Genomic DNA, 72,089 nt, shown 5'->3' with positions numbered 1-72,089 from the left:
AATTTTCTCCTAGCGAAAATTAAATGGACATTCTAGCATGACTTGAGAGTGCTTTGCTTATAATGGTGTGTGCTCAGTTATGTTTGTTTCAGTTAAAATGAATTCAAAAGCATATTAAAATGTCCTCGCAAGCCATCTTTTACCAAATGCTAAATTATTGCTTCAGAAAATTCGAAATATCAGCAAGACAGTGCACTTATCCATTCGAGTAGCAGTGCAAAAAATTGGTTACAAGTCAACAATGTTAAAACTTTGAAATGAGCAACTACGTGTCCAGATCTTATCCCAATATAAAACTTATGGGGCGACTTAGCAAGATCATTTTATGCCAGTGGGAGACATTTTGCTTCATCAAACAGAGCTGACATTTACCATCGAAGTTGAATGGCATAAAAAAAGATCCAAACGTTGTCAAAAACTAGTTTTATCCATGAAAACGAGAATGTTTAAAGCAATTTGAAGAAATGGCTCCTACGCAAGCTCATAAATGTTTTAATTTTTGTTTTGGTTTGCTTTTTTCTGTGTTGGCCTTAAAGAATTTACTCAGGTTCAATTGTTGATCTGTAATATTTTTCTGATAAAGAAATACTTACAAACAAAAATTTTGGCCTTTTTTACTTGTGTTTAAGGTTTATATAATTATCACTGAAATGATTCTTTGATCCTAAGTTAAATATGTATCCAATTTCTTAAAAAAAGTTAACTGACCTTAAAGTTTTTACCCAGACTGTATCCAAAATAATCCTTCACAGTTAATTATTTTTAGACCTTTTTAGTCATTTGTAATTAAATTTCTTTTTACGGGACGTGAAGTAAACAAGCCGGGATACTGAGACTTTGTTTGGAAACCGGGACGTCTGGCAAAGCCTAGTTTTAGGTACTTTTTGTGCTCATTTTTATTTTTCTGCTGCGATTATTTCTTCTTAAAGAGTCTTTTTGACTGGAGTATCAGTTTTTATTGCTATAGACATCTTTCGTCCCCCCCCCTTTTTTTATCTTTCCCTCTCATGCCTTAGGACAAGGTCGTATATGGGCCATTCCATTTGACGGAATGGGACATTTAGAGTAGTTTTGTCACTAGATTTTGTTTCATAAATACAAATAATACAAGGTATAAATTTTATTTTTGATAACAACAGTAAAGATTAGTCACAAGAACTGTGTAGAACGTCAATTATTCGTCAGTTTGAAAAAAATAATCGAACAACGTGCAATAAAATGCCGGTGACGGGGCATTTTATTGCCTATTCTTCAATTATTTTATTTGAAAACAATAAATTTTAATGTTCTATTAAATTCTTATAGCAACTCCTTACTGCTGCGATCAAAAATAAAATTTCTAGCTTAATTTATTTGCATTTATAGTGCAAAATATACTAATAAAACTACTCCAAATGTTCCGTTCCGTCACAACATGGAATGGCCCATATGATCTGGAGTAATGCTCAGAGACGTATATCTGTTTAGCTGAGACGTAGTGCTATCTTCAGTAGGAAACTCTAAACTGAATTATTGAACAGAGCAGCAATTGAATCTGCTCTAGGCAGAGTTGGGCAAATTTTAATTGCATTGGCAATTAAAGATTAACAATTGATTAATTGGTAAACGTAACCGCAACAACTAACAATTGATCAATTGTAATTGTGGAAAATTACAATTAACAATTAATTAGTTGTTAATTGTAGTTTACTACAATTAACAATTAATTAATTGTTAGTTGTAGTTTACCACAGTTAACAATTAATTAATTGTTAATTGTAGATTACTACAATTAACAATTGTTAATAGTAGTTTACTACAATTAACAATTGTCTATTGTTCTGTGCATTTTAATTAAAACTAACTCATAAAAAAATTACTGGTTTTGTACAATATATTCTATAGACGACAGGTCTACCTGGGACATGGACGCTAAACGGGTACCATATTACTATCTATTTAAATACACATGTTAGCAACAAATAAAATGTATCTTTAAAATGTCAGTAACTTTCAATAAATTACCGCCCAATAGCCAGGGCTAAAGCAGAAATATATGAAATACTCGAGTTGAACCGAACCATTGCTTCGGTCACTTGTCTGGTCTGCGCTAATTCTATATTAACTACCAGTTTGTTTGGCACTCTTGGCTTCCTTAAGACATTTTCAATCTCCAGCATAGACACTTTCTTGTGCCGGGCTAATGCTTGCTAGCACGGAACTGACTGAGCTGGTGGTGAATTTAATGAATCAGTAACTAAATTACGCGTAATAAATTATTTACTGCAGCATATGACTTTGCTCAAAAAATCTTATAGTTCCTGCAAAATATCCTAAAAAAAGTATATTTCCATTAAAATTTATTTTTTTTTTTCCGTACTAGTAAAAGTCCGAAGGGAAATTACAGAAATGCATCTTAATTACACGATTAAAAAAACATTAAACAGAGCGATCTCTGAGATCTTACGTCCCCTGTTATGTCCTTCTTTCTGATCTCCCCTTTGGATTACCCCCCCCTCCCTCAGGTTAAACTATAAAACAATGATTTGCATAATTTTAAAACACTTAATCAAAACACAAACATTTTCGTGTGGAAAAAACTTGCCAAGACGAAAATAGTGCACGCGGCGAGCGAGCACTCAACACTGAACGAAAATACGAATTCGAATAATGCTTTGAACTCTGTACGCTGCGCTGTACCAATTGATACATTAAGTTAATTGTTAGTTTTAATTGTTTCATAAAACAATTAAAAAAATTAATTGCAATTATTTTAATTGTGAAAAGCGATTAACGTACATTAATCTAATTAAATTAATTGCAATTAATTTAATTGCAATTAATTTTGTAATCAATTAACAAAACAATTGAAAAAATAATTGATTAATGCCCAACACTGGCTCTAGGATAGGTATATCCAGCTTTACTACATTCGTCCAACTTTGGGCTGGGACAAACAGATTCACTCATAGGTCTAGGAGATTGGGGGTCAAATTAATCAATGATATTACTAGGCACGAAGTTACAGTCCAGAAAAATGTTTGGATCGAATGACAGCACATTAGTTCCCTTAAAACCATTAATAATACTTATGGGGCTTGCTGCTTGTAGTAAAGCAGTTGTTACCACGTTTGGTAAGTCGTAAATCGTTGTTGGTAAGTCGTAATTCGCATACTAACCCCGGAAAACAATCGCCTACTAGCCCCAACTCGCCGTATTGAAATCGAGTTACAATAGCTTGAAAATGACTCCATAAAATAATCCGAATAAGACGTCATTTGTTGCGTAGAAACATGGACTATTCAATATTAATAATTTGGTAATCCACTCCACCATTATAGATTGTATAAGAAAATAACTAAGGTTGAAAGAAAAAAAAAATAATATAGTGAAAAAAAAAATTCTCTCGTGCAATCAAAAATATATACATATATTTAACATTCGCTCACTTACCCCCTCGCATGCTATAGCCCCGGTCTTCCCTACTTCTTGAGATAAAACACTCGAAATGAACAAGAAAGAACGTTCGATTGCACTTCCTATTTTTGAGCAATTGGCACCAAAATCGAATCGGTTCTTGTACCCTATAAGATCTACCAGTGGATCAATTTTCGATTGGTTCTGTTCATTACTTCTGGAGAAAAAACAGTCACAAATAACGAGAAAAAACGTTCGATAGCTCAGTTTGATGTTTTGACAGAGGAATTAATTTATTTCTTTAAAAATTTCAGCATGAGAAAAATAGAATACGAATGTCGAAAGGAACAGACACATGGTCTAATGAAGTTCAAGCTGTTTATTAAGAAAATAACAAAAAACCATTTAAATTAAAAACTGAGCGTATGTATCTATGTATGCACCTATGTAGTGTTACAAATTCTGTAAATAGTAATTGTTGTAGTAACGTAACCTGTAAATAGTTTCCCGTTATGAATATACAACCCCTTTACATCCGGCCGAAGTATACGAGCCCCCTATTCTTTTTTTTCTTATTTCATTCACTGTTTTTATCAATGAAAGTGTAGAACGGTGTAGCATTTTCTGGAATCTTTGAGAGCTCTCTTTTCGGTGTGTATGTAAACCGTTACGCTGGATAAAAAGTTGAGTTTCGATTGAGAATTTGTGCTGAGAGTGTATTAGCTCTGTTTATTGCGAGGCATTTCGCCGTGTTGTTTTTTGTATTTGGAAGTAAATACGTGTGTAACCGTTGAGTTTACGGTTTGTGTGATATTTGCTTAATTGCTAATGATTAATTTAGCAGTTGTTGACGATCTTTCCTGTACATAGTGTAAATAAATTCTCTGTGTTTTTAATCAAGAACTGTGTCGTCCTTTCAAGAAAGTTGGAAGTTTCACCGAATCCGTTACAATTTGGCGCCCAACGTGGGGCTTCTTCTGGACTTTCTTGGAGTAAGTGTGACTTTGGACATTTTTTCATAAAGACTGTTTGAATTCATAGACCTTGTTTTTATGGTGATTACTCGCGCAATGGATGATCAATTAAAACAACTTCTTGACGCAATCAATGCTGTGAAAAGTGACTTGACTGAAAGTTTTGCGGTTAATCAAGACCAATTAAAAAAGTGATTTGACTGCAAGTTTTACTGCAAATCAAGAACAATCAAAAAACGAATTAGCGACTAACCAAGAACTGTTAAATAGTGATTTAGCTGCTAAAATTACTACAAGTCAAGATGAAATGAAAAGTGACCTAACGTCGATGAAAATCATGATGGAGAATCAACTAACCGCCATGGGAGATAAAGTCGATGCTCTGGAAGAAAAATTTGATGCTGTGGAAGAGCGCATCGCCAATGTGGAAAATAAGTTGGAAGAAGAAGACAAGAAATTGACTTCATTTAAGGAAGAAATAATTAAGGACGTGGAAAGGAGATTCGCGACCGCGGAAAGCAGCTCTGTACAGTTTGGCGCTCCCACATCGGTTGCTCGACCGTCCATTAAACTTGCCACATTTGATGGGAAAACTTCGTGGCAGGTTTACAAAACTCAATTCATGATAGTGGCGGAAGCGAACGGATGGGACTCTGCTACCAAGGCCTGTCATCTTGCAGCATCCCTGAGAGGTGACGCAGTGGACATTCTCCAGACCCTTCCGGACAGCCAGCGCCTGGATTTCGCCGCCCTTACATCTGCGTTGGAGCTTCGCTTCGGTGAGAAGTGCCAGAAAGATTTCAGCCGACTCCAGTTGAAGTCCCGTTTCCAGAAAACCGGGGAAACCCTGCAAGAGCTAGCGGCGGACGTCGAGAGACTGTCTCATCTTGCTTTTTGCGACTGTCCTGCGGATGTTCGAGACAACCTAGCACTCAATTACTACATCGACGGGGTTCGAGATCCGGAAATCCAGAAAGTTCTACGGATGGCGGATGTCAAAGACCTGAATTCTGCTGTTGTGTATGCGATGAAGTTGGAGGCCGCACAGCAAGCAACCCGCAAGGATCGCCATTCAATCCGCGGCGTGAAAACTGATGAGCTTGATCCGGTTTCGTCACGTTTTGCTGAACTTGAAAAGCAAATAAAAGAAATTGCAGGAACCCTCAAAAGGATTGCGGTTCCCAAGAACCAAAATCGACAACCACTTAAGTGCTGGAAATGTGGCGGCGAGGGTCACTTACGAAGAAACTGTGAAGCTCGCCAAGAAACCAGAGGGAAGAGCGCCTCTCCCTCTCAGGTCCAGGAAAACTAAGCCATGGCAATCTCGCGGGGCGGAGGTCACCAAATTGGAATGAGCCCCATCTTAAAGTTTTCCAGATTTCATCGACGAGTGGCGACAGTAATGGACTGTTTGTTTACGCATATGTAAACGGGTTTCCCTGCGAACTGATTATTGACACTGGAGCCAATGTTACAATCATTAGAACAGATGTGGCTCGTCAGTTTGGACTCAACATTCTATGGACACCGCCCTGCGTTACCCTCCAAACTGTGACAGGTGACAAGATCGAGATTGAAGGTAAAGTGAACTTAGAAATTGTGTTTGGAAATGCCACTTACCATCATACGGCATTCGTTGCTGCTATCACAGACCTCTTCATTCTCGGATTTGACTTTTTAAAGAAGTATGACTTCAACCTCGACTTCAAGACTAATGAGCTGCACTCGATGAGAGAAGACATAGCCGTTTTCCCCGCAGAAAGTAATGTAAAATCCGCTCATCAAATAATAGCCCAAACAGATTTATCGATTCCCTCAAGGTCAGAATCATTAATACCTGGCTCCATTGAAGAGAGCAACAGTTTTCGATTTGGACTCATTGAATACCCCAACTTAAGCGATAACCCAAAAGGAGTGCTGGTAGCATCTACCCTTGTGGACCTTTCTAAAGATGTAATTCCTGTGCGAGTCGTCAACGTGAGTGAAAGGCCAAAGAATATCCGGAAAGGTGAAGTGTTGGCAACCTGTACGCCAGTAAACAGCATCATTAGAAGAATCAATTCCCCCGAGACTGTGTCTTCTGAGTCCTTGACAACGAAGTTAATTGGGAGTGCACCCTTATCAAGAGATCAAAGAACTGCTGCGGAACAATTGGTGGATGAATTCAAGCATCTGTTCTCATCTACATCGGAGGATGTTGGCCGTACGAATTTAACGCAGCATAGGATTTACACTGGAGAACACCCCCCTATTAAACAGCATCCAAGACGACTACCATTCGCCAAGAAGGAAGAGGTTGAGACCCTCCTGAAAGAGATGAAGGAGAACGATGTAATCGAACCGTCATCCAGTCCTTGGGCGTCTCCCATCGTCTTGGTCCGAAAGAAAGATGGCTCCACCAGATTTTGTGTCGATTACCGACGGCTGAATGAAATCACCAAGAAGGACAGTTACCCTCTTCCACGGATAGACGATACCTTGGACACTCTTTCCGGACACAAGTGGTTTTCGACCCTGGACTTGAAGAGCGGCTACTGGCAGGTTGAGATACACCCTGATGACCGAGAGAAGACAGCGTTTACAACGAGACAAGGTTTATGGCAGTTTAAAGTGATGCCCTTCGGCCTCTGCAATGCACCAGCTACGTTCGAGCGTCTTATGGAGACAGTGTTAAGAGGACTCTCTTACGAATCCTGTCTGGGCGATTTAGACGATATCATCATCGTGGGACGCAGCTTCGAAGAACACCTGGCTAATCTTAGAAAAGTGCTGCACAAGCTTAAGGAAGCCAATCTGAAGTTAAGCCCGTCCAAATGTAATTTGTTCCGCCGGGAAGTGAACTACCTTGGTCATATAATCTCTTCTGAGGGTGTACAAACCGATCCAGGAAAGGTATCTGCGGTCAAGAGTTGGAGTCGTCCCGAAAACATCCATCAGCTGCGAAGTTTCCTGGGGCTCTGCACGTACTACAGGAAGTTTGTGAAGGGTTTTTCCAACATTGCACGACCTTTGCATAAGCTGACGGGGAGCAAGCAAAGTTTGAATGGTCCAAAGAATGCGAAGATGCATTTCTATGACTGAAGGAGGCTTTAACATCAACGCCTATTCTCTCATATCCTCAGCCTGGAAAATCCTTCATCCTAGATACTGATGCGAGCCACGAGGGCATCGGAGCTGTTTTATCCCAAGAAATTGACGGCAATGAACACGTCATCGCTTACTGGAGCAAATGCTTATCAAAGTCGGAGCGAAATTACTGCGTCACCAGAAAGGAGTTACTGGCCATAGTGAAAGCTGTAGAACACTTCCATCATTACCTCTAGGGCCGAAAATTTCTGCTTCGGACAGATCATGCCTCATTAACTTGGCTTTTGAACTTCAAAAATCCGGAAGGCCAGATAGCCAGATGGATACAGCGGCTCCAGGAATATGACATGGAGATCAAGCATCGAAAAGGGTTATCTCACGGTAATGCTGACGCTTTATCAAGGAGACCCTGTCCTGAGAACTGCAATTATTGTTCCCGAATCGAGAAACAGTATGGAACGACTAGCCCTACTGCCTATCAGGTGACAGTGACCCCAACATCATCAGAACCTGATCCATGGAGTGACGACCAAGTTCGAAAAGATCAATTTGAAGACCCCGACATAAAATCAATTTTGAAGTTCATGGAAAGTGACAGTCGGCGCCCTAGCTGGCAAGACGTTTCCATCTTTAGTCCTGCAACAAAAAGATACTGGGCTTTATGGAATTCACTCCATTTACGGAACGGCGTACTGTACCGAAAATGGGAATCAGATGACGGCAAAACGTCTAGGTGGCAATTACTACTTCCCCGATCAAGGATTTCAGATGTTCTGAAAGAAATACATAGTAGTGCGACTGGAGGACATTTTGGTGTGTTGAGAACACTCAATAAAGTTCGGGAGCGCTTCTTCTGGAGCAAGGCGAAGGATGACGTGGAGAAGTGGTGCCATTCTTGTGACGCCTGTTCTGCTCGTAAAGGACCGAAGAAAAGAAGCAGAGGGAAGCTACATCTGTACAACGTTGGAGCTCCTTTCGAATGAATTGGGATCGACATCCTGGGTCCTCTACCAAGAATTGCTGATGGGAACAAATACATTCTTGTTTCCATCGACTACTTCACCAAATGGCCGGAAGCATATCCCATTCCAGATCAAGAAGCTACCACCGTAGCAGAGACTCTAGTCCAACATTGGATCTCGAGATATGGAACACCTTTGCAGATTCATTCCGATCAAGGGAGGAATTTCATCTCTGTTGTGTTTAAGGGCCTATGTCAAATTTTCGGAATTGAGAAAACTAGGACAACACCACTACACCCACAATCGGACGGCATGGTGGAGAGATTTAACAGCACAATCCTGAATAATCTCTCACTTATGGTCTCCAGAAATCAACAGGATTGGGACAAGAAGCTACCTTTGTTCCTGCTGGCCTACCGCAGTGCTGTCCACGAAACTACCGGATATGCCCCATCTCAGATGCTCTTCGGACGAGAGCTTCGGCTACCTTGTGATCTCGTCTTCGGTCGTCCTCCGGATGCGCCTGCATCGCCTGAGGAGTACATCCAGGATCTCCAGGCCCGGTTAGAAGACGTTCATACTTTCGCACGAGAGCGAATCAACATCGCGGCGGAGAAGATGAAGACCCGATGCGACACAAGGTCTACTGGACATGAATTCAACGAAGGCGACAAGGTTTGGTTATGGAATCCCATCCGACGGAAAGGTCTGTCACCCAAATTGCAGTCGCATTGGGATGGACCCTACAAAGTCCTTAACCGACTAAATGATGTCGTAGTGAGGATCCAAAAATCACCTAATGCAAAACCTAGGGTTGTACATTATGATCGGTTAGCCCCATACTATGGCCATAGTTCATGAGTATTACGTAAACAACCATGGTTGATAACATAAAAGTTGTAGATAATTTTTGCTTTTAATATTTAGTAATATTTCTTGTTTTTATTGTGTTTTCTGTATCTGTTAGTTATTAATTAATGTGTATATTTGTAAACTTGTGATAGAAGTTTGGCACCCTTTCTGGGGATTGTACTGCCCGGGACGTGCAGTCCTTAGGAAGGGGGCAATGTTACAAATTCTGTAAATAGTAATTGTTGTAGCAACGTAACCTGTAAATAGTTTCCCGTTATGAATATACAACCCCTTTACATCCGGCCGAAGTATACGAGCCCCCTATTCTTTTTTTTCTTATTTCATTCACTGTTTTTATCAATGAAAGTGTAGAACGGTGTAGCATTTTCTGGAATCTTTGAGAGCTCTCTTTTCGGTGTGTATATAAACCGTTACGCTGGATAAAAAGTTGAGTTTCGATTGAGAATTTGTGCTGAGAGTGTATTAGCTTTGTTTATTGCGAGGCATTTCGCCGTGTTGTTTTTCGTATTTGGAAGTAAATACGTGTGTAACCGTTGAGTTTACGGTTTGTGTGATATTTGCTTAATTGCTAATGATTAATTTAGCAGTTGTTGACGATCTTTCCTGTACATAGTGTAAATAAATTCTCTGTGTTTTTAATCAAGAACTGTGTCGTCCTTTCAAGAAAGTTGGAAGTTTCACCGAATCCGTTACACTAGTCATCTATGTTTGAGTTATTTCTCCCCAACAACAGTGAACTGACCATCGAACCAGGTATCGATGGATTTGGAATCTTCCCGTCTTTATGTTTGGCTATTTAACATAATCCTCTGATAATAATTAGCGGAGGTATCAATTTAAAAACTATTAATTATGACACTTAGATTTTGACATAAAATTCCTATTTTTCGAAGGCCTTCCTCCATTCAAATTATTATTCAGTGCTTCATCTCAACTTTCCGCAACAACGCTTTTATTAAAATTTATATCGTGAAGGAAATCATTGAGACGAAGGTCTATTGTCATTTTTGTTTCTCAAATATGAACAAGTAAACTTCTTGCTTTTGTTTTAAAGGCTTTTCTTGTAATCGAGGGATTTAAAATATTTTCTTTTTGATTATTTTTTCGCAATCTGCCGCAAAATTTTACTGTTTTTGAGCAATCACGATTGCTTATTGCTTTCATTTGACTGTTTTTGATGTCCTATCATTTTATTTTCCCACCGCCATCCTCCGCACCATCACCGTCGACCGGCTCCTCACGATGCTGCTCCTACAGCGAAAGCCATCTCCAGGTTGTGTCCATGTCCTACACACACGCGCATACATACACAACTACACACGCACACATACACAAAAAAATACACACACACAAACGCATACATACAGACACCTACACATACACACACAAAAATATACACACAACTACCCACACATTTATACCTGCACACAGACACAGACATATATGCCTACACACACATACACATACCCCCCCCCCACATACATTCATACACACAACTACCCACACACTTATGCCAGCACACAGACACAAACACACATACCCCCTACAACATACCCCCACACACAAACACACACGTCTACATACACATACTCGTGATTGCGAAAAACATATAATTTGAATTCAAGATGTCAAAATTCAAATTATTTTTTTTTTTTTTTGAGCAATCACGATTGCTTATTGTTCTCACTTGAGTGTTTTGATGTCCTATGATTTTATTTTCCCCACGGCTCCCTCTGCAGCACCAACGTCGACCGGCCGCCTGATGATGCAGCTCCGCTAGCGAAAACCGTCTCCAGGTAGCGTCACTTACTTGCCTACCTTTACACATACTACTACAAACACACACACATGCATACATACAGACACCTACACATACACATATACACAACTACCCACACATACACATACCCCCCCCCCACACACACACACACACAAACACACACTCGTGATTGCGAAAAACATATAATTTGAATTCAAGATGTCAAAGTTCAAATTTTTTTTTTTTTTTTTTTTTCATGCCTGAGTGTTGAACACGCGTCACTTGACATAACTTTTATTTTCGAGGTTAGACCGTGCAAAGCCGGGCGACGCAGCTAGTAAATAAATAAAAAGACGAATAAAATTAAGACAGGATAACTTAGAAACCAGGAAGAAAGCTGCGTTCTCAAGTACCTTCACAGTTAAGACACAGATGGTATTTCTCTATTTTTTTTTCCTCTCTTTCATATTGCCATATCTTGTTCTTGAGTGAAGACTTTTGTTTTCCCAAGGGAGGTGGGGGAGGGCTCCCTGAGTGACAAGTTCATTGACCCGTGCAAAGTAAAAGGCCACCTCTTGAAAAACTAGGTCGCTCCGCAATTTGGTCCAACCATCTCCAGAAAACAGGTTTGTGTTTGTTTTGTTTGTACTTACAAGGAGGCTCGTATTTTGTTTTAGCTTGGGGCACTTAGGGGACTGATAATTCCACTGGCGGATATTGATGGTGAGAAAAACCTAACGTGCAAATGGATACCACTTCTGATGTGTCAAGTGATATAAAACGATCGATTCAAAATGAACTATGTGCGGCCAACTCTACGACGCTCATCACAGTACTAGCAAAAAAAAAACGTTTCTGACGAAATAAAATGTTTTCCTGCAACGCGCAATCAACAATGGGGTCGTTTCCAAAACTTTACAAGTATTTTTTTCTGAAAGAGCATACAAAATATTTAATTCGCATCTTTACTCACGTGTATTGGCAACGATATGGTTGATAGCAAACGTAGAGCGCAGTTCTAATTCGCTTCTTGATTATCATAACGTGGAAATGCGGTAGAAAGATGCGCCATATTGCATCATTTGTGACGTTATAAAGACCACGCCTTGTTTGAAGAATCGGACATTTAAAAAAAATAATTAAAAAAAAACTGTTGGGAAAATAAAAGTATTTTCTGAGTCCATGTTATTATTATTATTATTATTATTTTCAGTGACAAAAAGTACTACTTATGACTGAAGGAAACAAGGCATGTGACTATATGAAATTCAAGAGACTAAGTCTCACTGGCTCTCTGAAATTGATCACGTGGTCGCTATCTTTCAACCACCAAGACAATCTTTATTCATGAATAACACCGCCAGCTCAGTCATTTCCAGCCGAGGACTGCAGTTTCGTGCTAATTAGCACTCATCAGCCCGGCATAGGAAAGTGACTGAGCTGGAGATGGAAAACCCCTTAAAGAAGCCAAGAGTGCCAAACAAACTGGTAGCTAAAATAGAAATAGCATAGCCCAGACGAGCGACCGAAGCAATGGTTCGGTTCAACTCGAAGATTGATGGCAAGGCAAGTATTTCTGCTTTAGTCCAGGCTAGTGAGGGGTAATTTACTTAACAATCTTTATTCTTTATCTTCTTTATCTTTATTATTATTACTAATAAAGCTGAAAGTCTCTCTGTCCGGAGGATGTCTGGATCGTAACATGGTTCATAATGGTTCAAAAAATATCATAAGATGGACGAATAAATTACGAAATTTTCATAACGTGGAACCGCAACATGGGCACAAGCCAATTGGCGATATACGAAATTATCATAACGTGGAACCGTAACATAGGTACAATCCAATTGGCGAGAAAATTCACCATGCATTATTTGTAAATATACAAAGCCGTGCGGGGTACCACTAGTATATATATATATATATATATATATATATATATATATATATATATATATATATATATATATATATATATATATATATATATATATATATATATATATATGTATATACTAGCAGTACCCGCACAGCGATGCCCGTGCTAAAAATTTAATGGAAGTCCATTGAATAAAAAAAAATGACGCCCCCTCCCCCTCTAATGTGAAATGATAATTTTTCTTTGTATAAAATGCGTACACATCTTTTCGATAATAAAAAAAAACTATTTAAGTTTCTTTGGAATTTAAAACTTTTCGTCAAATCATTAAATTAGATTTACAGTCGCTTTAAGCAGTCTTTACTGCAATTTAAAATATTTCACCAAATAAACAAAAAAAAAGAAAAAGAATTTGAATTTTGAAATTTTGAATTCAAATTATGTTTTTCGCAATCACGAACTGAGACAGGACCCTACTCATTGGAGTTATTGTTTCTAGAAACAGCTCCTGTTCCCCCCCCCCCCCCAAGCCTGCCTCTCCTCCTGGGCGGTTACGTGGGCATAGTTGTGTGTGTAAGTGTGTAAGCTTGTGTGTGTGCGTAGACCTGTGTGTATGCACGTAGTCGTGTGTGTGTGTATGTGTGTGAGTGTGTGCGCGTGCGTGTGTGTAGGACATGGACGCCTCCGACCAGGAGAAGCGGATAACTCAGGATCGGAGCAGCCGCGCCGCGCCACGCCGCCTGCAGAGGACGGTGGGCGGTGGTGCTGCAGAGGCTTCTGGTTCAAGCTGAAAAAGGCACGGACCTCAAAAACGGTCAAATGAGAACAATAAGCAATCGTAATTGCTCAATAAAAAAAAACATCAAATAATATCTTTCATACGTAAATATAATTCTGCAACTCTATTGTTTATCGTAAAACTTGCCCAGCAACCACGCTATCATAATCAACGAAAAAAACGAACGTCTAACGAAAAAAAAACATCCCGTGGAACATTCAAAAATCGTCATCAGAAAAAAAGAAAAGAAAACATCGTACATTTCACTCGGATAAAAACAAATCAAAAGTTTCTTTTCTTTCAAAAGAAATCGCTGGAACAATGACTTACATTTATGGTTGCTTTAAAACAATAATCCTAGATTGAACTGCTCAGCGTCTAACACGCCATGCGACCACGCTACCGGAACCCAGCCCTTTTGCGAATGAAGCGGATGTTTTTTCTTTGGCAATAATAAATGTTTCGCCAAACAAACAAAAAGGATAAAATCACATTAACAGTAGCTTTCAAATCTGTATATATCTGCGCTGCCCGGTCTACCTTCAGAATAAAAATTGCATCAAGTGACATATATTCAACAATCAGGCTTAAATAAAAGAAAAAAAACACCATGCAAAATTACCCTTCCAAACAATGACGAGATATTAAAATACTTTTAAGAAATTAAAATGCGAAAGATGGAATTTCAAAGCGTTACCATGGAAACATGAAATAAAATAAGTTTGAGGAAATAAATGCAAAATAAGGAAAGAAACAATGGATTCGAAAAGCGTAACCGTGGAAACGCGAAAATAAAATGGTTGACAACTTGAATCAATATGACATATTCAGGGACCGATTTAGACACCTGGGTGCCCCCCCCCCTCCCCCACACACACAAAAGATATGAAGGTAAGAGTGTTGGATATTATTTTGATAGAAAGAAAATTTTAAAATATTGATTTCATACAAAAAAAGTTAAAATTAAGATGTTTTTCAAACAAATCATTTATATAAGTCTAAAATAATTTTATGGTTTTCATGTTAGAAATTTTTTTACAGTCGCAGATGGAAAAACTATGATACAAATGGTAAAGGTAAATCATAATTTGCTTTCTGCGCATCAATGATTCTTTATATATTATCTCCTTTGTTTTCTTGTAGTAAATTCATCTATAATGTCCTCATAATCAAGTTTCAGGTCAAACTTCCTTCTATTGATAACAGAGCTAATAAAGATAATTTACCATCAGAAATGAGAGTACGCAAAGGACACTTAATTCCCTCCAATAGCGAAAATGATCGTTCTCCACAACAATTGGCTAATATGCTTTCATTTAATTAAAAAAAATTGTCAAATGACTAAATTTTTTTGTTTCCTTTAGTTAGAGAACCCAAACACTGGTCCCTTTAAAAAAAAAAAAAAAAATTTTGATGACAGAAATTTGGTGCCCCCTTTCCTTTGGTGCCCCGGGCCCGGGCCCTGAGTGCCCTGCCGTAAATCAGTCCCTGGACATATTTCGAAATTGACTTAAAAACGCTTGTAACTTTTTTTTTCCTTTGAAGATAGAAGCTATTTTTTGCGACCACAGGTCGAGAGAGATCTGGAGTAAAAAATGTCACTTTTTCCAATGGTGTCAAAAAGAAAACTGTGGGACAATTCCTTCACTTTTTATTGATAGATTTAATGAAGAAAGTAGTGTCTAAATTTCAGCTAAGCCTAAAAAAGTTCGAGCTAAAAACGCAAATTACTCCCGCCGTAATTAAGTTCGAGCATTGAAATAAATTGTTTAGAACGCGGAAAATTCTACCCTTTTCAACGATACATAATATTAAAATGTGCAATTAATTTTTCACCCCTTTAATAGCCAATAATAGGCAATTTACGTAAAATTTGGGCCGAAATTGGAATAAAAAAAGAACCATTTATCGGATTTTTTTCAAATTATAACCTTTGTTACTCAGTAAGAAAGCACCTTTCATATATAGTGAAGGAATTTTTCAAATAGGTGCAGTGGTTTCCGGAATTTTTGAATATTTTGCATTTATGTACAAGGCTGACCAACTAAGCTTTTCTAAAATTATACTACTTAATTTGCATCAGTAGCGAACATAGACTTCGGTGCGCCTCTCCCCCACCCATAAGAATTTTTTTACCCTTTTTTTTCAGAGCATGCGCCTTCACACCTCTTGCGCCCCCTCCCTCCATGGGGGTTGCAGTGGTTCAATTTACGCCACTGATTTGCATTATTACGTAAGATTGATTTATAGAGATACATCATGCATCACTGACGCAATTCGTAGTGTATATCAATCTTTAATCTCAACATTTTTTAAATAATTGAGAGGAAAAAAAAATAAATTAAGCTGTCCAAAACCACTTACAGGGTAAGAATGATGTAAAAAAAAAAAAAAAAAAGAGATGTATCAAATTTTGAAAATATACGTGCAATTGCACATTTGTAGTAAATTTTTATGCTAATTTAGTATTCTAAGAACTTTTTTTTGACCCCAATACAATAAAAGAAGTCCTCCAGTATGAATGTAAGAATCAATGGCTGGTAAATTTTACTACCAAATCTGTATTGGAATGTGTTAAAAGAATATTTTATTAAATTGGATGTGTATAGTGAAAAAAAAAGAAATGACTTACGATTGAAAAAAGACTTCCCTTTTTTTCTCCCCGAGGCATTTAATTAAAATGATTTTTTTTTATAATTACAGTATTACTTCGAATTAACGATTTCCTGAATTTAATGATACATTTTACTGGTAAAAATGTAACTGCACAAAATGTATATGCCCTTCAATTTTACGATGTCCTTGATTTAACGATAACTTTTTCCAGTCCCCTCACAATCCTTTAATCGGGGTTATATTGTATTATTATTATTTATTTATTTTTGATGAAAATAATTGTTTTTAAAAACACATCAAACCAGGAGAAATATTGTCAGCAACGAAAAACATAATGATTTTATTAAAGCCTTTTCCTTCTATTTATATAAGTTTTCTCGTACATAAACTGCAACTATTTTTGAGCTTAAATGGAATTATGTGCTGATTTTTTGATTTTTAAAGAATATAATGTATATTTAGACTTGCATTTCATTCGTAGATATTGCAAAATACCTTCTACGCACACAAATTTTGCTTGATTATAATTTTAACTTTTTTATCGATTTATTTATTGTAGAAAACTTGTACTTATAAGGAAAGTAATTGATAAGATTTTACTCTTGGTTATTTATTGTCAATCATGTCTTAAACCTCATAATAATTACTTCTTCTATTATTTACGTAAAAGTTTATTTACGAATAGTAATTTTTTAATAGTTAAATCTTTTCAAACAATATTTCCTCTACAGAAAACTCTACTTATGATGAAATGAAAATACAAAGTTTTACTCATAGTTATTAAATTAATCATCAAACAATTAGGTACAAATGTGAATATTAAACATTCATCAACAAGTCATTTATAAAATTTTCATGACTTTCGGAAAACTAGATTGCTTTTCTTTAAATATTGCATTAAAAAGAAAAACTGGTTTGAACAAAAAAAAGTTTTTTTTTTTTTTTTTTAATGTTGCGACAGATGAGCTGTTTAATATTTGCTTGTACTTCAATAGGGTTGTTGAATTAGGAATAGTTTGCTGGAACAGCTGTTTCTCGCAAGGGAGTGAAAAAAATTAAGAGGGTTCTTCATTTTCATTGGGAATTGACTACAATCAGTCTCGAATAGACCTAAGTCTTTTGTTAGTAGTCACTATTGTATTTAAACATAACTAAGAATTTTTTTAAGTGAGGGGGGGGGGATCTGACAATACACAAACATACTACACAACTATATATGGCAACAATCATGCATATTATAAATTTTATTTATTCATATTTACAATTATAACTGTACAATATGTTTATATTCTGATAAGGAACAAAATTTTCAAGATCTAAAAGCATCAAATATATTGCTGCAGAACAGAACTCAAAATTGACTGATTAATGACTTAGTATGGATCAAATCAAAAAAATATGCAATAAATCATATTTTACAAGAATCATACAATGACAATAAACATGACACACAATGATAAAAAAAAGCGTGACAGTGTCAAAAATAGTTTATGCGAGTACCCGTTTTAAAAATGTAGGGTACTTTAATAAATTTCAATTGTGGAAACAACACCATAACCACAAAAAATAACTTAGAAATCCATATAATCCCATTCACTAAAAAAAGCATAATGGGTTCGCGTCCATAAACAGGAATCATTCATCTACAACACAGTAGCAATTCATTTCAAAACACATTGAATATTGTAGATCGAACATCTGTGATAATAGCTACACAATGTAACATTAAGCACCTAGAGTAGAGATGCTATGTTGGAGTCTACCATCTCTTCAACACCACATTTAATTCATTAATAAAATTAGCTTTTTTTTCCTTTTTGTCTCAATAGCATAATGGCTTTCTAGGGTAAAATACATAACCTATCAGATTGGAGGAAAATATCCAATGTATGATGCTTGGTTTCAAATTAGTATTACAGGAAAAGTGAGCTTAGTTGTAATATGCATAAATGCCAAGTCATTCCGAAAACATGCCATTTTCATAGAGGAGAATTTGCATTTATATGTTTAAAAAATAATAATACAAATAAAAGCTTTCATGCAACAAAAACTTGTACTAGCTTTAAAATTGCTGTCAGCTACAGGAAATTTAATTTCATTCATGACATTGATTAAATTTTCCCAAATCATACAGTACGAAACTATTTACTTCACTTCACTTACTGTTGGCCATATCCATAATAATTTTTTTAAAATTATGAAAATTAGTCCATTGATCAAAAAATTCACTTTACATTAATTTTTTTTAAAGGTTTAGACATTTTTCTATTAATTATTCCCAATTAAATCTAAGATTTATTCTAAAAGCTCATACGTAAAACTTTCCTGTAGAAGAGTTAATCTGTACCCAATTGCAAGAAAATAAGCATACTAATTAAACATATTAAAATTAATCAAAAACGTTACATGAAAATCTGACTGGGAGTCTATTAATCTTTTAAGTTAAAATATTTTTCAAAATGAATCACAAGATGGATGTAAAAACCATGCTTGATGCAGCAAGACCTCCCCCTTCCCATGCTATCAAAATCAGGGCTGCGGAGTCGGAGTTGGGAGTCGGACTGATTTTGGGGTTCAGGATTCGGAGTCTGGACTCAAAGGTTTAAAATTTCAGGAGTTGGAAGTAGTCATTTTCCCCCAAAGTCTGCAACTTTGCCAGTGCTTGTGGAGTCAGAGTCGGACTGATTTTGGGGTACATGAGTCAGAGTTGGAGTCAAAGACTTTAAAATTCCCGAAGTCAGAACTGGCAATTTTAACCACTGATTCTACAGCCCTGATCAAAATGTGTGACATTTTCCTTTTTCAGAGTTAAAAAAAGTTAGACTTCTTTTCTCCACTAATCCGATAGATATTATAATCTATCCTAGAAAGCTGTGCTTAGAACATACCATTGAAGCAATGGAAGCAAGAATCACAATTATATTGCAAGGTGCTGTTATGCTACACAAAAAGCAAGTGGAGATTTAGAAGGCCACTTAGAAATTCCATTACAATCAGTTTTAGATTCGAAAAGTACTTTTTGCTTAACTTACAATAATTGAAAACTAACCAGCAACATTAATTTATATCTAATGAAGTGTTCAGTTCCAAGAGAAATTACAGCAAGGATGATAATATAGAGAGCTGTGAAAATATTTTGTTTTCCAGCCGCACACGGTGAAATCTTGTGACATTTAGAATTTCGAGCATAATAAACTCGTGACGGTATAATGAAAATCGCACACAGAGATAGACCATGTGAATAGTCACGAGATATATAACCTAGTCTCAAATTTACACACATTACAGAATCTTACTTAAATCCAATACTTTTAATACCACATTAAAAATATTGAAGTCAATAATGGAAAGTATCATGCAGAATTAGTAAGCTTATAAGAAGTTGTAAATTGCCTCTTATAACTAAGTTAACTAAATTAGTTTTACATTCTACGAGATCTTAAACATTTCTTCCCAATAGGCCATGCAAGTTTAATATTAACTGGAAATGATCATTTTAATAAGTATATAAATGATGGTAGCATACAAGTTTCTCATTTATGTATTTTGGGAGGAAAATTAGATAAACTAAATAGATTACATGGAAAATCTAAGGCTTACATGTTAATATTTTAAGCTTTATATGCATTACTTGGAAATTATTTGAATAACACTGTTGCGTATGTAGATTATAAACCTATCAAATAGTTAAAACTTTACAGAAATATAAAAGTTGGAGTCTAAAAACCTGGAGTGGAAAATGATACAAGTATATAAAAGCACATTTGCGACATCACTAAATATACAGTACAAAAAAGGGTCATTTTATTTAAGGGGAGTTTTCTGTGATACAGTGGACATTTTTACTCACAACAAAGAAAGAACTTTGAAACAACATCTAACTTTTGTCCACAACTAATTTATTGGCTTTTTCCTTCTGATTAAATTTTCTTTAAAAAAAATTTAAGTTGTTGTTATCATTTATTCTGAAACAGTGACAGGTATTTAAGCATATTTTATCTTAATTTCATATACAATGAAACTTGGTTACAATGTCACTCAATGAACCAAAGTATTTTTGATGCTTATAGATGAATTATGTTATACGCAATGTACATTAACATTAGACTTAATGAAAAACTTATAAGATCTTGAAAACTTATAAGTTCACCTTTAAGAAAAGCTTTTAATATGTTTGTTTTAAACAAATTGAAACATACTAATTGAAATGTCACTTTTAAACAATTTATCAAAGAATAATGAAATTAATGCAATCCTTTGAGAGTCTATTTTTGGTGGAAAGTAATTTTCAAGTTTGGTTTGTTTAAATATTGAGCATAACGACTGGCATTCATCAGTCAACACAAGTTAAATAGCCTTCAACTTGCAGTCAATAACAATTGAAGACAGAAAATTGTTGGCATTACAACTGAGTTGGAGATATAGATAAGGTCTATGAAAAGTAAGTTCAACTGTATTTTAATTGCAATATTTATTGAAAAGGAATTTACTATCTAAAACACTTAAATGCTCAATCATGTAATAGTTTAAACCATAAACAAACAACTCCCCCCCCCCCTTTTTTTGAGTTAAGGTAAATTAAGTTAATGATTCATAGGATTCCACTACTTCAAACATTTTAGAGACAGTTTATAACGGTTAAGATGTTTTCTTGACTGCAGAAAAATTCTGGATTGCATTCAACGCAGAGATCAAACGTGGCTTGTTTAAACGGCTGTTAAAGTGATAATAATTCCATTGTTTTATTTGAAATTTCTTATCTTGAGAAGCTCAGAATTACAAAGCAATTTAAATTGTTCCAGTTAAAATTGATGATTAAAAAAAAAAATCATCTCCCCCCCCCCCCCTCTAGAGCTGCAACAATTAAATTACTGATGACAATGAGTTTTAATAGCATCTGGAGTGCTGTCTAAGCAAGTAGAACTCTATAGAAACAATAAACTTGGTTTTAATTTGGAATGCACCCTGATAAAAACCCACTTTTTGCTTATTTTAGCAGAAATAATTGTTTCAATGCTTAGGATAGCACCCAATTAATTCATATAGCTAATTTTTGATGTTGAAAACATTGTGAGAAAATGCAAGAAAATATTTAATAGAAGCCATTGAATACAAATCCATTTACTTAGTTTCAATCTTGTAATTCAAATACTGTAAGTTAAGAGTTCTTAAAGAATTTGCCAATAAGATATGAATTGTCGAAGATTGTATCAAAGCCTGTACATTAAATCATGGTTTTTTTTTTTTTCTGATAAAAGAAAGTATTTACGCAATTAAGAAATTTCCTTTTTATCCAATTGATAAAAATTGCACATTATTATCAACTCTTAGCATGCAAAAAGGTTCAATCAAGCCCTTTGCTAATAAGTATTTGATTATTAGACATCCTTTATGTTTTATTATAAGTATATTCAAAAATTATTTTTAATAAATAATTAACAAAAGCCGATTTCAAAAATCCAAAATGCAATGTGGTAAACAAGACCTCAATCCAGTAAGTAACCAATTTTGTGCATGTTAGGGGGTGCAGGGAGAAGCACATACACACGCATAGAAGTATCTAAATAAATATCTAAATAAAACGTGATACATAAATTTTTAAATGAAAATAAAAGAGAAAACCGTACACTTAAAATCAAAACCTTGTTAGATTAGCAAATATCAATAGCTTTATTAAAAATTAAAAAAGTAATAATAATAAATGCCGCAACATAAACTAAGATTTGGAATAGAAGTGCAAAAGACAAATTTGTGAATGTTTGCCTTTCCTTTTTTCTTAAGACACTTTTATATTTTGTTTGAAAAATTAATTTTGTACATATAGAAGGGAAGCTCAGATCAAAGGGAAGGCACTGCATGCATGAAAATTTTAAAACTCAATACCATATAAGTTAAATGAGTACCTTTGTGCTAAAAAGTAAAATAAGAAACATCATCAAATACAGTATTTTGAAAAATACCATAAGTCAAATAATAATAAGTTTTAGAATTTAAAAGAAAAGTGCAATATCTTATACTTAAATAGTATCAATTAACAAAAAACAACACAAGAAATTTAATTTAAAATAAAAATTATTGCATACTTTTTTTCTCTCCTCTCTCTCAGACTAATCACAATCAGTATCTTTAATCAATTAATGGAAGAAAATCGTCTTTAAACTTTGATAAAAATTTCTTTTAACATGAAATAACTATGATAAGCAATCCCCCCTCCCCCAGTCCTCAAAACAGCTACATGCAATTTGTTACTTAGTTTTCTATTTCTAAAAAAAGAAAAAAAAAACATTGACATCTGAGTATACTTTCAAAGCTCTATAATTGCTGACAAATATCAAAATTATTTAGAAGTGTGTAACATTATTTTAGAATTGCACTGTGCTTATTATGAGATTTACTTGATGCAGGCTTTTAATTCAGAGTCGATCAATTCCTAGTCTTACCATGGCAATTAGTCTTAGAAAAAGCATAAAGAAACAAATGGGCCATTTAAGTTGTTCAATTAAATAAAAAATAAACAGCCATGCAATAAATATATCCTCGCTTGTCATTTAGTTCCAAGTCTGGATTCAGCTTCTAGTTTTGGTGGGGGTCACTTCCGAAAAAGGGGTCATCAGTGTCATTTTTGGGCATAACAAGGGTCTTTAGAGGGGATTTTTTCAAAATATAAGCCCCCAAGAAAGTTTCTGGCAGTCTTTGGTCACTTACCGGCATGACCCCCCCCCCCCTGGATCCGTGCCTGTTTAGTTCAATTTCTGTAAACCATAGTTGAATTAACTGAGGCCTTCTTCAGTTTTCTATGCAGTCTTACCAGTCATTTACCATTTGCATAATTTTGCAATTATAAAAGCTATCTTTAGTATAATTCTAGTTATGATAGAATCAGGTTAGATTTTAATGACACATAAGAGAGTAATACTTAAAGTAGTTTTTTAGCCTACTTTCCCAATAAAAGTCAGAAAAAGAAGAAAAAAGCATGAAAGAAGGCTTAATGCATCTTAAAAATATTGCGAAAAACAAAAAAAAGTCAAAAAAAAAATTAATTAATTAAATAAATATCGAAAAATTAAAAATTGGAAAGAAGGGTATTGAGATGGGAAACAAATGTCTGTCTGTCCCCCCCCCCCCCCCCTAATAACTTTTGAATGAATAGTCCGATTTGAACAAACTTTTTTTTGGTTCGAAAGATCTCGGCGAGGACACCTCATTCCCATGTTTGACTTTTTGATTTGAATTATTTTTTGTTTAATTTTGAACAGTTCAAAAAAACTTAACATTAGCGCCTATGGGGAACCGAAAGTCAATGTAGATTCCGTACTTGAAGGCGGATTTATCTGAAGCAAATTTTGTTGGAACTAGCTCTTGATGCCCAACTCCAGACTCCGAGAATTTAGGGGTACCTGACTCCGACTCCGACAATTAATCGGACTCCGACTCTGACTTCGTAGCTTTGGAAAAAATTTATACATGGAGGACAAATGACTGACTCCGATTCTTGGATATTCAACTCCAACTCCTTTATCCCAAAATGAGATCGACTCCGACTCCGCAGCTATGGTTTTAACTGCGAAATAATTATTGTTGATATGACTTGTTTTTATTTTTACGCTAAAGTTTCAATTTAGGTACTCAGTTTTTGGCAGAGAAATCCGGAGTCCTTTATGTTTCTACATAAAGATATGCGCAGACGATTTTTTTTTTTTTTTGACAATGAAAATTATTTCTTTAAGTTGACATTTTATTGTTTTTGTTGTTTTGGTAAGTGCATTAATTCATTTAAAAAAATGTTTTTGGCAACAGGGGAAAAAGAAACGATTTTTTTTTTTGATATGATATATTTATTTTAATGAGTTTATTAATTTTAATTATTATTTTTTCGTTTTGAAAGCTGTTTAAGATTTTTTTAATGGAAAAAAGTGTATTAGCTGCTTTGTTTAAAAGTTGCTGCTATTTTATTTGTTCGTTTTTTTTTACATATCTAATTTTTTTAGATGAGTGAGGAATATTTTATTCCTAGAAATCAGCTTAAAGTATTTTAAAAATATATTTGAAAAAATTTGCGATTTTAGCTATTTTTGAGAATATTGATCAGGTACTAGAAAGTAGTATGGGTATACGGGAAAGTAGGCTCGTCTAGTTCTAGACAGAACTTCTTGTTAGTAGTTCTATTTTAAAATAAATCAAGAACAACACACACACGCCCACACTTGTTTCTGCTTGTGGCCTTTTGGGGGCCGAAGGGGTGCTCTAAAAGGGGGGGGGGGCTTAGCACAGCACCATTAACATTTTTAGGGGGGTCACTTTATAGGGTTTTTGATTTCCATTTTGGTGGCCTGTTTCTGGGGCTGCCGCATTTGAGGGTGTGAGCTGTGCCATAGCCTTTTGGGGAGGAAGCACATACCTAGCTCAACTGTCAAAATTAAGGTGGCATTTCAGTACAAAAGATTTTCTACCTATATACTGAAGGGGTTTTTGGAAACTCAAAATTTACACTATACTTTAAGCCTTGTATTGTTCTACATAGCATCAGGAGCAAAAATAAATAAATTTTCAGTTGAATACACGTGATGTTTTATATTTAATTCAAGCAGAAGGTGTTACCATTCTTATAACATTCAGATATTCCCTTTCCTTCTTGACTTCTAGCTTCTTTTTTTTCCCCTGCAATAGCAACATGGCAATTTTTCAAAAGTCAGAAGCCTGTGATGTGTAAGTGAACAGTTAAAAAGAGGTTATTTTCAGAAAAAAAAATCAGATATTTCTCATATTCATCTATATTTCTGAAAACTTGGCTCAAAGCACCGCAGAAATTGAAAACAAAATTTTAACACACACACATTTTAAAGCAGAAATTTGAAAAGAGGAAAAAAATTGTTGAAGATAACAATTAAAAGGAGAGCACAATTAGGAGGAAAGTTGAATTTCCCATCATTAATGGTGCAGAAAACTAAATTGCAAAGAGACTGCAAGATAAAATGTAAAGTTACAAATATAATGCTGTTGTACCAAAAATTGATAAAAACAGAGTTTCTTAAGTATTTGAAAATTTAAATGAATAAGTTTAAAAATGCCTTGGGACTGAAATTTCTTTAGTTTGAATTTACAGAATTAAGGTCAAATAGGTGTCCTTACTGAACAGATGTACATTTAAATGTTTCAACTGAATAACCTTATCTTTAATAGTAATAATAACTATTATTGTCTAGTAAACAGGCCCCACCATAGCTTTAAATACAAAATATTAATATTAAAAAACTAAGCAAAAGGTTGGAATACTGAGCACTATTCTTCAATATGGGTCCTCAATGATCATAGTGCGATTTTGAGCAATGCTATAAGAAATAAGACATTACTTTCATTTCAATAGCCTTTCAATAAACATGGAAAAATTAATTTGACAAGTCTTCAGTTTTGGAAAACATTTAATAAAAGAACTTTACAATAAATATTACAACATCTAAAAATATAACTTTTAAAAACTCATTTAAATAAATATCTGAATTCTAAAATATAATATGCAAGAGCAAAATATATGTACACAATTCACACAAAGAGATGCTTGACGGTTTTGCTTTTGCATGTTATTAAAGAAAACTTCTTTTAGTGAAAGTTTGAATCTACAAAATCAATTAGTTAAAATCATAACACCTTTTTGACAATTCATTGTATAACTGAACAAACTGAATTTTGAACTCTGCAGAGGTAGTTACAGGATAAAAACATATACATAAGAAAAAATATGTCAATCACTTTTTCTAGCAGATAAGAAATTTTTAATAATTACACAATGATAAAAGGTTGCATTTGACCTGATGATTTAAATAGATAACAAACATACCAAAATATTAGATAAGAAGCCTTTAGAATGACATTAAGATCCCAAGTGTTTGAACTTAAGGTCATGTTTCTAGACAACTCTGAATCTTCACAACACTGATTCATTTGAACATTCAAATTTTAAAACTTGATCAGTAGTAATATATAATTTAAATAGCCATGAATGACTAGGAAAAGGCAAGAATCAATGATACAATGTTCGAAAATGGAAGAATCTTTTGTTTTGCATTAGATTTTATGATGATGAGTTACTTTATTAAAAAGCATCACTATTCTTGCATTCTAAAATGAAAATTTAACTAAAATAAATAGCTTATTCAAAGATCAAAAACCCCTAACATGTTAAAAGTTTCCAAAATGTACTTTTGAGCAAGTGTAAAGCAGTTACTTTAAAAGAACAAACTATGATAAAGCAAATACGACCAACATCACACTTTAAACCCACATTTTTCCACTTTTCTATACATATTTACACACATACCTAAACACTTAGACGCAAAAAGCACAATAGGATTAAAAAACCAGAAGATTTCAACATTATTGCTTATTGTTTGGCATAGTGCAAAAGGTTTGCAAAAATCTTATGAAAATATCAACTACAAAAAGGTAGAATTTAAGATTTTGAAAATAGACTTACAATGAAGCCTGATCAATAATTGCAATTAAATCAAGTTTCAAAACAAGCCTATTTTGTACACTATATAGCCAAAAAATACTGCTTAACAAAGAATGTACGTGCAAAACCTATAGTAAAATTGGACAAGAAACCTCATTTTAAGGCAATGATAAACCACCATTAATTTTTCAAGGCCCCTGCTACATTGCAAGCCTCTAATTTACCTTGTTAATCAGCAAAGTTTTAAAATGCAAGGTAATTACTTAAAGTCTCTTACATATATATAATAGTAACCCAAAGTAAATAGAAAAGGGATAGGCTAGTTACATTATTAATCATTAAGCTAACCGAGTTTTATTTTTCTGACAATCACAGAAGTGATTGCGATATGTCATATCACTTTGGTTTCAACACCTTTCATTTGCTTAAATGATTTACTTTTAAAAATCAAATGCAAAAAAAAAAAACTTAAATGAACTATCCAATTTATTATAAAAGTACACAAAAAGCAATCTTGATTATTTTCTGAAACTTTTTTGCTGTTGTTCGTGACTGATCAGATAACTTAATTATTGCCCCCCCCCCCCCCCTCAAAAAAAAAAAGCTGTGATTGGAAGGAAAACACTGGAATGTTATCTTCGAAACATAAAATAAAGAAAAAAAATAATTTGAGCAGTGGGAGCAACCATACTATTCTTCTAACAATCATTGACATTACAAATGAAGGTCAAACATGTTTGCAAATAATGACAAACATAAAATGATTTTTAAAAATTAAAAAAAAAAAAAAGGAATGAGATACAATTGGAAAATTAAGCACAATCAAGAGCAGAAGCTAAGGAATAAAACCCAATGCTACAGTCCCCCCCCCCCCCCCATTCTTTTTTCAATATACTAAATGACTAAAAAAAGAGATCTCATTTTTTTTTAAGAGAAAGCATATTTTTTAGTGAATAATGAATTATTGTCAAATAACTTCCACAACAGTATGGATATAATGCAAAAATTTGATTTTGGTATGCCGTAAGCAACAGTTTTTATAATTAGAGGGTACAAGATGATTAACTTATTAAATAATTGTGTACCTGATTGTCATACATAGCAAAAAGTGAAGTACGTTTAAAAAATATATGGGCTAAATTAAGACACTCTCAAAAATTTACTAAAAGATATCAGTTGGTTAAGTTGATAAGTGATACAACTAAACTTGTGCTATGTTGAGAACGTCAACAATTTTATGATCATGGACTATAAAGCAATGCCAATGAATGTATTCGAATTTACACATCAATTTGGAGCAAAACTGAGGTTTTCAAATGTCAGTCACCTAAAGGGCTCTTTTGTTTTAAATTGAAAAAAACATTGAATGATTTACTTTTTAGTACTAATAATAATTTTTAAGTCAATTGTGTCTTTAATAGATGCCATTTTGGACATCTATTAACAAACTATGGTAAAATATTAAAGTCTTTTTACTGGAATTCCTGGATATATTGGCTAAAAAAATATATAAAACTCGAAAATTCTGGGGTAAGCCTTGGAAAAGTTTTACTCTTATACGAGAGTATTTTATACAGATTTTGCAAAAAGCACTAAATTGAAACTTCATACCTTCATTGTGAGCAGGATGGGATTATTAAGTTTTATACATAATTAAAACAACATTTTGGAACAGGTATCCATATTTTTTGTTTTATTTAATGAATTTTATAATAATTATAATAATAGATTATTCTAAAATTTGAGGACTGATATTCACAATGCATGTCTATGATATTTAGCTATATTTAATTAAAATGTCTTTTCTTCAAACAATTATACTCAAATCATTATAGTACAATTTAAGAAGATTAAAAAACAGCAGTGCAATTTAGCAACTATTGGATAATACAAAAATCAAATTAAACTTCATTAAATATAAAAATAGTTACTCTTAAAACAAATATTGGAAAACATAAATTTTCTAAAAATTACGCGGACAAATACAAAATTTTATGAAGAAGCAAAGCACAAGGAACAAAACTCACAAATAATTAAATACCCGTGTCAGTTCCATAATGTCTAATGGAACAAGATTTATAAATTTTTAGAATTATAAAAAAGTTGCATTTTAATTTCAGTGCAAAAACATTAAAAAATCATCATATATTGTATGCCAATTGTGTTGCATTGTTCATTCTGTATGAAAGTTTTACAATGTTTAAGAATCTTTTAAAAATTTAGAAAACTAAAACCTCTTGACTAAAATTTTCATACGTTATTAGCTATGGCTATGTTTTATAGTAATAAACTATAATTAAATGCAATAAATCATGCATATTTTTCAGTTATTAGATAAGAAAATGCAACCCTAATTCTAACAACTACATAAATCCCAATATAACACTGATGAATGCATAAGAATTTGCACAAGATAAAATTTGTGGTTTTGTTAACAGAAAAATATCAAAATTAGAACTGATTTTAGTGAATTGTTTGAAAATTTTGCAGTTTTAACTTAAATGAACATTTAACAGTATCTTGAACAAAATTTCAAGATGAAATTTTAAACAAAAAACAGGGGGAAAGAAACATAAAACTAATTATTTTGTTGGATAAAGTACAAAAAAAAATATTAATTCTAAAACTGCTCAACATGTGCAAACATATTGATTTAAAACAAGTACATGATCAACTAAAACTGGCAAGAAAAAGCAAATTCACAATCTAAAATTAAAAGTATTTTATAATAAAAGTCACTGCAACCAATACTTGCATTTCCTAACCACATAAATCTTAAAAATCACAAGTGCAAACTGTAAAAAGTCAACAAATCTGAATAGTCAATTAGTTAAAAGAAGATTCGAATTGAAATATTCGAAAACAGTCAAAACTTAAAATTACATTTCAAACATGTAAATCCTAGCTTAGTTTAACTGAAGCTCTAGATTTGCTTATTCTAAAGAGATTTGATGTTTGAATCATCTAAATCTCAATCAAATCTTCAAGAATTTTAAAGTCAATAAAGGGCAAAAATTAAATTAGCAGAAACAGAAGCATACTATTTCTGTCCCATTTTTTCCTCACATTTTGATCAAATCTACCTAAATCAAACTGCTCTAGTACATTGCAGTAGCACTTAATGCTTTAAGCAAAGCCCAAAATTCGTAATCTACTAACATGTTTCCAGAAAATACACAAGCACAGCTAACATGAATGAAATGAAAACTCCATGTTTAAGAAATAAAACCACTTCATACCTATTATCGTTTAGACAAATATACCAATCATTATAAATAGGCCAAATCGTTAAGACATTCTCTTTTGTTAATGGACTTATATTACCAGTATTAAAACTTTTATTATCAGCTCTAAGCCAAGAGGAACCCCAAATCAATGCCGAGATATTACACAGATTTCCATACCACTAAGCTCATCAATGTGGTTTTTTTTTTTTTTTTTATGTTTGAACAAAGTTATCTGGAAGATGATACACACTTATAAAATGTAGAAAAACAATCAAGTAGAAATATTTTTAGTGCAATAAGATATAAAACATCATCCAATGACATTTGAGTTACATCCTAGGGCTATACCATAGTATACGGAATCGTAATAGCAATATCACGAGGTAACACCAAAGTCTTTTAAATGTTCTTCTATATCAACTCGACATATGGGACATCTTTTGTTAGTTGTCAGCCACTGATCTACACATTCAATATGGAACAAATGCATACAAGGTAACCTCCTGTAAAATAAAAAAAAGCAATAAAAGTTGTTTTGTAACTGATCATTATATTTATGTCTTATACATTAAGATCTGTCCACATCTAAGCACATATGTCACTGGTACTAATCAAGAGGGACAGAGAATCAAGGGTCAAATCAGGTATCAAAAGTTTCAAAATCTTCTGAGGATCATGGGCAACCGGTCTTATTTTTTAATGACTTAAGTTGTTGGAGTTATTGATTACACTGTCAATTTTTAGCATTGTTTCCCCCCATTTTCAAATTGCCACATTTCAATAATACTTGTTTTGGAACGAAAGTGGATAAAGTAAGACGCGTATTTGAAGCTTTTGCTAACTTAAGCCACTACAGGTCATCAGAAGGTTGCAAAGCTATTGAAGTACACTGCATTGGCAGAGCACTTTGGAGGAATGGAGTTGGAAAAAAAAAACCAACAGGCAACTAGTTACATTCAATACATTTTGCTTGTATTGTTGCTTTTATTAAATTTGAAAAGCAGAGATCTGCCAAAAAGCAAACTATTTTCATTAGAACTGGAATGTTACTTTTAAATATCCATAACTTTAAATTTCCAGCCATTTGGTTAAGTTTGCAGACTTTTGCTGGTATTGATGAAAGGAATTTCTTCATCGTCAATGGTTTCCATATTTATAGCTATTCAAAAGGAAATACTGACTCAAGTGAGAATACTTCAGAAAAATTAAATGTTTTGTGTAAATTAATATTTATAGAATAAATGAAAAAAAAAAAATAATAATAATAATAATATGTGCACTAAAAATCTGGAATTCTGCTCCAGTCTCAATATAAACTCCAGCCAATAAACACAAAACTAGACTCAATTGCCCTTTTCAATGAGCAAACAATAAAACTGGGATGCAAAAAAGCATGAAACAAAATTTTAAAAAAATCTGCAGAAATGATATTTTAGGACATTTCAAGAAATTTAGGATTAGTATGAGCACTATAAATTAAAGTGGTCCAAAAAAGGCCCTTTTTTTAAATTTGATTTTTACAGGTCTTACCTTCCTATTTGGTTCCATTTATGAAAAAAATAATTATTCTGAAATTCGAGCTCATAATTTTAACTTTTAAAAGTAACTCAACATCCTTAAAATTCAATAATATTTGATTTTATGCAATAAATGCAGAAGAAAAGAAAAAGGCTAAGAAAACAATACAACTTTGTTTTACTTAATTCTTTGCCATTTTGTAAATTGAAAATTGCAATACAACAATTATATTTAAATCATTATGGATGTGATTGCTCTAGTAACTACCTAACTGTATTTGGATATTGCTATAAGCAGGGCAATGTTTTTTGGCAACCTGAAACAAGAATTAAAATTGGTCTTCATTGGTTATTATTTTTTCATTAAACTCTTTTGAAAGAATATTAATACCTTTTAGCAAGATTATTACTGGCTTCCTTCAATGAATTTTAGTGCTTTGTGATAATTCTCCAAAACTCACAGATTTGTTTAATCTCCCAAGTTTTACATAGTAAAACTTATCAGGTAAATTCATTTTTTAAGTCAATGCGGCTAATCATACAGTTAGGAAGTCCTAAAATTTTATATTTTAGGTTATAATCTGAGGTATTTTGCAGCGTTATGTTTTCATTCACTTCTTGCATAGCTTTACTAATCGTCTTCCATTCAATTGTGTCACTTGATTGTTAAAAAGAGTCATGCAGTTTTACTTACTTCATCAATATTTTTATATTGCCAATAATGAAATTAATATTTCATTGAATTGAAACCATTACATAGTGCATTCTGAGGTTTAGAAGCTGTCATCCAAGGTTTTAAATAAACATGTTCCGCAAATATACCACATCTCTTACAATACAATATCTTCCACTCAAGTGATGGTGAACTAGCGGTTAAACTTTTATATTTTAAAACAGTACAAGATTTTTATCATTCATTGAGTATGGTGCATAGCTCCAATACAATACAAATAAAATGGTACAATCAATCTGATTCCGGGAGAAGGTGTTTTATGCTTAACTAGTAAAATCATTTCCAGAAATTCTCGATAATCCTATCTCAACGTTTTAACAGATTGTATTATACAGTCCTTTACATCAGACACTTTTTTTTTTATTATTGAGTCTTGTAATGCAGCATACTTGCCAACCATGAAGAAAAAAAAACAGGAGATTCCACTAGAGGGAGGTATATAGGTGATTCACCAGTAACATATCTTCACAACAGAATTATTAAGCTATGCTTTTAAGTAACATGAATACTAAATTTAAAGTAAAATGGGGATTTTTCGCAGATGTAAGCTAATTGGTACCACCAAGAATATACTGCAAAGTAAAAACCAAATAATAAGGCTTGAATTGGCTTAAAGTTTCATATATTCCCCAGTCTCTGCCAAAAAAAGGTAACTAGAAAAATTTAATTACTAAAATCCGAAAAAAGGAAAAAAAATCAATATATAATGAAAATAAAATGTAAGATAAGTATATATAGGGTAACACATGTTAAAATGACTTCAAACTTTCAAAATGATTGAAATATTTTCAAGATGCAAAAGGATTGAAATCTGTCGCAATTTTCGGCAAAGCAAGTGCTTCGTTGAACATGCCATGTGGAAAGCTTCCAAAAAATAAATTTTTACTAAATAAGTTGGAAACATAACATTCCCTGTCATTGGTAGACTAGAGAAGGGCGCCATCTATTGAGGAGAAAGTGAAACTTTTTGATGATTGACTGATAAAGCTGCAAAAACGGGAGAAAATCGTAAAAAACGGGAAATCGGGAAACTGAAGCAAAAAACGGGAGTCTCCCGTTAAAAACAGTAGAGTTGGCAAGTATGATGCAGTTATCCTTATCAATGAACTCCAAGCAGGCAGGGGCGTAGCTAAGGGGGGGGGACAACCCCCCCCCCCCCCCCAAAACGTTAGTCTCAAAAAAAGAGAGAGAGAGAGAGAAAAAAAGAAGAGAGAAGAGAAAGAAAAAAAAGAAGAAAGAGAAAAAAATCAAAACGATTTTTTTCTGAGTAACAAAGGTCAAAAATTCACTTTGCTTCCCCCTCCCCCCCCAATGCCATTGAAAATCTGCTCCAAGTGTGACCCTCAAGCATAAAGACGCCTCCCTCTGCTGCGACAATTTTTTGATAATTGAGTGAAATTTGACACTTTGCTTTAGAAATGAGATTGATTTGTTAAATCCACGTATATGCAGCCTTTCTTTGTCATAGATTTTGCAAATTGTTAAATATGTTTAATTTTATGAGCCGCGCAGTGGGAATATTGCATACAGTCGAATCTGTATATTTCGAATTTCACATTAAAGAAAAAATCAAGATAAAGAGGTTTTGAGATACGGGGGCTTTAAGAAACTTTTCATAGAAATTTGAAATATGATGGTGAAAATTTGAAATCGATACTAAAGACAATATGGGCTCTTGATTAAAATTTCTCTTTATTAGTTTTGTTAGGTATTTATTCTATTATTACATTATTAAGTGCTTTATTGCGAATTTAAGGAATCATTTTGAAGTAACTTTAAGCATATCTTTTTCAAGAAAAAGTCTTTTATTGCTTTTTGGTCCCTGATTTTTTTTTTTTTTTTTTTTGGATTCATTATTTATCCTCTTGAGGTAGGTTAGCAATTGCTGCAAATCTAACTTGGCCAGCATTCTACGGTTTTCCTTTTTTTCATCACTTGAAAAAAACTTATACTTTCTTTTCACTCCTATTGTTTCGGTTTTCTAAGGAATCACAATTTTAAGAAAGAGAGCTACCAAAGAACAGTACTAATCCAGATAACAGAGCGAAATGGCTTTTAACTTAAATGACCTTTAACCATGAACTTGAAATGTTCATCTTACATGTCAAACCTGTGAATATCAACCATTTACTCTTCTTCCAAGAAAGTGTCCTTTGGTTAATCTTCCTGGAAAGCTTATTCGTGGAACGCATTTCTCCCTTTTTTCCACTGCCTCCTCAGCTCTTGAAGACAATTCTTCTGTTTCTGAGTTGAAGAAAATGTTTTTGTTTGCTTTTTTAAAGATCATTGGGCTTCGAAACCGTAAGTGATAGCATAACCGGAATTCGAGACGATAAAGGTTTTTGTCGGTCTGGTCTCGTGTGTGTCATAGATCATAGTCAAAACGACCTTTGCTAACCAGAGTATCCATTGCAATCACATTGATTTTTCAGCTAGTATTTACTACGTATTCCTTTGGAAACGTACAGTCTGTTTAAAATAGTACATTCTAAGTGAAAGTTGTTGCATAATGAAGCGAGCAAAACCGATAACAAGCTTTTTTAAACCCAAACAAAAAAATTAAAATGATGAAAAGGATTACTCTAAAAAGAAAGTTAACGTCGTCTGAAGAAAACGAAGTACAGTCTGCAAAGCAGCATTAGACCCATCGGACCCTTCTGAAGGTAATTTTATTTTAATTCAAAAGAAAAACTGCATAGCATTACATGAATAAAATGTTTAAAAACGAAATGAATCTAGATTATTTCTGTTGAAGTATGAAGTGAAATAGGGGGGGGGGGCGCTTGAAACCAGCGCGAGCACCGAGACCACAGGTCTATTGTACTATCCCTGCTTAGGCTACTAAAGGAGCCCAGTAACAGAAATAATAGAGATTATTTATAAGTAACAGAGATTATTTCTGTTAGCTTGGTTTACATTAAAAATTAGAAAATAAAGAAGACTTCTGTTTATAATACTCGAAAATTGCTGTTGCTCTCTCAAATAGATATTTATGTAAATTCTAAAGCAGCTAATAAAATTAAAAATAAGGACTTGAATGGAGAACAGATGGTATGCATTTGAGCGAATAACTTTCTACCGCCTATATTTCTTCCCTAACTTTTTTTATTCAAATTTTATTAATTGCTTTAGAATTAGCATAAATGTAAATGCATAAAAAGCAACATATAAATATAACGATATGAAAAGCAATTTCATTTTTTGCTTGTTATAATTCAAGAAATCTTTTTTTTTATTTTATTTCATACTTTTAGTGCAAACCAAGTTGGGTAAAAATAGCCTTTATAGTCTGACCACCAATGAGATTGAAAGTCAAACATCCAGTTCACAGGCGGAAATGGAAGTATCTATTAGCTTTCAGGGATGCCAGCTTTTGTAGATGTGTGTTAGCCTCTAACTTAAGCAGTCATACTGAAATGAACGGCACACGCTCATCATATATGTGATTTCCCCTTGATTTGGATAGACTGGTTTTGACAAGACGTTGCTAGAAAATTTCACTTTAAATTAAATGGAGCGAAAAGAAAAAAAAGTTGAATTTTCCAGAACATTAAAAAAAAAAAAAAGGAATCTTTGCTTTTGTTTTGTTTGACACAAATTTCGGAATTGGGGCACCCCATTCCAAAGTATGTAAGATTCACCTCTCTCTTATTTTTTTAATACTAAAAAAATGTACATACATACATACGTAGACACACACACACACACACACACACATATATATATATAAAGAAGTACCCCCCCCCCCCCCCGAAAGTCGGGTCTAGCTACGCCTTTGCAAGCAGGCCTAGAATCTGTTACAGAGAAGTACTTTCTGGTGCATAAGTGAACCCTATGCATTTGTTAAAAATGGCACTAAAAATCAATTCTATAAGGTGGTGCTCACATTTCAGAATTAATTATTTCTTTTGTTTTGTCCCAGTAAAACAGATGTTTTTACTTTTGCCAATATTGATGCTTCTTTGGTCAAAGCACAACACTTGGTCGATGAACAAAGAATAATCGTACAGAATTGCATAAACTACAACATCTTACAAAAATGCCTTTATATTTACAGAATATTTACCATGGAAATAGCAATTTTGCAAAGTAATTGATTTCTGTAAATGGAAATAGCAATCCTATTTGTGATTAGTTTGGTCTTTTATCAATACACTTATAATCGGCAATGATGCAAACTTCATCTGCTTTGAGCTACCTCTAAATATTATTCAAATGTCATACAATTCTGTCATACTTATTTTCTTATGTATTAGAACCAAATGGGAGATTAAAACTCAACAAATTTTCACCTTCAAAATTTTCGACCACCCTACTACAGATTAATGCAAAACATTTAAAGAATTACTGCATTTTAACATAAACTATTACTACACTTTATCTAGGAAATGACTGAAGAAAAGGAACATGAAGGATATCATTGCAAAAATTTTAACCTATCAAAAGGAGATAAAAAAAATCTCACTGAATGGCTGAATTCTAAATTTCTCAACAGCACTTTGCAAAAGGTAGTAGAGTGTGTGTTCCAGTTTTGGGCACACATGATCAATTAATTCAGAATTTGACTGTTAATTTAATATTACTCAATAAAATTATCTGTAATACTTTCAAAAAACCACATTTTATGAATTACAATTGTGTTGCAGTGTCTTTTGATATGTGGCCAGAACCTAATACAACACTGGCAAAAACTGAAGTAGAACACATACCCTAAATATTTGTCTACTTCAAAAAGAAATCTAATTCACTTAATTGCAAGCTTGTGTTTTGTATAAGTTATGTTTTCCTAGGAAATAATGAAAATTACACTGTTATCAAAAGCCCTTTTTCAGATTCCCAACTAATCAAGAAATAAAAGTGGCTAGTTCAAACTTTTCCAGTTAATGGCACCCTTTGAAGAATTCGAATTTTTTCACAGCATCCTAATAGTTATCTCTATTATGTTGTCATGAAAAAGCAAATTTTTGACTTTCATCGGTGATTTAACGGAGAAATTCAGTCTTTCGCATAGGCCTTTCCTTTGGTATGTGAATGTTGATATTCACCAGCTAATGAGCTAATGTTGACATTAACCAGATTTCAGACTTACACATCAACATTTACATTGATACCATGGGCATTTTGCAACACTCCAGACTTTCCTCTGAGGTAATCTAGAGTGCTGCGGTACCCACTTTTGGAATTCCTGTCTTTGTCACAAAGAATCTAATTGTTATAACTCAATGCTTTACTCACATCATTTATCTTTTTTTCACTAAATGAAAGAAAAAATTGCAATGAATAAAGTGTAAAAAAAGCGAATTTCAAGTATTTTAGATAAAAATTTAAAAAATACTCCACTAATAAATTGAAACTTTTTTTAGTTAAACAACATTAAACACAATTAACTTAATGAAATAAAAAAAGTACCTGACATCTTCATCATCTTCAAACTCACAAAGGCAGATAGTACATTTTTCTAAATTGTCATCATTTTCGTTGCATTTGATAATCTAAACAAAATTCAACACAGTTAATTACTATAAATCCCCACATTGCATGAATACTGTAAATTATCCAATTACAAATTTTAATTTGAAAATACCTTTTTGTATTTGTGAGGCAAAGTGTTCCGCTCAATAGTTGCTTGAGTGGCACCACGATTCACCGCCATTCGCCGCTGATCCACAATACGCAAATAATCCTGTCAAATTTGAAACAAAGAGGTTAATCAAAATACATATGCATAACAAAAAGATTTTAGTTTAACTGAAACACAAGTTGAGAATGACCTAACAGCACACTTAAACTAACTCAAAAAGAACCATAACACTATTCAGAAACTTCCCAAAATGTTTCTTTTTGGGATTTCAAAATGTTCTGTTTTGCAAATGTTTTGGTTACATTGAACTATTGTTCGACATTTTTAAAAACTTCCATTTTGACCAAAATCAATAATTATTAACATTAGGTAATTTATGAAAGGAACAACTTTGTAGCCAACTTCATTCAAATAAAACGAAGTCAGAACAAGCCAGAAAATGAAGGATGCCAAAAGATTGTAACATGAAAAAATAGTGTAACTTTACTTGGAATGTATTACAGCCCTGTCCACATGAAGGAAAATCTAACAAGTTACATGGCTAAATGATTAGTTAGCTCTTGAATGTTGAAAGTTATGAAGAGGGCCAACAACCATGTACTCTGAAACTTTGGGCCAGGCTCAAAATTAGAGTAGCATAAATTACAACATAGAAACAAGTTTTATAGGAAAAGGGGGACCAACAGTTGTGTGTGTGTGTGATGAACAGTTTAACTAGCTCTCTGCAGCCCAGGTTATGAAGTATTTTTTATAAAATTTAAATTCTTCATATTTTGTTATAGTAAACATGAGCTCAACTGGCAACTTAACTCCCATCCAATTGAACTAGCCTGAGGAAATAAACATTGGCAAAACAATAAAAGTTAAGCTTAAATATTATAAGTAATCTGGTCCATACAAATTTTGACCTTCCTATTTTATTTTACATCTTAGATTAGTATGTGAAGGAAATTATTTCGGTGCTATATTCTCCTCTGTTTGTCAAATAAATTTCTTCATTTTTTTTTTTTTTTTTTTTTGCTCAGTAGCTACTGTCCAGCTTTAGTGTTATCCGGGGTTTATACTAGGGTGAGGGATTCCCGCAACATTTCGTAAAATCCCACTCAATAAGAAATCCTTTTTAGTGTTATCAATATTTTTTTTAAACAGACAATAATCAAGGAAGACATAAGAAATAACACATATTTGTCCTAAAGGGCGCATTATACGCAAATGGATGGTCCTTTATTTGCAGCTGGAAAGCCTGCAAAAAATGCCCCAAATGAAGTTTTTCACAAAGCATTAAAGAATAAAATCACCAAAATTCAATAGAAAAAAATATATATATAAGCGCTTTTTAATTAGTGAAATTCAATATTTTCAAACTTAACTCTTTTAGTTTATGCAGGCTATAACCAGCATTAAACATTAAGTTTTCTCATAAAATTTTAAATTGCTCCTTCTACACGAAAAATTCATTTTAGATGCTTTGAGCTCGCTTGCTATGGTTGGAAAGTCCATAATAAAATACCCCTTAAGACATTTCCTCTCCATACGTTTGGAAATTCAAAGGGCCTTAATGGATTAGTAAGAGAGCGAAAAGAAATTTAAAGTAAGTGGAAATTCATTTTTATTTGATCTTTTGAGCAACATAGTTAGCATGAAGCATTTCTGAATAATGTTATGCATTGCCATTTCTCACTTGAGTGTTTAAAAATTATTATAATTCTGGCATTTGATCTTATTGCTAAGACTTTGTAGAGCAACAGGGATTTCAAATATTTCCCTTTTGACTTTGCAACTTTAATATTTAAATCATTATTTATTTTGTTAAAGCAGACCCTCATTTTTTACGTGGACTTGACTTTACGCAGTTTAAGATTTGACACCTTTATTTAATTTTATGCGAATGAGTTTTGATTTTTGGCGGATGCGGCTTTGCAAACCAGATAAAATTTTCCCCGCTTTCAAAATTGAAACTCCTGGGATTGCAGATAACATGCTATAAACTGCATTTTGGTGTGCTAATAAGAAAGTTTGGGCCACTGGCGACATTTTTTGCAATTGGTTCCAGAGCTCTTTCCAGAAGAAAAATTATTAACACAATTCAGAGCTCGCTGGAAGGAGAGCATTCAGATGTGACAAAGGAGAATGAAACCAACAAGGATACCAACATCTATGACAGTAAAAAGTCTTTCACAATTTTGAGCCTTTCTTTAAAAATGGCAAATGATCTTTTTTTACGCTAGTGGAGGAAGGTCCAGTCATTGATGCGATTGTTCCTGTATGAGTTAATATTCCACAAAATCTAACTAAAAAAAAATTTTTTTTTTAGAAGGAGGGGGAAAACTTTTAGTTCTGATTAGATTACAGACAACTTTTTTAATAGAACACAGCACTCTGTAATACATGCATTAGCTATAACCACAAAAAACTTACAAAGTCAATAATTTTGATAAAATCGGCGTATCATTGCAACATCCAGTGTTTTTGCACAGACAATTATATGCTGCTCCAAGTCGAGTTTGTTCATTAGATAGTTTGAAATTTTATATTTCTAATGGCAATGATCAAGGCAACTTATTCAGTAATAGTAGACTTTTTACCAAGAATATTGTTTATAGAGAAGTTTTTTTGCTTAATAATTTCTTTCATTTATTTCCAGAATAGCATACAAAAAACAAAAAGGGAATAAATTATTAATGTTTTATACAGTTTATGCATTGAAATAGTGCTCCCCGACGTAAAATGAACGAATGTATGAGAGTAGAAATAAAAATGTTGGAAACATGAAAATTCATTTATGTTTCCTCAAATTTTCAGTTATGATTATGGTTGCAATTTAGACTGCTGACTGAACGCTATAGTTGGGGCAAACCTAACCTGGCAGCATTGTGAAAGCTACGCAGCTCATAATCCTAGCATTACGTTGCTGCCAGGTTACGTTTGCCCCAACTATAGTCTTAATAAATTTTGATTACATGAAATACAACCACATTTAAGTCTGTAACACCACAAAAACAATATTTTTTTTCTTCCCCATACAAAAACATTTTAAAAACATTCCCTTCCCTGGTTAGTAAAAAATTATGTGCACATCAATTAACCACAAAATTTTTTAAAGGTTTAATAACTTCAATTGAAAGATTTTTTTTTTTTTTTTGACCAATTGAAAACTTTAAAACATGTTCAAAGATTTACTATAACAGTTTAATTGAACTTTAAATAAATGAACTTTAGTGAGACAAAAAAAATATTCTAAAAACAATAAAAGAAAAAATTGGTAATTACATTTATGCTTACTTCTAGTCGAGCATGTACATGACGTGGCAACACAGGTATATAATGGTGATACATCGGTGGTGTTGGAGCAATCTCAGTCATATGAGGCAAACCAAATATTTCAGATGGCCTAAGGCTCATAGGCTGCAAAAGAGAAAACTAATAAAGCACTCAAAAATAATTTAAAAAGCTACTGAAAGTAGAAATGTCTCTTTTTCAACAAATATTTTTTATGATACCTGGCAAGTTCTTATGATGAAAATACTTTTAAAAAGTGTTGGCTTATTAACTGTTGTGTTTGCTTAATGATAGCATAGATGAGTTAATCATCTCATATTTTTATTTCTTCTTGAAAGAATAAACTTTGTGGATACATATTAGGCATTCAACTAATTTTTTAAAAAAAAAAGCAAAAGAACATTATTAATCAAATTATGTTGTCCCTTATTCATGGGTCCATAGGCGGATTTAGGCTGTGAATTTTGGGGATGCAACAATACTAGGGCCTGGGAAGTATTCCCCAGGCAAAACAGGGGATCCATGGGCTTTGTTTCGAAAATTTTTAAAAATTTACCTTAAAAATGCTGGTTTTTAGCTGATTTCAGAGCAGATATTATGGCACTGTTTACTGAAATGATGTGCAGGAACTTGAAGCATTTTATACGTGTTTTGATAAAGTATAATTAAAACAGCCATGTTTTTTTGACTTAATTATCCATGGTTGTTGCAAAGTAAAAGAAATTGCAATTCAATACCAATGAACACCTAATTGCAATGTATAAAGGAAAAGGTGTAAAAATGGGCACAGGTGTAAATGTGGGCACCCCTCCCTAGCGGCAGAGTTGGGCAAATTTTAATTGCATTGACAATTAAAGATTAACAATTGATTAATTGATAAACGTAACCACAACTAACAATTGATCAATTGTAATTGCGGAAAATTACAATTAACAATTAATTAATTGTTAATTGTAGTTTACTACAGTTAACAATTAATTGTTAGTTGTTGTTTACCACAGTTAACAATTAATTGTTAATTGTAGTTTACTACAATTAACAATTGACGATTGTTCAGTGAATTTAAATTAAAACAAACTCATAAAAAAATTACTGGTTTTGTAAAATATATTCCACAGGCGACAGGTCTACCTGGGACGTGGACGCTAAATGGGTACCATATTAAAATACACATGTTAGCAACAAATAAAATATCAATAAAATATCAGTAACTTTCAGTAAATTACCGCCCAATAGTCAGAGCTAAAGCAGAAATATATGAAATACTCGGGTTGAACCGAGCCATTGCTTCGGTCACTCGTCTGGTCTGCGCTAATTCTATATTAGCTACCAGTTTGTTTGGCACTCTTGACTTCCTTAAGAGGTTTTTTATCTCCAGCTCATTCATTTCCCTATGCCGGGCTGATGAGTGCTAATAAGCACGAAACTGCAGTCCTCGGCTGGAAATGACTGAGCTGGCGGTGAATTTCTTGTATCAGTAACTTTATTACGAGCAATAAATTATTTACTGCAGCACATGACTTTTCTCAAAAAATCTTACGGCTCCAGCAAAATATCCTAAAAAAAGGTATATTTCAATTAAAAAACATTTTTTTTCCGTACTAGTAAAAGTCCGAATAACATCTGAGGGAAATTATAGAAATGCATCTTAATTACACGATTAAAAAAATAAAATAAAATACACAGAACGGTCTCTGAGATCTTGCGTTCCCTGTTATGTCCTCCTTTTTGATTTCCCCTGTTACAGGTTAAACTAAAAAACAATGATTTGCACAATTTTAAAACACTTAATTAAAAACACAAACATTTACATGTGGAAAAAACTTGCCAAGACGAGAATAGTTCACGCGGCGAGCGAGCAATCAACACTGAACGAAAATACGAATTTGAATAATACTTTGAACTCTGTACGCTGCACTGTACCTATTGATACATTAAGCTAATTGTTAGTTTTAATTGTTTCATAAAACAATTTAAAAAATTAATTGCAATTATTTTAATTGTGAAAAGCTATTACGTACATTAATGTAATTAAATTAATTGCAAAGTAATTAATAGTTTAATTGCAATTATTTCTCAAGTGATGCAAGTTGCATCTTTTGTGATGGAAAGTCCTCTGAAGACACTTGGGGAGAGGTGTGGGTGAAATGCATTATGTGCCAAATGTGGGCACACTTAAGATTGTGCCAGTGCTAAAAAAAAGAACCAGTTATGTTTGCGATTTTTGTAAATATTTTTTTTTTCCTTGTAATAAATAAATTCTCTACCATTTTATCTAGTTTTATCCTGTGTTTAAATTATTTTTGGTGACTTTTTTGAAGAGTGCCCATATTTACACCCCATTTTTTTCTGGTGCTGCTTTCAAAGTTTTTTGTAAATTGCAGTTTTTGAAATGAAATCATTGAAAATAATCACTTTCACCTTCTTGCATTTAGGATACTGGATATGGTTGTTAATGAAAAACAAAAATCAAGAATTTTTCAAGTTGAAAGTAACTTTAAATCAAAAACAAAAGAGAGTGCCCATATTTAAACCTTTTTTTCTACAATTATTCTATTCAATGATCCGGCACTGCCTAATAAATATTTTAAGAAATGTGTTTTTTTTGAAAGGTAAGTAATTATTTATTATCTTTTATTCAAATGGAAAAAACTACTCTTATTCTTAAATACTTAGCACAATATCTCTCGTACTGGCGATGTGTGAAGACACACATGAGTCATACAATGAACTGTACATTTTTGTATTTCTGGGTTTGCTTTCAAGTAAATTAACTTGCGCTGATGCTATGAAAAATGTATAAGGTTTTTACCAAGTTGTTTTTCCTGATGAAATATCTGTAATTCAAATTTTTTAAAAAAATATAACCAAATATATTGGGGGTGCGACGCCCCCTTAGCACCCCTGTAAATCTGCCTTTGAAGGGGTTGTTATGAAAGTGTTGAATGTGTACATTAACTTTGCTTATACATATCACATGAGTTTATTCTCTGATTATTATTATTATTTTTTTTTTTTTTTTTGTGTTACTTCTGATAGAAACACGTTATTTTCGAAAAAAATGAATGAAAAACACTTATGATGTTACAAATTAGCCTGGTATTTATTACCGGTCAAAGCAAAAATTTTAAATAAATGTCTTACCATTGCAGTTGGAAGACCAATAACAGATGGCACGCTAAAATGATGCAATCTTGGAGGAGGCGGATGATGATAATGATGTTGATGTATATGATGATGATGAATATGACCTGCTTCACTGAAATTACAAAAAATAGAAATAAGTTATGATTTGTTACAAAGTATCACAATTATTGAATTTATTCAGTTGTTTTTAAATACTCCACCAAAAATGCCATATTGTATTTGTCTTATAAAAGTTTTACAAAAAAATTTACAAGATAAATAACAGAAAGGTTGTAATCACTAATCTTAATTCAAGTTTTCTAACTCTATGGGTAACTCAGTACAAGAATACAGCTAGAATCAAGCAAACAGGCATTTCGATCATCAAAATCCTTATAATGCAATAGCAAAAAGGCCTTTTTTTCTTTCTCTCAGTTGGCAACGATCAAGTTTTTTACGAATTACGGCCATAGCATTGGGTATTTTGTTATCCTATTGCTCTTAGTTTAAATATGGGGTGTTCTTTTTTATTTAAATCTATGGATTGAAAATTAGTGTTAATAAATAAAAGTAAACATTTCATGAAAGTGCATATCCAGGTCAAATCCCTGATTATTTTATTGCATTTTGTCCCACTGATTAATTTGTAGAGAAAATTTATTCCATGTTTGAATGTTATGAAATAAAGACATTTTCATGTCGTAAAATGAGAATGAGAAGCTACTGCTTAAAAAAGGATTTTTTTAAAGTAAGTTTCACGATTATGATGCATATGAAAATTCAAAGTATTATCTATAAATTTAAGTGTTCTATATTTTAATTACAGATGTTATTTTGAATGATTTTTTCAACATCTAGATTCTTAACTAACTTTATTAGACTTAACATTTGCAGATTAGGGTTAAATCCTGATGAAAAAAAAGCATTCAATTTGAATTTTATTATTCACAAAAATTAATATTATATTAAAAATGTTACAAACCCCCCAACCTTGACTGCCTCACCTTATCTTAAAATGAACCTTACAGGTCAGATCACATTTTAAATTCAATTTTTTTTTCCAGATAAAATGGGAAAAAGCCAAAAATAAAGATAATTGAAAACTCTAATTTTTGCTGCTCAAAAAAACAGAATCAAAAGAAAAAATTTAAAATAGTTTCAAAAGTCTTGGTTACTAAATTGAATTACAAAGATTTTATTTGTTAACAAATAGAAATAAACAACAGAAACAAATTCTGACTCACTGAGCTTTCTCTCCTTTTCTCACAACAAATAAATTGTTGCCAATTGCGTAAATAAACGCTCAGAGAATGGCATTTAAAATTTACTTTAAAAAGGTAATGATTCAAGCTTGGAAGTTCCAAAAACATTCATTATACCCAGGAAGGTTTGGCAAGGTTTAGGAAACAACGTTAAAAAAAACATGGTAAATACCGTGGTTTTTATCATCTAGTCCATAACACTTGTGTCCAAAAACGACTAAAACTACATTTTTAGAGAAATTTTATTGGGAGAAAGTATCTCAAACAGAACAAAATGTATCAAAGTTGTGTTTTATAGTAAATATTTATTCAATGTGAACATTCATTTATAAATGTATACTGTGGGCTTTTCACGGTCCCGGATGCTCCACTGTAGTTTTAAAAGCATTCTATTTAAGGACGCATTCTACTTAAGGAAGATTTTTTGTTGTCCCTTGAAAGTCGTTAAACAGAAAGTCAGCTGTTGTAACTTATTAATACAGTTGAATCTAATCTAGTTACGTAGAAGTTGAATTCTTCAAAAAAAATTTCAATTTGTACACAAAAGGTTTTTTTTTTCTTCATAATAGTAACCAAATTTTTTGACATTTAAGCATGGGTGCAAATGAAAGTTCAAAATATAGTGTAATAATGGACTTAAATGCAATAAATAAAAAAATTTTGTAGTTACAGAATGTATTATATTAAAAATACAAATTAAAAAAAGAAATTGCATAAGTTTAAAAAGGGCATACATTTAATCATCAATTTATTGTTCTTTAATCCATGATTTTTAAAAGAATTTTAGTTAAAACATCATGAAAACCTACATGCAAAAACTATTTCAAAAATTAAGCTTTTTCTTTTGCACCTAAATATTACATTTAGTAACATTTCTTTGAGTTATAAGTGGAACTGAAATTAGTTCTCTTGGTAGTGTTGTGAATTTCTTTTCATAACTTTACCAACTGTTACATAAGAAAGTCTTTATGTAATAAGTTATTGGCAATTTTTTTAAGTAAAATATTTTTCAAATGAACATTCATTTCGAAGAAAAATATGATCAAATACTTATGAATTCAAACTTATTAATATTTATGTTTATGCATCACAAATATTGCAGTAAATACAAATTGATTAGATTACACCCCTTAAGCTTTAGCAAACTTTTGGAGTGTTTAAGACACATTCGGACACTTTTAGACGCTAAAAACCACCTGTCTTGTTCTAAACTCGTTTTCGACAGTCCAAACTCCAGGAAAATTTGCTCTTTTGATGAATACTAATATTTTAAATTCACAAGCAAAATATCACAACCAAAATTGCAACAAAACACTATTTTGTGCAGTTTTTAATTAATATTTTCAGTAGTTAAAGTCCTACAAAGATGAAATCTAGCTATGAATAATTTTAATCAAGTCTCTTTTGAACAAAATCAAATCATAGAAATTGGTTCATCCATTGAGGAGCTATGATGCCACAGACACACACACACAATCAAACTTACAGCCCTTTTACTTCTAGTATTTAAGATTAAAGAGAAAACAAATTACACAAAATTCAAAGAACTACAAAATGTTATACTCACATATTTGTTCCTGTTACTAGTGCCTCAGCATGCATAGCAATATCAGCAGGATCTGCAGCACAAGAAACAGATTGGCTGGGCACTGAGGTAGGCAGATTTGGTGGTGTTGGTGGTAGTGCAGAAGGCAGCACACTTAAGCCAGAAGGTCCGGTAGGATTGGTGCTAGGATTAGTCGGAGGGACCAGCAGGGAAGTATGCATAAGATGTGCAGTTGGTTGGCTAGTAGTAACTGGAGCAGCAGTGGCAGTTGCAGTTATACTAGGAGCTGGATCTGGACAGAGATAAAACGCTGGAGCAGGTGTGGCATGTGCTTGGCTTTCCATAAGCTGAAGAGTCAGCTCTTGTTGTCTGTGGAATATAGTAGCTGATTGTAATTAAGATAGTTTTTTAATCCTTTTTTTTAAATGCAACCCCAAAATACATCTACCCCCCAAATACATACAATTTTGTGATGCTACAATGTTGTTTTCATCATGAAGCAATCTCGTTCACTTCAACTATTTTCAGGCTGAAAACATCACTTTTAGTGATCACTCCATTAGTTAATGTTATGAATTGCGGGTTTTTTATTTGCCTTTCATGCAACATAATAATAAGCAGTTTTAAGAAAACAGTAAAAAAAATATAATTTTCAAATTTATGAAGATAAGCTTACAAACGCATCTGAGCCACAATTGGCAATTCTTGAAAATACAAAACGCAACAAAAAACCCTACGAATTTGAATTTTCAATAAAAAATAAAACAGTAGTTCTGCAGTTTGCACATTAGGCAGAGCCTAGAGTATTTTTTTAAGTGACATATAATACACACTAGATGTTTAGTATCAAAACCAGCACAATCCACGGTTTTCTTAAATTGTCCCTCCCCCCCCCCCTACATCTATAACTTAACTGATTTTGATCGATACTATTTAGCCTCAAAGTAACTTAGAGGAAATCAAACTTAATCTGGTAAAAATGCGTTGCAAAAAAACTGGTGTACATCCGAACCAGCTCAATCTACACTTTCATTGAAGGCCACTGTAAAGACAATTCTCTGTACCAATATCTTAGTTTAATAGAAATTTAAACATAAAATGTGAAAGAGAAGATTAGTTTATTTCAACTTTAGCTCAATGCAAATAATTTTTATCAATTGATAATTAAATAATACTGATAATTAAAAAACAAAATCAAAAACGAAATCATATACCAAATGTTTCTAAAAGGGAAAAAAAAAACTTTGGACAGCATGAAAAGTTTTTTTTTTCCTGTAAAACTTATTAAAAATAAACTGAACATATCATCGACAGTTCTTAGACAGATTGAACTTGACTGCACTAAAGAATACTTAAAAGCAATAAATAAATTTAATTTTTATACCTTTGCATTAATACACTATGTTGATAATATCTTCTTCGGTTTACTTCTTGCATTCTTTGCTGGGTCTAAAAAAAGAAATAAAATGATTATTTAAGAGCAATTTACAACACACAAGTTATTGCATTGTTTTACACACTTAAAATATTTTTTTGAAAGAAGAAACTTTTGATGAAACACAATCTAAGATGCCTTAACCATTTTATTATTAGTAATTACTATTATTTCATGACAATAAATGAATATGACATTGCTGATAGACTGACGAATTAGGTCCAACAAGCCCTCTCATTTTACATTAGAGGTGAACAACCTACAGCCTGCTAGCTATATGAGGCCTGCAAGCTGATGTGACCTGTTATTACAATCAAACTAGGCTTTGGAATTTTCCAAAACAATCTGTAACCTTCATTCTGCATTGAGAATGATTGTTGCAACTTTGTTGAGCCAAACAGTTCATAATTAGAAACTTTGTATATATAAAACAAACATGTAGTAATGATAACAGTAATTCTTAACTTCTAATCTTCTTACTCTTTCAGTATGCCTAAGTAATAAAAAAAAAAGAACATATATTTTAATGTTAGATGCATTTTGGTCTGCAAGATTTATCTTAATACGGCATGTGGTCTTCGGGTGTGAAAGGTAGGGAACCAACGTTTAACATAATGCATAAAATTTGAGATTGTTTTTGATGTTATTCTTATAAATGGTTCTTTTTCATCAGTGAAAAATCATTATTACTTTCAAAAAAAGCACTTAGTCAAAGTACTTAATTTTCCATTAAAAATTTTGTTTTTCCCCCTTCCCCCATAAACTTGTTTAATATATCTGCTCCGATTCCAAACCGGGCCTTTTCAAGGGACGGGCCCCTAGTTTCTGACTAGGCTGGCATGGCCTCTCATCGGCCTTGCTGCAGTGAATACGTGCACTCCATATTTGTTGGCATCTGATAGTGTTTCACTCAGTGAACTATTGAGAGCATTGTATAAATGTTGAACACTTGCCTGCCAGATCCGAGAATGTGTGGGATTCATTCTGACCAAACTCGGAGTATGAGGATGTATTGCTGATGGATCATGATGACTTGATGGGGTAGAAACAGCGACGGAATTGAAAAGTTGGTTATAAGGCGGGGCAGGGTTGCTTAAGGCTGGATGATGTGGAGCTGGATGTTGCACAGTAGTAGGCATAGGGTGTATACTGTAATGAGGACCTGCGGAATCTAAAAATATGAAACATTTTTCAAAAAGTACAAATTACAGAAAAATTTTAAGGAATACGAAAATTTAAACCTGAGAGTAAATATTATTACAAAGTAAATGGGATGCCGAAGACTCATTAACGGCTATCAAGAACATTTATTTTATCTGGAAAACTGGTCATTGAACGTTTTGGTAAATAATATGTCATAGGGTTGGGCGATGTAGGAATTTCTACATCTTGATGCATCGCCAACCTTACATCATGATGTTGTGATGAACCATAATGTATATATATTTCTTTTTGAAGAACTGCTTGATTGAATTTTGCAAAATATATTCAAGATGAAAAAATATAAATACTACCAACACATTCCAGCACCAGAAAGAAATAGTCAAAAGAAGAATAAAAAAACTAGTGTTGAAAGTGCAAGATTGCAACAAACAGGGTTTTTCCTACGGTCACATGTTTCGCGAAATGCGAAAATATTATTCAAAGTACGAAAATAAAGCAAGCCATTTTTGCTTTTTTGTTAAGGTAAAAAACTAAATAAATTAATGATACATGATCCCAGAGAGGAAGCTAGCATGGTGATATTCAACTTAATTTTACTATAAATCTTAGCTAAGGTGTTAAAATCACTATAAAATTCAACAACTATTAGTCTCAATGAGCATTATATCCTCTCAGTACAGCATGTATTAGAGGAGTGGACTGGTTCACTTTAAAAAAAAAACTTGTGTTTTCTCAATAGTAAATAAATAAAAATAGCTTCAGCATATTTATTTCTTTAAAGATGTCACGGCTGAACTTTGAATTTACTTTTCCATTTGCTAATTTTCATTTGTGCATTTTGCTAAAGCATTTTTTTTTTTTTCATTTTAGTGTTTTTGCTAAAGATCTTTTGAACTCAGCTTAAAACCTGGTAACAAATATTACAGATATGCATTTTGACATTACAGTGAACCATTTTTTTCAATGTAAAAAGATGTGAGCTTATGGAAGCAATCTCATTTTCTTGCCTTTAAAAAGGGGTAACTCGAAGTATCAAAATTTATGTATGCAACCTTTGTTGCCAGGTTGCGGTTTAAGCACTGCCTTTTTTTGTTTTGGTGAATGATTATATGATGAATTTTGTTCAATAACATACTTTCTGTTAAAAGCTTTAAAAAAAATTGCATTCCCTGCAAAGCTTTCGGAAAAGCGAAGGTATTTGTTCACTTATACTTCCACACAGAGATGCCCTGAATTTAAATGTTTGAGAGGGAGAGATTTTTTTAATTTGCCGAATGATACTCTGAATTTAACCGAATGATAAAATACAAGCCTGAACAAAAACATGCATTTGATGAGAAGAGACATTAAACATCATTATTTTTTAAAAAATTAAAAAATAAACAATTTCACCATGTAGTCTCTAAATTTACGAAATCATCAGAAAAAATTGTCAACTACAAACTTGTAGGTTACAGTGAACTTTCATGGCCTCCCATCGGGACGCCCCTGCTTCCACTAGCATTTTGAAACAATTAAGAGATTAAAATGGCAACAATTGTAGACCCATGTCTGTACATCGGGGATTGGATTTATAGCCGGGAGGCATTGATGCATCAGTTTAGAGAAAAGTTCTCAACTAGTTTAACAATGTAGGATGTACACCGGTTTTTTGCAATGCATCGCCCAACCTTAATATGTGGACCAAAAAAAAACTGTAATAAATATAATTTTGTGCAGTCATGCTAAGCACAAAAGATGTACATGCAGCTGAGCTCAAATTGCATAACAGTGCTTCCAAGCAGTGGCGCACACAAGGGAGGGGTCCAGGGGGTCCGGACCCCTCCCATAGGTTTTGCTTTTTTACCGATTGATTATGATTCTATGTATTTTGTACGTACAATAATTTCATACAAAGGTAACAATACTTTCAGTTGTTATAAATGAAATAATAAAATCCTCATGTTTAAAGATTTTTTTAAATGTTGTGCACTTTTTCTATAACGAATTGCTTGTAAGAAGCAGAATGGTAATTATAAATGAATACACTACATAACCATGTTTTTAGTTTTGTAATCTATATATATATAAATAAATGTTTGTCTGTATATCATCCATGAACTCAAAAACTACTCGGCAGATTTGGCTGAAACTTTCACCGTTTGTTATTTTTGGTACTGGGAATGTTTATAGACCAGTTGGAAAAAAATTCGATCGATAGTTCCTTTTTTATTCCAATTTAAGTCACAATCCATTGGATAAATACGAATAAAATTATCGGCTGCAGAAATTAATTCGCGTGAAAGATCTCATTGATAAGAAGTAAGCTGTTGCCATTTTTCTTGAGTTTGAACAAATAAATTCTTTCTTTATTGTTTTATGGCTTTTCATGCAACAGGGGGATTTAAAACTTTTTCTATTTGATATTTTTAGCGATTGATTGATCTTGCAAACTGCGTGAGTACAAAATTTGAGAATAGTCACGGCTTCACTTGATACCTGGACCGATTATTATGAAAATTGCTATATATATGTATTTTTCCACGGAGAAGGTGCATAATATGCTCATTGAAGCCACTCGCCACCAGGTGGCACTGCAGAGTAACAACTTCTGCCCCGTTCAACCGATTGTCATGAAAATCAGTATAATGATTTTTTTTTTGGCGTAGCAACACGCGTCGGGTACAGCTAGTTACAGAATAAAATGAGATTCTCTGAACTTGAATCCATTTTTTAATTATAAGAAAAGTAAAAGCATAAATTATTTTGCTCCCTGGTTATTTATTTAAGTATATTTCATTTAACAATGCTAATTCAATTTCAAGAGTTTATTTTTTACTGTTTTTCATTCTCGGGAATCGATAAAATCAAGCCAATATATTTGACGGTATATTGGGGTATGATAAGAGAATAAGGCTTTTGACCTTGGACCCTCCCCTTACAAAATTCCTGTGTGCGCCACTGCTTCCAAGTGTTGTGCCTCTGAGAGCCACTATCCGAGCATTTCCAAATATATTTTGAAAAGTAAAATAAAGGTAGAAAAAACTTATCAAACCAAATCAAATATTCTGCAATTGAAAATGGCAGTTTCTTTACATTTAGCAATAAATAATAAGTTCAGGGCTGCAACTGAGTTTTGCTACAAAAAATAGCTGTATTAGTAGCCTGTAATATGAAATGTCTCCAAAATACAGTCGACGCTCATTATAACAACCCCTGTCGTCAAAACAAAATAGGTCGCTGTAATGAGAGGTTGTTATAACGTATTGCATATTATTCACTCATTTTTTAAAATGCATGAATAATTTCTCATAATTATGCATTGTTTTTAAGCAAAATCAAGAAACTAGCAAAATAACTTGTAAAAATTTTTGTTAGTTTCTTTCTCTTTTTAAAGATTTTATGCTGCAATTATTGTAGAAGCTTTCATTTCTTTGGCTTTTTCAAAAAATATACTTTGTGATGTCTACCATTTGTGTGCGGTGTTCATCAATTCTTTGACCCTACACCAACAGATAATTCTTTTCAATGGAAATATTTTACCTTTAGAAACATAAAACGTTCAAGTATTAGTTTTAGAATAGTTAGTCCAGAAGAAAATACAAAAATTGAAACTTAGTTTTATACGTTATATTGGAAGGAACGGTTCAGTTTGGACAATCAAATGGACGGTAAAATAACATTGCATCATTGGAACGGGAAATGGGACTGCATGTACGGTCGCTATAACGGAAGGGTCGCAGTAATAGGAGGTCGTTCTATAGAACGTTGACTGTAGTTGCCAGATGAAAAGAGTCGTTTCTAAAATAGTCTCCTAATATTTTTTTAAATTGTATTTATAGCATAACAATGCGATGATACTTCGATTAATATTCATAACTTGGCTGCATGATACGCAAATAGTGGGGGCCACCTAAACCAGGGGAATGAACTTATACAAGAGGGGGTAACAATCCAAAAATGTTCCCATAATTGGGGGGGGGGGAACTGAAAGAGTTTCCAGACTTAAGTCGAATCATTTTAAACTAGCAGTACCCGCACAGCGATGCCTGTGCTAAAAATTTAAGGAAGTCCGTTGAATAAAAAATACTGACGCCTCCTCCTCCTCTGATGTGAAATGATCGTTTCTCTTTGTATAAAATGCGTACGCACCTTTTCAAAAAAAAAACTTTTTAAGTTTCTTTGGAATTTAAAACTTTTCGTCAAATCATTAAATTAGATTTACAGTTGCCTTAAAACTCTATTTAGCGAGCGAAGCAGTTTTTACTGCAATTTAAAATATTTCGCCAAAAAAACAAAAAAAGACATCAAATAATATCTTTCAAATGTAAAAATAATTCCACAGCTCTATTGTTTATCGCCAAATTTGCCCAGCAACCACGCTATCATAATCCATCCGTCTAAAAAAAAACATCCAGTGGAACATTAAAAAATCATCGTCAAAAAAAAGAAGAAAATGTCGTACATTTCACTCGGATAAAAACAAATCAAAAGTTTTTTTCTTTCAAAACAAATCGCCAAAACAATAAATTACATTAACGGTTGCCTTAAAACAATAATTCTAGACTGAACTGTTCAGCGCCTAACGTGCCAAGCGACCACTCTACTAGAACCCAGCCTTTTTGCGAGTGAAGCGGATGTTTTTTCTTTGGCAACAACACAGAAAATTCTACCCTTTTTAACGATATACAATATTAATATGTGCAAGTATTTTTTCACCCCTTTAATAGAAAATAATTGACAATTTTGGTGAAATTTCGGCCTAAACTTGAATAAAAAAAAGAATTATCGGATTTTTTTCGAATTATAGCCTGTGTTACTTACTCGGTAAGAAAGCACCTTTCATATAGTGAAAGAATTTTCCAAATAGGTGCAGTGGTTCCGGAGATTACCTCAAACATATAAACACACAAAAATCTGCCCTCTCTCTTTATACTATTAGTAAAGATAAACTCTAAAAAAAAAAATACTGACACATTCTAGCACAATTTCATATTGTCTGACCGTTCATTAATGACTGACTCCATAAAAAGCATTGCAAACACTGGGAAAAGCACTGGAAATTAGCACTTTCTATCAAAAAATAACCTAACAAGAAATTAAAAAGTAAAAGTTTACTGACATTCATTCAGAATAAAAACATATAACAAAAAACAATGTAGCAGATATACTAAACTTTTTACAAAAATTGCGATCACAAAAGCTGAAAAAAAAATGAACATCACACATTTTTGTTCATGAATATGTTTATTATCTTTCAGTTCTTAACCTTTAAAAAGCCTATTTTCAACAAAAAAACAAAAAAAAAAAAAACATGGCAAAACATTTGTGATTCTTATTTTTTTAAAGTCCTGGGCCTCATAAGCTATTAATTTTATTTTTCCTAGGAAAAGAAGAAAAAAAAGATTTTAGTCTTTTTTCACTAAAACAGTAGCCATTCTTTACAGTTGATTTCAAAACAGACATTTATGCCTATAATTTTGGTAAAATAATCCCTTATAGTCACCATTACTTCAAAATTCAACCTTTAGTTGCTTTTTTAGTCGACAGTGGCAGCCCTGTGAGTTCAAATATTGTGATTTTCAAATACTGTGATTTATACAAGATTATTACTATAAAAAAAGGAGGGAAGGCAATTTTCAAAATGTTACAAAACACAGAAATCAGCCCAGCTGCAGAAGATTTGCAGCTAGTCCTGAACTTATGAAATTACATTTACAGATAATTTTTTGCATTAAAAAGGAAAACACTTGATACTATGTTTTGCAAAACTGCTAAGAAACACTATTTTAAAATCTTTTTTTTTTTTTTAATCTAGTGGGACACATGAATCTTTTTTTTTTTTTAATTCTAAATTTGATTTGGACTAACCTCAAATGCATGTATGAATGCAGTAAACTCTTGATTATCTTTGGGGCAGATTATCCTTGGGCAGTTTATTCGCGACCTTTCTGACTTAAAAATTTTTTTTTTCAACGATGATTAACTGAAATTAGATAAATGCACACATTTTATCTCAATAAGTGCAAAATCTATTTTTAGACATTCCTATTTATTTCTTTTCACTCCCTTCCAATGAAATCAAACCTTCCATGGTCACAAAAACCTGAGAAGTGGAAACCTGATTATTAGATCTACGCTACTTAACAGACTTATAGATCTACATTAGTATAACGTCAAACGAGTGACCGCACCATCAGTCGTGTGCAAAAAAATTCACCCCTCCTCTCCCCTATGCATTTTTTTGTAACCTAACTTGATCTGTTTCAGTTAATCTGTACAATTTGCTCAAGTAGGCATGTAATTCATTTGGAATATAAATGGATCAGTTCTTAGCTTTTATATACGTTGTTATCGTTTCAGCTATAGTTAAATGCATACGAGTGTTATTGATCTTTTTAAGCCATGGCATACACTAGTGTCGGTTTTACATATTTTGCAGATTATCTGTGAACTCGCCTTTCCGCGATTACTGTGCTACACTATTCTGCAGATAATTGGGAGTTTACTGTACATCAAAACCACAGTTTAGAAATTGAAAAACAAAAAAAATAATTATTTACTAGGATAAATTGTAGGGTGAGAATGGATACATCGAGCTCGGGGTAAACAACTACCAAATGCAAGGCAAGGATCAGGTACTGGACCAGTGCCCTAAAAAAGAAAATTTGAAAAATATTAAAATCATCTTTTCAAATACAGGGAAGCATTGTTCATGCATTTCTCTTTTATACATTTTAATCATAAACAAGCTTTTTAAATTGGTCACTGCACAAGCAACAAAAATCGGCAAAAATTTCCATTGAGCTGCATTACAGGAAATTTTTTGAAATGATTTCAAGTAAATCTCTTATCTTTGAGCCCTTCGTCAAAGATGAGAGATTTACTTTCTTCTGTCTTCCTTTCTATACAGCTTTAAACAAGCTTTATAGAAAAAAAAAGATAGAAATTCAAGAAATTGAAAGCCTTACAAATAGTCACACTGGATTGCCATTTAGATGTTGAAAACTGGTTTTGGACGTGACAAGCGCCAAAACCTGTATTAAACTGTCAAAAACCTATTTTTCAAACATTTAAAAAAACCTGTGTCTAAAGCACAAAATTTGATTTCAAAATTCTACCTTCCAGTTAATTAGATACATTACAACAATGAGAGTAGATATTTCCAAAAATTAAAACATTGATCATTTAGAATTTCTAAATTTTGAACTTTTCTTCTATTTTTATTTAATTTTATACTTTAAATACACTAGTTCTTAATGCAAGGGAGAAAAAAGGCTAGTTATCTGATACAATACATGAGTAATAATTAGCAATTAGAAAATTGGTAATCCAGTTTTTTAGTTATGGAAGGAAAAAATAGAAGAGATGCTTCTGAAGGGTACGAGGGAAGGGGGGGAGGAGAATCCTGTCAGTCAGTTTTCTCAAGGAAACGAAATAATGATGCCATCTAGAGTTTGCTGAAGCACTCTTTTCAAGAAGTTAATCTTTTGTACAAAACCCCATCAGTCAGCTGAAATATTTATTTGAAAATAGGTGATACGGAGAAGAATATGTCCAAACATTCAAAGGCATTTTTATCAAAATTAGCTTTTTTTTATTAACTAATGGGATTTTTTTCCACGTAGGCTTTGTTATTCCAAGAAAAGTTACATTAATATTTGATCATATTCCTGAATTTACAACCACCTAGTAAATATCCAATACTTCAGATGTTGTTAACACTGGTTATGCTGTTTCAAGGTTTATGACAGTTTTAATACGACAGTTTAAATCATGGTTAATCGACAATTTAATCATGTCAAAAACTGTATGCATCAAAAATTTACCAAACCTGCAGCCACATCTATGATGTTGTTGGTAGGATTGGCAGTTACCTAGCACAGAAAAAACTTGTCCAGGTTTTACCAAGTTGATAATCAAGCCAGTTTGCTTTGGTACTTATAAGGTGGAACGGAGTCTACACTAACACGTGACAGATGGTTAGTATAAGGTTACAAGGATGCCCATATAGGGAGGCAAGGGGGACTCGAGGCCTCCCCCTTTGAAATTAGAACTTCCTTACTTTAAGTACTTTTTTCTTTGCAAAAATGTAAAAACATTTCTTCTCCAGTTATTAATGAATAAGTTATTAAAAATGTCAAGTTTCAATGACTCTAATCTGCCCCGAAATTGGTTTCCACGTGGAAAATATCCAGCTAAACCACAGGGAAAATATTTGAGCACCCCCTTTCAACTTTGCATATGGGCGCCCATGTAAGGTTATGACCACCTATCCAATCCCTTGGCTATGCAACTGGATAATACAGTTAATACAAGGAATTTTGGAATTGTTTCAAAGAAAAAAAAAAGAATTTAAAAAATCAATAAGATGTTTTTATTTTGTTGTTTATGCGAAACACTATTTAAAACTAAGATGCAACAAATTTATACAGAACACATTATTTCTTTACTTAAATACATATTTCTTTAAAAACTATCTTTTAAAAAGACTTTAAAAAAGAATACAACAAGAAATAAGCTTTTAACATATAAATATGAAAAAGTGGTCAACAAGAATATAGATGAATATAAGGCCAGGCGCATGCATGGGGGCCCCAGATTTTTAAAATTAGGGGTAAAATATATATTTAGGGATGTATGGGTAAACAATATCGAGGGGGCCGGTAAAAGTCATTTGTGAGGGGCCCCAAAATTTCGGTGCACGCCTCTGTATAAGGCAATATGAGGCAGTGAGAAGCAAAGGGATGTAAGTGGATATTTTCAAGTTTTTATAAAACATGTTTAAAGATAACAACCTAAGTAGGCTTTCATTGATTTTTTTTTCTAAATCATGCTGTGCAGCAGCACCTACCAGGGCTACTAGTACTATCTCTTGCCCCAAGACAAGGGAAAGGTTCCCCTACTATTTCTACTGGTTACCTCAAATTTTTTAATTTTGCCACTTAAGTCCCTTTGCTTCTCACTGCCTCATATGTAATTTTCATCATTTTCAACTTTCATGACAAACAATGTTTTAGCAATCTTTATTGCTTTGAATGATGTTTTTCTACATTGGAATTGACAGCGAAATGCATATTTAACACTTAAGACAACACTGTCCAAAAATATTTTAAAATTTGAGACTTACAATGGATCTTGTTCCGGAATCAGCTGGCTCATGAAAAGGAACAGTCTGCTGATTCGCTCCATGGAAACGACAACTGGAAAACTGAACTTGAATGGGATACGCTGGTTGCCTATTTTCAGGATAAGGATCCCAAAAGAATGGAGGACTTGGATTACGTTCATTCAATAAATTACAGCTATATTGGAATAAACATTTTCTTGCAATAAGTAATCTTTTATTGCTTAACTTTTAAACTGAGATAATTAAGTTAATTTGATTTAAATTTTTTAAGACTACAATTAATAAAAAAAAAATATATGTATATATTGAGCATTTTCAACACACCTTACTCCAGTATTTGTTGTTGAAACTGGTGTTCTGGTTGCTGTTGTAGAAGTAGCCTGAGTATCATCATCAGATTGAGTTAAATCAACTAGAATAGGCCTTTCCAATTTGATATTAAGACTACGAGTGTTGCGAGCAGTAGTAGCAGAATTGGGTTGTGCAACATTTCTGTTTCCTCTTGACCGGCCAGGCCTTGTAACCGACCTGTAATTTTTTTTAATTTACATTTTACATATTGATAGCATTTTCAATGAGCAATAATTTTATTTTTTTAAACCAGGTGAAAAATGGGTAATGTTTCAAGCATCAAAAAAAAGCTAATGTGAAACAATATTGTATTTACATTATTGTAAAAAGCATTTACAGCAAAATAAGCTAACACACTTCAATGAACATTCAAATTTATGAGTAATTGTTAATTACTTTTTATTAGTATAACCCACAGACAACAACATAAAAATACATTTCAAAAGTCCCACATGATTAATAAAAGACACTTTATTAAATAAGCAAATATTAACATGATAGCATAAAAGTTTGAAAGTAAAGTATTTCTTAAAAGCACTTACAATGACTGAAAAAATGCTGCAGCATGCTAAAGCAAGATATGCTAAGCATGCCAATGAAAGTTGTAGACATTTAATCTATTTGATGTAACACCTTTGATGAAATACTATGTTAGACACATTACAGATTTAACAATTCTTAAAAGAAGCTTGACAATAATTTAAAAAACGAGCTGATGTGTGCATCACATGACTTCCTTTTACTCCAATTTAATGTCATTTTCCTATAACTGGCAATTTTACGGTGATTCAATAGTTTACTCTCTAAATATCACCAGCAGTTTCCAAATTCAAACCAGATTTTAAAATTTAAAAAAAATTGCCAAATTTGTTGCCAAGTTGGCAAAAACTGGGGGACCAAAAGACTGGCGATATATCGCCAAGTGTCCACCAAGTTATAACACCACTTGAGTTTACATCGAAATTAACAATGATTCCCCCCCCCCCAAGGGGCAGGGGTTTATAAAGGGGCAAAGATCCCTTTATAAACACATAAATGCAACCAAAAGGGGAGATGCACAACTAGACCCCACTAGGAGTCTTAAGTATCAAAGTTCAACTTTCTAGGACATACCATTCTTGAGTTATGCGACATACATCCGCACATACAGACGTCAAGAGAAAACTTGTAGTAATTAACTTGTGAATCGTCAAAATGGATATTTCGTGTGTCTATACGTTCTTAGGCACTTATCCACGTGTGGTCGAATCAGAAAGAAAACTCAACATTCATTTGGGGGTGAGTAAAATGGAAATTAAGGTCGATTCTTGAGTGAAAATTTTTTCGCGGATAAATGTAAAAGGAAGTAAAAATTTCCTTTTTGTAAAAGGAAAGAAAAAAGGAAAGAAAAAAAACTGGTGAAAATTTTAAAGAATTAATTGCACCCATGAAGATGAGAAAAGTTTACTATGGAGATTCAGTACCAATACTCAACACAGCAAAAAAATTTAGTTGAGAGTTCCAAATTTTGGCAGTCATAAGCAGGCAAAACAATGAAATGAAGAACTTCAAACCAATGTATTTCGACCTCATAAAAAAAATAGATGTAGGTAGATACTACATGTATAAGGAAGGCATACTGAGCTTACGTTCGACGACCTCGACCGGTCGCTACCCGTTGGTTGATCACGTGACAGCTAATGATCACGCACTTCAATCAACCAATCAACAGCTTAAAACGGAGAACGCTGCGGTTACTAGACGGCCAGTCACCGGTCGACCAGTTGAGTTCATCGAACGCAACCTGAGTGTAATTGGTGGAATGCAATACTAGGTTCCATTGTACATTTACTACACTTATCTAGATCAGGGTCAACAAAAGACCACGTCATCCTAGGAAACTAAGGGTCCATCTCAGAATCAGAGTAATATAAGTTTTATGGGGAGACATGGGCCTGCCGACCAAACTGATAAGGGGCCATTGTGGCTCTCGATGGCCTTGATCTAGATGTGTACAAAAATCTGTCTTATTTTGTCAAAACCCGTTTTTTTAACTGTCTGTTTTGCAAATTTGGAAACATTTAAAACTTCCTGAAAAATGCTGAAACAGGGTGGCGACAGGAACTGTGAAAAAAAGTTCCCTGACTTTTCCCTGATTAAGTTCACCAAATTTCCCTGATTTACGTTACCAATGATAATGGTTTTCTTTCTTTGCTCTACTTGAAATCCATTGTATGTTTGTATAAAATGCAGTATTTTAAATGTTTTAAGTTGTGTAAAGTTGTTGAACTAAAGATATATTATAAAAAGATGCTACTTTTTAAATAAAATGGTTAAAAAAACATATCAAGTCAATTTTTTTAGGGAAAAAAGCCTACAAAACAGCATATTCAATTTTTCTACATGGAAAGATTATAGAAAATTTTAAAAAAAATACTTTCCTTCCAGAAACCACTTAGCATAAGAATTTTAAGAAACTATTAAAATTACTCTTAAAAACATTTTTCAAACAGTATAATAATTGTTGCAAGAATAACAAGTAATAGTGAAATAATAGAAGTAATGTAGTTATTCTTATATAACTAATTGAGATATTTATGCAAAACAGATGAAACCATTTGACATCCATTCATAGGGAGCTTTTCTCTAATCAAGAACATAGGTTTTAATGAATAAATACAGCATTTTAACAATAAAAAAATAAAGATATTTACTTAAGTGCACAAGTTAACTCTATTTCAAATGATTTCAGTATGTAACGAAAAAAAAATCTTAGATTCCTTTCGTAAGAAAGAACTTGAAAATGAGAGAAAAAAAAAAAAGAAAAAGAAGATAATTTTAAAATATATAAAAGAATACAACTTGGTTATAAAATTAAAGAATCACTTAAGTCTGAAGAAAAGAAAACCTTTATAATCTGCGGTGACAACAAATAGTATAACGGCAAAAACAAAGTTTTTTTTATTGAAAGTTCAATTTTAGCAATTAAATTTAAAACGCGAGGAAGTAAAAACTTTTAAGCTTTTCTAGTATTAATTCGAAAATCAAAGATTTCTTCTTGAAATCGTGATTACAGTATGCTAATTACTTCGAGACAATGGAATAAAGGCAAAGGAGCTAAGGCATTAATGTAGGCTTCCTCTTTGCCTGTATGGTTGTTTATTTTACATAGCATTGGAAGCGTAAAAGGAAATTTCAAGCTAGGTAAAATAAACAACCTAACAGACACAGAAGCAATCTTAGGAAGTTCATCCTGTGGGTTAATAAGTAAGATTCAATACTTTGACGTTGAGGAAAAAAGATGCACAAATATGCGGCAGCGTTTAATCGCACCTCATTAATTTTACTTTTTTTTAAAAAAAAAACAGATAATTGGCGGGAAATGCGTAGGGAATTAGGGTACTTAATTTCGTAAAGCAAAAAAAAAAATTTTTTTTCTTCATAAAACCAATTTTTCCTGATATTTTGTTATTTTTTTCAAATTTCCCTGATATTTCCCTGACTTTTCCCTGATTAATAAAGTTCCCTGACTTTTCCCTGATTTCCCTGATCTGTCGCCACCCTGTGAAAATTTTGCGTTTAAAATCTTGAAATCATTCATTTATCATATATTCAGCAAACAATCACAAGTATTGGCTTACGCAAGCAACTGAAAATTATACAAAATGAGAGTATGGGCTCTAGAGAGATATCTAGATGAATTAGAAGACATTACCTCTGATGTTCCACTCGAACTACTTCAACGCTGCTGTCATCATCATCATCAGTGAACAGACAATCTAACTGAAGATCAGGAGCAACAGGCCAGTTACTGCCTTTTGCTTTATTATTGCAATTTTTGGCTTGGAATCTTTCACTGTTTTGACTTGATGATGGTTCTAAATAAAGAAATTGATCTAATGAATTGTCAAAGCTATGAAAGACAAATCTAAATAAATAGACTATTACAGATTCTTATTTTCAAGAGGGGGGGGGGGGCGTGGCCACTTCTGCAGAATTAGCAATGCAGTATTAATAACTGTGATGAATAGTCAACAGTTTAGAGAACAAAACCAATGATACTTGACAGAGTGATGTTACAGTTACAGTCCATTCTCGAAAACAAAGACTACTACTCAAGACAGATTCCATTTCAAAAAGGGGCGATAGGTTGAAGGATGGGCACTTTCCGCTTGCCCTTGCTATCTCTGTCTTTTTCAATGCTACATTGGAAGAACTGCTGAACATGTTTTTTTTGCACCTTTTACTTCCAGGTTTCCCTATCTATTTTGACTAAATCAGAGCGGATCTGACGCTTGCGCAAATTGGCACTAGGTCTCGGCTAAAGAAAACAAACAGTACGTGAAAGATGTAAACATTTTTCTTCTCTTCGTTTGTCTTCACTTCAGTTCAACAGCAGATGGATATGTGTTGTTGGATAGTGGATGAGATCCATCTGTACGTATTTGCAAATTCGTTTCTACAGATGCGCTGCTTGTTCAAGCGTTATACGCACAGCTTTTTTGAACCCGCTTTCGTAACATCATAGTTTAAAGCTGTGATTTGTAGTAACTACGATTTTTTTTTTTTGTAGCAGTTGGCAGCTCTGACTATACTTTGTGCATAGTTTTCCGAAAAACCAATCAAAGTTAGGAACGAAATATTTTTATTGTTATTACTCAAATATGCCGTGATCAATATAGTGTATGCGAGTGGTACTGAAGCACCTGGGTCTGTTTGAATTTGTAATCGCAGTTGAATTATAACAACAAATGATTTCATCTATGGTTTTTGCACCACTTCAAAAACTAGGTTTAAAAGCACTATTAACGGTGTTCAAAGAATAAATTATTTTTTCACTTTTTAATGCAGTTTTAATCTGTAATTTTGAAGGGGTTTTTTTCCCCCTTCATTAAAAATATTTACTTATTTTTTTAATGTACGAATTTAAGATTAAAGCCAATTAGCTACATAATGAAGACTTTATGAAAAGTAAATAAGATGGAAAAAAAACTGGTTTTAAATTTACATGAAATAATGGAGAGGAGGGGCTCAGCAGATCAAGCACTGTAACCAGAGGTCTATTGTACTAAAAATTTACATAGAAACACACTCCATGTTAAGCTACATTTCATGTTAAGTGGACCAGTCATTCTGTTGGTGGATCAGTATATTTTCTTTGTTACTGGTCCACAGGACCAGTTATGATTTTCTAAGAATTTCTAATACACAAATACAAAATTTCTTCTCAGAAAAGAAAGGTCAAATAAATTCGCCAACTGAATGATAACACTGGAATAATAGTTGGGCAAAATTTCCTAATAACGTTTCAGACAAAACCAAGTCTTTTCTTGATTTTAGGGAATAAATATAATGATCACTGCCAAACTAGAATATTAAACAAGAAAACATCAAAAATAAGATACAAAACAGCCAACAACTACAATTAATGATTGATTCCTCTTACAAGAATTTTTTTCCCAATTTCACCCTAAATATCGTAATATATCCTTTAAAATCCCTGTTAATTCCCAGTTTTTCCATTCAGCAGCCATCCAATAAAAATACAAAACTTAATTACTTACCATTACTGACTTCAGTAACCATCTCAACATTATCATTGGCATTCCAGAGATCAATATAAGTGTGATCGTGATTCGGAACTAAAGCATTCTCCTGTGCCTGAGCATTTGTTCTTAAGCTAACAATATCAATGTCACTGTCGCTATCTGTAGTATCTACAATCAAATCTGGTGTTGGAGATTCAAACAGATAGATCTCATTCTCAGTATTTACAAAGCCCATGGCACCATTACCATTGTTAGCTTCAGGGTTAATTGCAATATCTTCTTGAATCATGGGAGCAACACTCATTGCAGATGAATTTTGAAAGTTGGAATCACTACTATTCATTTCACATTGAACAGCCCTATCGGAGAAATTGGAATTTTCTGCATAGAAAGCACATACACCAGCTTGTATATTTTCTTCCAATGCTTGGACACTAGTAATTTTTTTTCTAGCGGGGGGAGGTTGAATGGTAGGGTCAAAAATTTTCTCACTAGTGCTGGGTTTGCTGATTTCCACCGGGTGAATTCCAACTTTTGTTGCCTTCATTCCTGAGTTCTGAAATCAAATTATGCAAAAAATAATTGATAATATATATATATATATATATATATATATTTGAAACTATTTTAATTTAATGAGTCAATAAACACGTATAAGATGACAATAATAATAACTATAATTCTTAGAGAAATAAACTAGGTAGAAGATAAATTGAAACACTGAGACACTAGCCCATGTAGATTATTCAGTTGGTACATTAAATATTATAAGGATAGCTTCAGTTCCTCCCAACTTATACATTTTTCACTTATTTTTTATTTTTATAATCTACAGGGAAAAAAAGGTTTAGTTAGCCCATGAGTTTTTTTAAATTAATTTATATTTTAACTATAAAATGTTATATGATTAAGAAAATCATAGCTTCCTAACATAAGTTTTATTGAAGAATTCAGAAACTATTTCCGAATGAATTTCAAATCAGTTGCTGATTTGATCTTAAGCCATGATACAGTTGAGATAACATATTGATATTACATGCTGTTTCCATTAATATCATGGTTTTGCCAATAAACTACCATATAATTTTTCATTTTGCATTTTTATAAGATGAAAAAGAAATCTATTACATAACAGAAAATATCCAACGTTGTTTAACACAAATAAACAGATTTCAGGCACAAAGGTATTTATTTATTGCTTAAATCTATTACATATTTTGCAAATAGCTTCCAAGATTGAAATGACACTTTTCAAATGACTCTCGAAATGACTCTCAATGCATTTTTTTAAAAAATTTAACTATTGGATCCATGGAAGAAGAATTAATGGAAGCATTGCTGTATCACGTTACCCTGAAATCAAAACCAGTATGTTTAATGTATTCAGCCATTCTTGCCTCTGACTCCAGTATTACTTCCATGGCCAGATTTGGAAGCGTGGAGGCCCCTAATCAGGGTTCGAAAAGATCATCATATTTTTGAAAATATCCGATACTTTGACATACATCCGAATATTTTGATATATATGTATATATCATATATTTTCGATCAGCACTTTAATAATATATACATCCTGAAGTTACTGCTATTTATTTTTTTTATATTGTTATTATTATATTTTATAGGGGAGAAAAAACGTAAAATTTGCTGACCAGTAAGTTAGGATATTTTGTAAAAATTTTATTGTGGGGGGGGGGGGGGGGCCTTTGTTGCGGAGGATCAAGGGCAGTAGCCCCACCTGCCCTCCCCTAAATCCGGCCCTGATAACTTCTTTCATAAACAAAAGTTATTTTATTCAAAATACTCTGTGTGTATTTTCTGTTCATTATGCATAACTATATTTTAAAAAATGCTATAGAAAAGTCAATTAAAATAATAAAGAAAATAGAAAAGTCAATTAAAATAATAAAGAAAATAGAAAAGTCAATTAAATTAATTCATCCTTTTGGGGGTGGCCTGCCCCTCCCCCCTCCCCTCCCTAAAGTTCGCTACTGGCACGGTGGTTGTCAACCTGTTACCTAAAATAATTTCGAATTGTACATCATTGTAAAAACAGATCATCATCAGAAACAATGTAAAGATATGGCTACAAGTAGCTAAACTAAACTCAATGGAAAAAACAGCCCATAACAGGGGTCTGTCCAGGATTTTTCATAACTAGTGGGTTTTTTTTTTTGTGAAAAATCACATAATTTCGAGAATGAAATAATTTGAAATTTCAAAATTTGTACACATAGTAAAGTATTTGGGGGGAGGGGAGTCATGGCACACGCTGCACCATTGGTATTTTAAGGAGGGTGTTTTTGGGATAGTTTTCTTCAGGGTTGTATCACTGTTCTGGAGACGAGCAACCCTGATGCATTTTTCATATCATACTAGAAACATTAACTGGAGACATTATATATCTCGTTTAAACTTAAATAATTGAAACAAAAATAAAATTTAGGCAGCAGTTCGGCATTTAACTTTTTCATATATGAACTGGAAGAGCATGGAATTGCGTTTAAAGCTTTTCAATTTTGTGATTTAAAAAAGTAAAAAGGAATTTTAAGTGTTTGCTTCTTAACAAAGCATAATAAATATCAAAAACGAGAAAAATAAGATTCCCATAATGGATGCAAAAAGTTTGCATTATTTTAAAAGAAGGAATGAAAAGTATTGAATCTGTACAAAAGAATTTATTTAAAAAAAAATATTTTAGAATTGCACTTTATAGGTCTACAATAAACAAATTGAAAATAACTATTGACCCAGAGTTGAAGCAAACATAAAATTAAACCAACAAGTCAGCCTTTTCAACCTTCATACAACACACTGAATTTTGCTTGAAAATTTTGAGCTATGATTTTAATAAAAATTAAAAGAAAGGTCCTTTATTTGCCTACTAACAAAGCTTAGTAATCAACAAAAATGATTAGAATTTGATTCTTGTATCAGAGGCCGAGAAATCGCATTTTTTCAAAATGAAGGTATAAAAACGGATAATAAAAGATTTCATTACAGTAAAATAATTTTAGATTGGCATTTCAACAGGTCTACATGATGAACATTGTTAATAATCACCCACATATTCGCTGAAAATTTGAAGTAAAGAAAACAAAATTCAGAGGTGGGGAGAAAAAAGCATCTGAGACAATACCAGACTTCTTCAATGTACCAGGTTTTAACACACGGAAAAATATGACAATTCCGGAATATAATCGGAACACAATCACCCCTGCTAGCATCAAAAATTTAAAAACCATATAATGTTGTCCTAAAATAATGTTAAAACATGTTGCTAAAAACTTTACAACTAACCACCGATAATTATAAAACTGATAACTGATTTGAAGAAATCATATGATAAATCAAACAAGCAAAATTGCAAAAACAAAACGACTGACTTAAGTTATTTCTTTTAAAAAAGCAAACTATAACAAACAATAAGCACTAAAGTTGGCAGTGTTAATAATTTATGGCATTTGCAAACACCAAAGAAGAGCGTGGACATTTTTCTACAAAATTAGCACATCCTAGTTTAAAAATTAGCAGATCCTCGATTTCTCTAATGTTATCTTCAAAAAAGTTTCCGAAAACTATTGCCTTGTACACAAAATAGGCATACGTTACTTAGTTTTCAGATTTGCCTTTACAATAAATAATTTGTGAAGGGTCCGTTTCGGTTGATCAGAATTTCGTGAACGTTCCGTTAACGGACCACAATTTCCTCTGGGCGGACCCCTGCCAACTGTGCCAATCTCTGGGGCCCAACATAGGCTGATTTTACTGCCGTTTTTTGGTACAAAAATCGTATTTTGAAATCGGTACTTTCACAAAATACTACAATCAGCAGCTTCAAACAGCTAATTTTGACCCAAAACCTACAACAATGAAAAAACATTTATAAATTAAAGACTAATAATGTAATGCATTCAGTAATTTTAAAAACGAGGAAGTAATTCCAAAATTGATTACACAGTTTTGTTGTGACTGAATTTTGGAAACATATAATGAGATATTTTTCCAACGTTGGTTCGCTTTCATGCAAGCCATGATTTTTGGCAACTAATGCATTGTTTTTAGACTCATGGAATGCAAGAGTGATTGCTGTGGAAAATTATTTGTTAAATTAAACCAAAACTCATAAAATATATAAGTAAACAGTTAAGATAAAAAAAATAAGCAGTTTCATAACAGCATATTGTAAAAAATAACTTTTTAAATATTTACAAATTTTACAAGATGCAAAAACCTTGAAATTTTAAAACATTGTATACAATTTGTAATTGTTTTTTTTTAGTGAAGAACAAGCTCAAAGTTGGCAAGGTTCCAAAGAGAAGGTAATTATTCAATGAGTCATTAATAATAAAAATTCAGTTTAAGCAGAAGTCTGAAACAAGTCAACTCTTTCAAAGCACTAAGTTTGAAGCCAGTTTAAAATTTTTTTGAAAAAATCCCAAAATAATCCAATATTTTTCTAGTATAAAAATGAAGATTTATAACTGCCAAATAAAACTTCTGAAAACAATGGCAAAAAAAAAATTGACAAATTTCTTAAGTACCATTTTGAATAACTCACAAAACTCAAGAACAAAAGATATTTTGATCAAGATTTTTAACAAAGCTGTGGAGTAGGAGGGAAAATGGCCGGCTTTGACACAGACTCAAGGATCTTGAGCCTTTGATCCAACTCCTTTACCGCAAAATCAGTCATACTCAGACTCTGCAAATCTGGCAGAGTTGCGAACTTTGATCGAAAATGCCCACCTCTGATTCTTGGAATTTTAAACCTTTGACTACCAATTCGGACTCCTTCACCTCAAAATCAGTCCAACTCTGCAGTACTGGTTTTCAAGCATTTGAAAATGAAGCTTTTTATTTCAAACAGTTGTCAAGGTTTTTTATAAGTATGAAATGTGTGTGAGAATTTAAGGATGTTCACATTCCTATTTTCTATAAATAGGGTACCCATTAGAGTTTAGCTATTCACTAAGTATGCTAAACAATGTATTTTTAATTTTTCATTTGTTACAATCTATAATCTGAAATACATTAATTAATGTAAGTAATGTATTTTAATTTTTAGAGTTCTTTTTTAAAAACTGCATCTCAGTTCGAAAAGAAAAGATTTGAATGATTACTTATGCCTTTTGTACACATTAAGTTAATTAAGGGTCATTTCATGGTATTTTGGAAAAATGTAGTCCGTAACATGACCCTTTTTTTTGCCACAATTATTTAAATTACTGTTTGATTTGCAAATTATTTTGATTTGAGTTTGGATGTTGGTAGGACTAACTCAAAATAAAATGATGTGCTAATCAAACAATTAGTTAAAAAGTTACAGTAAAAAAAAGTCATGTTACGGAGTCTACATAAATGTCCAAAATACCATGAAATGACCCATAAACAATATTTTGAGGTGGCAATCGAACTGACTGACAGAGGATTTTTTATTTGCTACTTTTTTTATCCCCCCCCCCCCTCCCAACTTAATGATGGTGATTGCTAACTTTTCCTTTAAAAATACAGTACAATATATTTAAGCTACCAATAAAACAAAATTTCCCATAAAATGCACAACTTTTCAGAAGAAAACAGTAAATTGTTACGTTAAAAATGTCATATTTTTAGCATTGCAAACATAATTTCGTTTATATTAAATTTTGATAGTTTTACATCATTCTAACTTAATTTAAAGCTTTTAAATGAAAAATATTATTCATCAGGTTGTCTTTGAAAATGCTGTTGCTAAGCAAACCATGAAACTAGAATAAGTGCAAGATATTGCACTTACCTTAGCAATTATTTATGAAACCAAGTTATTTGGGATAAACACTGATGAATGAATTCGCATCTTATACCTGGCAAGACAACACTAAACAGAAATTTATAGAGTGGAAGTTCAATACATCATCATAAGAACCATACGTTCAGTTGCCAATCGATTAATCTCAAGTTCCAATCTATGAACATGATGTTTCATCGTGAAGTGATAAATTTTAAATCAATCTTCTAGAAGACTAAATTCTGAATCAATATCAAAGAAAAAAACTTCCAGCATAACTAAAATGCAATAAAATAATTTTTCACTATGCAAAGTAAAGATTCTAGTTTTTGGTAAATTATAATCACATTAAAGAAGGATTTTAAATTCTATCTTCCTTGCAAAGCAAAAGAATTACATGTTTTTTGAATAAAATTAAGACTTACTACATAAATTTCCCAAAATCTAAATACTTTTGAAGGTAAAAAAATATTTTCCACAAAAGATTTCATTAAAAGACTGTGGACCCAAGTAAATAAAATAAACACTATAAAAAAAAGTACACTCCACAGAAAATGAACTAAATTAATTAATTCAAAGGTTTTGACAAAAATTAATTTAAAAAATACATAAAAGGTGAAAAAATATTGCCAAAAAGTTGTTAAGAGCAGTTCAAATTCAGTGCTGAAAAGTGTATGTGATGAAGAAATTAAAAGGTCACACACACTAATGTTTACAAAAAAATATCAAAGTGACAAGCATTGCTCAGTGAAATAAATGTTCTTCAATGTTGCAGAGATAAGAATTTACAGTTGATCCAGATAGTTCAAAATGTCATTTAATTAAATATTTTTAAAAATTTCAGTATTCATTTTCTAAAATGTAGGTCTCGGAGTGTTTCATTAAAGAACAAAACAGACTATTTCCAGAAATTATAGCCTAAACGTAATTAATTTAAGCTTAACTTTTAACGGAGCAATAATATTGAATACTTGTCACAATGGGGAAAAAGAACACTGCAAAATGAATATCCAAAGACACTAAGCATTAAAGAGCATGCATATCATTAAAATTTTTAAATGCATGGTACATGACTTTGAGAACAAACGATCTATATAATTCTAAACAAATTCGCATTTCAACAAAATAAATACCATAAAAATCAACTGCAAAAGAAGATCTGATTGAAAAGCAAGCAAAATAATTCTTGAAATAACAAACATGTAGAGGGCATTAAAAAAAATTAATGAAATCTTACGTACATTTTCCCCCTTGGGGATAAATGTCAGACGATCCTATTTTTCTAGCTATTAAACTTTATTTTTATCATGGAATAATCAAAAAACTAGGTATCTGTCATACAACTAATAAATCTGCACGAAGCATTCAGCAAGAAAAAGAAACTGTAGGTACATGCATTGACGTATCGAAGTCATCAACTCGAAATTAATTTTTGATAAGAATCGCAATAGAAGAGAATAATCGAGTAAGAAAATAATTAAAGGCATATGTATAAATAGCTACAGAAATTGCAATAGTGTCAAACAAGTACTGCAACAGCACGCAATCATGAAAACAAATCATTTTGACGCCAAGCTTTCCCCATCGAGACGCCACAGTTCTTCCGATGATGTATCAATTTCAAAACAAACCTGACAGTTGCTTAGAATAATATCAAAACCTACACACAGTAACAATAGAAATTAAA

General features: G+C 32.7%; 1 protein-coding gene across 1 annotated transcript; it reads right to left on the bottom strand.

Annotated features, from left to right (window-relative positions):
* Window positions 1-30,171: 30,171 nt before the first annotated feature.
* Window positions 30,172-70,600, bottom strand: LOC129228359 (E3 ubiquitin-protein ligase arkadia-C-like). Its single transcript, XM_054863038.1, has 14 exons — window positions 70,546-70,600; window positions 64,648-65,181; window positions 62,799-62,961; window positions 59,078-59,281; window positions 58,754-58,928; window positions 56,187-56,277; window positions 49,434-49,651; window positions 48,430-48,494; window positions 47,067-47,414; window positions 44,256-44,370; window positions 41,115-41,237; window positions 37,836-37,934; window positions 37,661-37,743; window positions 30,172-30,504 (listed from the first exon to the last, which is right to left on the bottom strand). The coding sequence occupies exons 1-14, from the start codon at window positions 70,598-70,600 to the stop codon at window positions 30,378-30,380; spliced, it is 2,400 nt and encodes a 799-aa protein (XP_054719013.1). The 3' UTR covers window positions 30,172-30,377.
* Between the last annotated feature and the right edge of the window lie 1,489 nt (window positions 70,601-72,089).

Source organism: Uloborus diversus, chromosome 8 (assembly GCF_026930045.1).
Source record: "Uloborus diversus isolate 005 chromosome 8, Udiv.v.3.1, whole genome shotgun sequence".
Lineage (NCBI taxonomy): Eukaryota > Metazoa > Arthropoda > Arachnida > Araneae > Uloboridae > Uloborus > Uloborus diversus.
Note: the sequence above shows the minus strand (reverse complement) of the source record. Positions and strands in the feature narration are given on the sequence as shown.

What these genes read in the sequence shown, in the direction of transcription:
- LOC129228359 (XM_054863038.1), bottom strand. Translation starts at nt 70,600, where the DNA reads ATGAAACATCATGTTCATAGATTGGAACTTGAGATTAATCGATTGGCA. An exon ending in GTTCGAGTGGAACATCAGAG is followed by an intron (nt 59,282 to 62,798) that starts GTAATGTCTTCT and finishes AAAAAATTACAG; the next exon opens with GTCGGTTACAAGGCCTGGCC. An exon ending in TGCCTCACAAATACAAAAAG is followed by an intron (nt 37,744 to 37,835) that starts GTATTTTCAAAT and finishes AATTTTGTTTAG; the next exon opens with ATTATCAAATGCAACGAAAA.